Below are 72,089 nucleotides of genomic sequence, written 5' to 3' on the forward strand. Positions count from 1 at the left end.
TTATCAGACCAACCCTCACTTACGCTTCTGTGATCTGGTGGCGACGGAGCATGGTTAGGTCCACAATCCGGGAACTATATAGGCTGCAAAGAAGTGTATGTTTATGCATCACGGGTGCCATGAGTACACCCTCTGGTGATGCCCTAAATGCTATGCTTGATTTGCTCCCCCTGGATCTTAAGATACAACAGGAAGCAATAAAAGCAATGTGTAGACTCCATAAATATGATTTCTGGCACGAAGATGGAACTTCGGGACACAGAGAAATCTTTAAGTTGCTGTCGGAGCAGTATCCACTGTTTTTGGCGCCTAAGGATGACCTGATACCCCCAGTTTCATTTGGAAGGAAATTTGATGTCCGATTTAAACTGCGTGAGCAATGGAGCAATCCAGAATGCATGCAGGGAGGTTTGACGGATATTTTCTTTACCGATGGGTCCAAGAGTGAAATAGGGTCTGCAGCCGCATGGTACTTAAACGATAGTAATAAGTATCATTACGCTATGGGGGGAATGGCAACTGTTTTCCAAACAGAAGTTTTTGCCATCCTAAAAGTAGCCGAATGGATAATCGAGAGGAGATGGAGCGGGAAACAGATTGGAGTCTTCAGTGATAGTCAGGCTGCATTGAAGGCCCTGGAGAACGCGAAGCAAGCCTCAAAGATTGTTCAAGAATGTAAGAAGAAGCTTAATTCTGTGGCAAGACAAAACAGACATGTACTTATATGGGTTCTGGGACCCTCCGGTGTTCAAGGAAACGAAATTGCCGACGAATTGGCCAACCGTGGATCAGCGGTGCCCCCACAAGGCCAGAGCCAATAACGGAATCAGTTCCACAGGAATCAAGAATTGGATCAGCGATTTTGTAGGCAATCTACATAAAGAGCGATGGTCCGGTTTGGAACGATGCAGAACTGCAAAGTGTTTTGTTAGAAGGAAAGATATTCGGTTGATGGTTGGCATCATTACAGGACACAACCCATGGGGTCAGCATATGACCACCATTGGAATCATCGAGAACCCTGTATGCCTGTCATGCTTGGAGGAGGCGGATAGCACTGAGCACTTTCTCTGTGAGTGTCCTGCCTTTGCTAGAGCACGGCTACGAGTATTGGGTTCCGATGTCATGAGAATGAGTAATATTCGTTCTCTAAAACTGGAGGATATTTACAGATTTGCCAAAGAATCTGGAAAATTCTCACAGAACTAACTATCTCTATCTCTGTCTCTATTCTTTCCAGGGTTTTCCCTTACTACCCTCATGAAGACAGCGGAGATGGCGGACGCTTCTCTCTTCCATTCCTCCCTTGAGATGGCGCCGTCCTCTCTAGCGCTGTCCATGACTCCAAGAGTGATACGGCCTGCCTGTTTAGCGACTTCGCTAAATGATTTGGGTATGCCGCCGTCAGTCCTGGGTCTCTTTTCTAGGGAGACATCCTCCTCCTGGGATCGTTGTCTTTTTACCCCCGAATCCCCTTGTGGCGCACTCACTCCCTTTCCTCTGTCCTCTTCCGCCCTCCGTAGAACCTTCCTGGCCCACTCAAGCGTCTGGGAATGTTTCTCAGATAGCTGAGAAGCATTTTGGTCGCCGTAGCGCTCCAGGATTTTGGTCGCGAGACGGAGGTCGGAGAAGGACCGCTTGCTTTGCCCTTTCTTCCGTGTAGGCTTATCAGGGGGTCCCCGAAGAGGCAACCCCGAAGCCCCCGGAAAACTGATGGAGGACCCCTTGCTGGTACTGGCCACCCCGTCCAGTACTGCTAGATTAGGAGACGCAGTCGGTTCCGCCTGCGGCCTCCTACCTACCATAAGCGGGTTCTCGCTTGTGACCCCCACGTTCTTGCTGGAAGTCGGTTCCGACTTCCCCTCAGGGTCCCCCTCGTGTTCTGATCTGCTAGTCGCTTCCGACATTTTGCTGCCACTGGGAACTTCAGCCCTCAGGGTAAGACCCCGGGAGAATTTACGGGGAGGCGATTTCACCCCTCCTGTCCTACGAGAGATGGTTTTAGGACTCGGTTCCGAATTCCCGCTGCCATCCAAGGTTTTTTTCGTTTGTTTTGTTGTGTTTGTTGCGTTGGTGTTCATGTTTATATTAAGTGGGTCCCCACTCGAAGCCGCTATCCAAAGCCCGTAGAAGTGTAGTCGTCCCTTAGAGGTCTCATGGTTGTCTATGCCGCAGCAGGGAGGCCGTGCGAGGGTTGACGCATGCCCTCATGAGGCATGCGTTCAGAGCCAGACCGGACGCGAAGACGGGAGTCCTCTCAACCGCACCTACACCGCCAACCAAATGGCGACGGGTTTGGAACGTACTCCGAGGCCTGCCAGGGTTTTAACGGGACGGGGGCGGTTACGGCATTAGCCCACCAGCCATTTCTGTTAAGTTTCACCCTAACATACTCAGGTGGCAGAATGCCGCAACCACCAGCACAGGTTCAAGAAGATTCCAAATCGTATAGAAAATAGAGAAGGTCCAAAGACGAAAGCAGGGGTCGTCACCGTTCAGGTTGTCGGAAAGGCCGTTCAGGCCGCAGATCATTTGGCGCTATCCAGGGTGCACCACGCGGAGGCGATCTGCTCTATACCCCTGTAAATCCAGCAAATACGCTCCCTTGGACTACTCAATGCACTACCCCAATCACTCTACTATCACCAACTGCTTCTCTCAAAAATAAATATACCTATACTATTCCTGATGAGACATCCACTAAAAAGTCTACAACAACAATAACAACACAAATACAATACTTAACTACCGCAGTATAAACAGTCACAACAACAACCGTGTATGCTACCACAACAGCAATCGCCTACACAATTGCATCACTAACAACAAACACGCAAGTACTATCAGAGAACGTAAATTGATAGAGAAGGCTCAGGAACGAATGGGCAGGTTAAATGTCAAAACACATCAAAACGAGGGTAGGAAAGTTAAAAGAAGAGAGTTAACATAGCGGAGCGTAGTCAACAGAAATAAATATAGCGTTTGCATTGAAATGTAAAATGCCATGATTTGGTGTTAGGGAAAAGAAAATAACAGAAGACTTGTACATTTTTCTTTTATGCTTCTTTGCCGTGGGCATTTTGCATGCGCAAGTGGATTATTTCTTGTGAGATGAATAAATTAATTCTAAGTAACGCAATAGCACCGTAGGCCTAAGTAGCTAGTGTGCTCTATCAATTATATTTCATATTTCTCTAATAAATAATAATAATAATAATTCTAAGTATATGCATGCATGAATATGAAATTTTAAGTATCTAATTAACTAAATTGTATTGAATTTAGGTCTATTATCAAAATTATTCAAATATCATAACACAAAAAATAACTTAGTAAACCATTCAATTGCATCAACGGTTATTATTCAATAATATGTGTCCTTTTTAAATTTTTATATCCATATGTATGTATATTCATATACTAAATAGATATAACATCTACCATCCATATATGTACATGTGGGCAGAAAAAAATCTTGACCTGCCTCAAAACACAGCTCATATGCATATGTATCTACATATAAAAAATTCAAAAGCAAATAGACAAACGTATGCAAACATATTCCTAACATATGCAAAAAAACTCATCTAAACGGTATTCGCGTACATATACATATGTTTGTATATATGCATATATGAATACATATGTTGGGACAATGTACATACATATGTACGTAAATGTTTCTATTCTAAGCAAAACAATGAATATTCGTATATACATATAGCTGTCCACAAAATAATAGGAGTGCCGACATGAAAAATGTTCAAAGTTAATTTTTTTAGAATAAAATGGTTTTATTTCAAAACTTTTAGCGTAACATTAATCACATGAGCTATATACATCTATTCGTAGTTAAAACATTTCAATTATACATAAACTTAAAATTTAATTCAGGTAAAGATATATAAAAAAATGCTTCCACATAAAAATAGGAGTGATTTGTATAATACTTAGTTTCTCTAAACTTTTAACACTAAATGGTCTTAAAGCTCTTCAAAACTATTTAAACACATTAATACTTCGTGGTATATCCTCGATTTCTTAACACTGCTTCGCACCTTCATGGCATTGAGTCGATGAGATCCTGACAACGCTTAATTGGGATTCCTTCCCATGCCTCTTTTACCACCTTCCATAAATCTTTCGAATTGGTGGGTTTTTGTTGATCAACACATTTTTTAATATCGGTCCATAGATTTTCTATTGGGTTGAGGTCGGGAGACTTAGCAGGCCAACGCATAAGCTCAATCCCATTGACTCTGAACCATTCTTTCGCTGACTTACTCGTGTGCTTAGGATCATTATCCTGTTGAAATATTCATTTTAGAGGAATATTCCATGTGGCATATGGTAGCATAACTTCTTCTAATATCCTCACATAAACCTTTTGATCCATAATGCCTTCGATTAAATATATTGGACCTACGGCGCCATTCGAAAAGCCACCCCATACCATGACCTTAGCGCCACCATGCTTCACTGTTGTTGTTGTGAATCGAGGATTATATTCCATATTGGGTGGAACATACTTTCTGGAGCCTGAACTGCCAAACAACTCGATTTTACTTTCATCTGACCACAAAATATTTCGCCATTTACTAGTCGGCCAAGATGTATGCTCCTGTGCAAACTCTATACGGGCTTGCAGATGCTTCTTTTTTAGAAGGGGCACTTTCCAGGGACTTCTTGCGTATAAATTATGATTGACCAAATGTCTGCGCACAGTTTCAGCACTAACTGGTAAATCAAGATCGTCGCGTATTTTCCTTGCGGAAACAAATGGGTTACCTTTCCAGGTGCGTATGATGTTGCGATCGTCCTTAGAGGAAAGTTTTTGTTTTCGCCCACGTTTTTCAGCTTTTGTTTTATAATACAAGGCGTTTGCTATCATTTGTGCAGAACATCCAAGTATATTTTGAATTTCCTTGTACGTTTTTTCGCTGTTCTTGAGACTTTTGACTAAAGCTCACGTCTCTTCCGTACAATGCTTTCCTCTCACTACTCTCAATCCATCGTGATTAGGCGAAAATTGCAGTGGTTTAAAAATCTAGGCTCAGGTGCTACCTGAAAAATAAGATAAAAGGAAAACCTGAAAGATAGAGAAATATCTGAAAGATGGAGAAAACCCTGAAAAATAAAAAAATCTGGAAAATAGGAAAAATAAATATAAATAAATACATATAAGAATAAACAATAAATAAACGCTGGTTTTACTTACCCTAAGGACCTGCGCAACTCACCTTGTTGGACCCTGACCTACAACGTACGACAACTTTTTTAGTTTATCGTTGCGCTTCTGACACCTAACTTGGGTATTTACTTGCCGTAAAAGCCATTTCGCATTTTTGAATAGAAGTACATATATCAAAAAATCGAGTAGCTTGATGCGATGATCTTGACATTCGCCAGATGTTGCGAACCAATGGGGGAATACTTCTTCGGTTTTTTGTTTTATAACTGGCAACATTACATTGCGAATATTACCTACGTGAGCATATTTTGCAAAAAGCTGACGGTACCACATCATCTGAAGGCGACACACTTCGAATACCCTGCCTTCAGGATTCACCAGTCTCAAATCGGTGTCATCCGTGAAATTTTTAGACCTTATCAGGGCTTCGGAATGCAATTTTAAGTCTCCTTGTGTTTTCATCATAATGTGGGCGCATTTGTCGCATTTTAGCTTACACAGTAATTTTTGGTAAATACCATAGCCAGTGTAATAACGCTGCACCTGTACCTCAGCTATATTTTATCCTTCGGCAAAATTCTCGTCTGCTACCTCTATATTTTCTAAAACGAGTTGCTCATTTAGCGGTTCTCCTACTTCTTCCTCCAGATGATGATCCTCAGTCCCTAAATTCCAGTCTAAATTAATATCATCATCATCTTCGCAATCATTGCCTTTGTTTTCGGACCGCTGTCGTAAAATTTTCATAGATATCAATCGCGCTACTATGTACTGTACTTCGTGTGCTGTGGGATGAGTATTAATACCCTGACTAGCTCGGACCCGATAAAAAAAATTTTCTAGACAATCTTGGTTTAACTTTCCAAGGAAAATAAATTTTAAATTTTGATGCTGTTGAAAAAGTTCCTCGCACAATTCCAGCATCGATTTTTTTTATATATTTAGTACCGAAGCCTTGGATACATTTAATAGTAGAATATGTACGAATTGTAGACATTGGACTAAATAACTCGAAGTAACTTAGTAGTCTTTCAACTTTGCCCCTATCATCCCGCTTCAGGGGAGACCTTAATGGATTTGTTGACTGGAAATGCTTTGCTTCGAGTTCATCAAAAAGATCGTTCATTTCTTTAACAAATATCTGCGTGGGCTTGGCAAAATTTATCAAGTTTTCGTCATTACCAAATAAATTTTGACTACACATCATGTCAATACCAGACGCTACCGAATTGCTCAATACTTGTGTTGCGCGTGAAACGCTCATTTTTTCGAAAATGGTTGGGTAAATATGAGCCTCCGTCAATTTTGGTAAAATATCATATTTCATAAATACATTACGCATGGACTTTATGAGATGGCAATAGTCAAACATGCAAAAAATTTTATTGTTTTCGTGCATGAAAAAAGTGTTAATTTCAGAAATCTTCAATTGTTTAAATAAAGTTATATTCGCGGGCCCTTGATCGCAAATCACAACTTTTATATTCAGTCCAATTTTCGTAATTGCGGAAATGTTACTCATCACAATTTGATGTAACTCTCTACCATTAAAACCATTTTTGGAAATATAGTAGGAAAATACATACTTCCACTTAGAGCACAACCCTTTAACCATAAAAAAACAACATTTGTTCCCTATTCTGCTTTGACGTTGGCCTTCCCCATGGTCCACAAACCCATCAATTATATCCCTACTTTTATTATAAGTAAATAAAAACATAAAATGCATAAGCGTTCTGTGCCGGACATTTTGCTAGCAATTTTGCTTAAATTGTTAACGACATTGGCATCGAAACCTGGAACAACATACCTGATGGGGCACCAACGCAAAAAAAAATGATTTGTGTGGTAAACAAAAACCTAGATCGTCATGCATAAAAGAATATGCTTTAGTGGACATATAGTTCAAATTTTGTGCCAATGCCTTTTCGTCCTCATTATACCAACCTTTTTTGGTACTGTCGATCATTTTTGCAAAAGTTAAAGCATCGCTGCTACAACTTTCTTCCGCAATTATTGCACGTTTCAACAACTCAGAATATTTATTTTTTAGGTCATTATTTTCTTTTTCAAGCTCCTCAATACGTTTATTTAATTTGACCGCGTTGCTCTGATAATAGCGAGCAGACTGAGCAAACCGTTCGCGAGTGGTTGTGGTTTTTAAGTCCACGCAGATCTGATTACTATAACTAGCCTGCCTGTTTTCCTCTAATATCGAATATTTCTCAAACTCTTCCAGAGTTAAATCTTCTTCTACTTGCTTAACTACCTTACTATAAGTTGCAGTGACGGGGGGGCAAACCCAATCAGAGCCAGCACTAGGTGAGCGACTTCTATTTACTGGCTCTAAATTGAAGCAAGGAAAAGCCCCTTTCAAGAGTTTATATTGTAACCAATGTGGGTTCAAAATGGCGTTGGCAAATAAAAACCCTGTCAGTGCTTGACACTTGCACGTTGCAAGCCAAGGCCCAATTCTTACGGGTCTCTTCGTCCCTAGGAAACGCAAAAAGTATAACTTTATCCTTAGGCACGCAGCTCTCGATACAGCAGCTCCTTGTTTTCCTTTTTTCGGTCCACTTGTTCGGTGGAACATCATCATAGCCTAATTAAAATTTTTATTTTTATTTTTACATTTTTATTTTATTCAGTATAATCATATTCATTAGAAAATCCAAAAGTTTTCGGGTCGTAAAACATGAGGTTAGATGCAATAAAGAACGGTATATTCTTTCAGCCCGATCCGATGATGTCTAACCGTGCCCATTTGATCCCAAAGTATGGAAAATTTGAAAAAATCACAAATTTTACTAATTTTTTTTCGTTTCCAATTTTTTTGTTCGAATCTTATATTTATTGATGTGATGCGATTTTAATTAATGATCTTGTTTACTTTATTGCGGTATGGCCCAATTTATATCGCGAAAGCCACCTGACAAAAGGCTTTTAGCACACATAACTGATTAGTGATACGTGGAAAATATGTCACCGTCAGTTGAGTAATAGAAATTGTGTTTTATGAACGGTGTGTTGAGCCAGCTGCTAGATGAAATAATTATTTTTAAATTTTATGCAAAGGCACTCTTTAAATAATTTTTCACACTTCACTATAATAATAAAAATAAAAATTTGTTTCATAATCAACACTTTGGTGATCACTAAACAATTCATCAACTGTTGTGTTCGCTGAATACGCTAAAAGTTTTGAATTTTTACTCGACATTTGAATTAGTAGGCCTTGACATTGCATTCTTATTCAGTGTGAATTTTTTTCTCGATATTTGAATTGGTAGGCTATGGCATTGCATTTTTATTCGGTTTCAGTTGTCTTATGCGTTTAATAGTACAAAAGTAATTAGTTAGTGAAAAAATGAGTTCAAAATCATTATCAGGCATTCCGAAAAAAAGATTACGTTCTGAGCAAAAAATATTTCTTGTGGGTGTATGTGAAAGTGTTATTTTGAGGGCCAAGTTGCCATCAATGAAACAGGTGCTCCAATTATTGTTTTACAAAATGATGCACGAAACCTTGACTTTGGAAAGCAGTATGAAATACACGATTGGTGCCACGATTGAATTTTGTATTGTATTGTATTAAAAAACTTAGAAGTCTTTACGAGGAATGGAGAAATTTACAAAAACATTCCAAGACTCCTAACGAGAAGTGTCGTAAAAGTGAAGCAGAGTTTAAGGATAAAATTGAAAACTTTATATTTGACATTGCAGCCATGGATACCCTAGGTATAATGAAAATGCAGGAAGATAAAGACTTTCTTTTGCTCCAAAGAAATAGAGGCCGTCCAGGTAGTATGTATGGTGCCGATACTGTACTCACAAGAAAAGAAAAACGCCATGAGCAACGAATGGAAGAAGAAAGAAAGCGAGTTGAAAAGCATTTAGTTCATAGTAAGTTTATTAAAGTTAAGCTTTACTGGTTCTTTTTTTTAATATTCGATCCCATTTGAAGCTAATTATGCTCTTGAAGTCTCTGATACCGATGATGCTGAAAAGGATATTTCAGCTGGCGGAGAAAATGCAGCAAAAGATATGAATGAAGGCGAAGATACAGACGGAAGTAACATTAATTTACTACCGAAAAAGGCAAATCGAGGAAAAATTAATTTTATTGATGATAGAGTGCTTGCATGCATGGACAAATGTAACCTCTCAACAAGAGATGCCATGCATTTGGTGAGTGCAACGGTTGCTGCCTTCATAAATACCATGCAAAATGCCTTCAATAAAAATGGAAGATTTAATTCTTAATCGAACAACATTACATTCGGTGAGGAGAGATTATCTTCGCAGAAAAGCTCAACAGATTATTAATGGATTCAATGTAATGGTTTTACTGAATATGTTTATAAGATTTGGATTCTTGACCTTTCTTTTTGCTTGTTTGTAGATTCCCGACGTTTTTGTCCTTCACTGGGATGGGAAGCTGCTTGCAGAAATCCGAGGCACAGAAAAGAAAGATAGATTGTCTTTCGTTGTCACAGGAGAAAATATGGAAAAACTGCTGGGATACCAAAAATTGAAAGTTCAACGGGAGATGCAATAGCTGCAGAAATACATAATTTTTTGAGCAAGTGGAAGCTCGATGATTTAGTGGAAATTGTATCCTTTGATACAACAGCTGCTAGTACGGGAGTTAATAATGGAGCAGCGATCTTGTTTGAAAAAAGGTTGGGCCGAAATCTACTTTTCTTTCCCTGTCGTCACCATGTTAGTGAGTTGCTAGTCAAAGCAGTGTTCGAACTAAATTTTGGCAAATCATCAGCACCGGAAGTTCCCTTAATCAATCGTGTCTCTAACAGCTGGAAAAACATTAATTCTAAGTCATTCAAAAGTGGAATATTGGAAAATGAAGTTCGGAAAGTCTTTACAACAACTGAAGTGGAAATATTTAAGAATTTGTCTAACTGCATTAAATAGTCACCACACTCGTGCCGATTATAAAGAATTACTACAAATATCGTTGCTCTTTGTTGGGGAAGACGTACCAAATTTTTCACAAGTACGGTCACCTGGTGCAGCATCACACGCAAGGTTTATGTCGAAGTGCCTATATTGCTACAAAATGTTTCTGTTTCGCGAGCAATTCGTGTTAACGACTTCAGAGATAAAGAGTCTAAGAAGCGTTTATATTTTTTTAACCTGCATCTACGTTTCATTTTGGTTTCGTTGTGTTGATCCAATAGCTGCTCCACAAAATGACCTTAAGCTCATTCAAGATGTGATTTTATATTTCGATAAGAATGTATCCAATGCCTTATTACATAAAATTAAAAATCATTTATGGTATTTGTCGGAAGAGGCGGTTGGCCTTTCATTTTTGATGATCAAATTCCTTCACATATTAAGCGAAAAATGGTGGAAGCAATTACTAGCGATTACCAAAAGGAAGATGCTGTTCCAAAGAGAGTTGTTGCAACAATGTCAGAAACAACGCTTTACGGCAGCAAGAATATAAATGATTTTATTTCATCAGGAACTAAAACATTCTTTACCCGCTTAGGAATTGAAACAAGTTTTTTGGAATCAGATCCTTCAACATGGCAAGAAAGTGAAGACTATATAGCGGGAAAACGAATTTGTCAGCATTTGTCTGTAGTTAACGACACTGCAGAGAGAGCATTGAAATTGATCACAAACTACAACAGATCGCTTACTTATAATGAAGAAGATAAACAGTATTTACTGCAAGTTGTTGAGCACTACAGGCAATTGTATCCGTCTTACACCAAAACATCTCTCATTAAATAGACAATCTAATTCTTTAATTAAAATTTTATTAAATTAAAAAAAATTATATAAATAAAGTTAAATTATATATATATTAAGTATATACATATTAAATTAAAATAAATTATATAAATTGGAAACAAAAACAAATTTTGTAAAAATTGTGATTTTTTGAAATTGTCCATACTTTGGGATCAAATGGGCACGGTTAGGCATCATCGGATCGGGTTAAAAAAATACACCGTTTTTCATTACTTCTAACCTCATGCTTTAAGACCCGAAAATTTATGGATTTCCACAAAAAAAAATTTACGGCCAGTCTAATGTACATATATACATTTATCCAATCAAAATCAAATCTAATGCAATCATACATTTTTTCCAATATTTGGCGCAATTTTCATATATGTAAAGCTAATATACATATGTCCTATGCTAATATATGTATATAAACATGCATACATACAATTACGCGCAATTTTCATAAAAAAACCAAAAAGAACAAATCTGTAAACATGCATACAAATCATATGGACATATCAAATGAACAAATCTGTTCTGTACGCAACCAAATGTAAGCTAATGTAAACTACATTTTTTCACACTTGCGTATCACTCTCTCCCTCTCATTTCTCTCCGGCAGCCATATTAATTAATTTCCTACTGTTAACTTGTGCTGATTTCATTTTCTTACCCGTGTATTGTTAGAGCCCAAAATGAGGAACGGGCCGGGACTGCGCCTTCTCTATGAATTTATGTTCTCTGGTACTATATGCAAATAATTTAAATTATACCAACTGTAAAGAGCAGCTTAGTCAAAAAATAAAGCGTGAAACTCAATCACCAGACAAACAAACAGAAGAGCTTAAGAGCAGCAGAAAACATAAACCCAAAGCAGAGAACGTAAATTCATAAAGAAGGCGCAGTCCCGGCCCGTTCCTCATATTGGGCTCTAACAAAACACGGGTAAGAAATTCAACTCAGAAATTACTTCACCACATGCTAACAGTAGCAAATTAATTAATGTGGCTGCCGAAAGAAATCAGAGGGAGAGAGTGATACGCAAGTGTGAAAAAATGTAGTTTACATTAGCTTACATTTGCTTGCGTACAGAATAGATTTGTTCATTTGATATGTCCATATGATTTGTATGCATGTTTACAGATATGTTCGTTTTGGTTTTTTTTATTAAAATTGCGCGTAATTGTATGTATGTATGCAAGTTAACGCCTCCTATACCACACACCACTAACCCAGTATGTAAACAATTAACCATAGATTAATAGCGCAAGCCACTTCCCAAAAAAATAAACAATAAATATAAGCACTTACCATTAGCGAAAGTGTCAAACATGTCATTGACACTTTGCTAATGAAGGAAGTGGACATCACATATCACGTATGGTCCGCTTTCAATAGAATTAAGAAAACAATAAATATAAGCGCTTACCTTAGCGAAAATGTCAAACATGTCACATATCACGTATGGTCCGCTTTCAATAGAATTAAGACATACTAACCTAAGATTTAAGCTTCAGATTCTGTATAAATATGAAGATTAATAAAGTTTCGGATCAGTTTTTGATCCGGTGTGCAACGAAGACTCACAATGTGTTTTAAAAAAGCTTTTGCTATTTAAGCAAAAGATAATTGGCGATCCTGCCAGGAGCGATTTAAGTTCTGGTGGACCAAATAAAAGTTGTGTACTATAGTAGCCTGTAAAAAGGCAGTGCACAATTTAAATAAATAAGTATCCCTAATTCGGAAAAGGGAGAAAAAAAAAAATTTTAAAGACTAAAAAAAGGAGAAAACTAAAAAGTATCCTAAGTCTAAAAAATAATAAAACAAAAAGAAAAATTAAAAAAAAAGGAGAAAACCAAAAAGTATCCTAATAAAACAAAAAGAAAAATTTAAAAAAAAAGGAGAAAACCAAAAAGTATCCTAATAAAACAAAAAGAAAAAATTTAAAAAAGGAGAAAACCAAAAAGTATCCTAGTCTAAAAAAATAATAAACCAAAATATCGAGCAATTCTACAAAATATAATAATTCTACAAGGAAAAAAGCAAAGGAGGAAAAACGCACTCAATAGAGGGAAAATCACTGTATGCAAACATCTTTAGCAAGCAAACGGCATCACCAAGTTGGACCTGAAAGGATCTTCCAATAATGAGTAAGAAATTAAATAATTTTTAAGAATTAAAAGTTGTAAATTATTAATTAATTAAGAATAAATATAGCATATGGGCAATAGACCTAGTAGCTTAGGTTACGAGAGATTACACTACTGTGAAAAGTGTAAAGAAAACCACAAAAATTGTGTAAAAAATAAAGAAGTGATTAAAAATTTTTCAAATTTTATCAAAAATAAAGCTGGAAGAGTTGAGAAGTAGATTTGCAGATATGTCTATAGGGAATAATAATAACAGCACGTCCAATATGGATGTTGTGTCGCGACTTATAGCTGCTAGCACCGCCTCGCTGCGTAGCGAGGTAGAACAAGTTAGACGTCAGTTGCAGGCTTTAAGTAATTCCGACAATGTTGCTGAATATGCAACAGAATCAATAGATTCAACGATCAATTGTGAGGAAAGTTTAGATGTCATAAAATCTCTTCCTGAATTTCGCGGAAAAATCAACAATTATGTTAGCTGGCGCGAGGCTGCTAACAATTCAATGTCATTGTATACTAGGGGAAGCAAAAAATATTTTGCTGCCTTGACTATCTTGCGTAACAAAATTACGCAGGACGCTAACAATATTTTAACGAACCACGGTACGGTTCTTAATTTCGATGCAATTCTGAGTAGGCTAGATTTTGCCTTCGCTGATAAGAGGCCGTGTCACATAATAGAACAGGAAATGAGTGTGCTTAGGCAAGGACTTGGTACCCTAATAGAGTTCTACAACGAGGTCAATAAAAAACTGACGTTATTAATTAACAAAACGATAATGACGCACGGAACGAATTCCGCAATTACAAAGGAGCTTAATACCAAAAACAGGGAAACAGCTCTTCGAACTTTCATTACAGGTCTTAACCCTCCGTTGGACCAGATCCTCTTCACGTTGGCACCACGTGACTTACCAAATGCTCTTGCCAAGGCGCAGGAGCTCGATGCCAATCAAATGCGAGCACAATTCGCATTGCATTTTTCAAGGAGTAATAATAATAGTAGTAATAATAATACAATAAACAGAAACGCTCCTCAGGGCGTTCGTAGGGGTGCGAATTTTCTGAACAATTTAAGGTATCCACCAAGGAATACCCAAACAAATGAGGTCAAACAAAATCGTCCAGAGCCAATGGACGTTGATCCATCATTACAGATCACAAATAGGCCCAAACCGGTACAAACGTACCAGCAACAGGTGAGAGGCAATAGAAATAATTGGCAGACCAATTATAATTATCAGGCAAATGCTGTGCCAAAAAGGTCGAATGATAGTGCGCAAATAAGTACGCAACCTCAACAGAAGGTGCAAAGAATTAATAACATGGGAGAAAACCATTTTTTAGAGTAAGGTCTGATTTGCCCTACATTGTCAAGACGGATAGGAAGACGGGGCAAATCTTCAAAATCTTAGTTGATACGGGAGCAACAAGCTCATATATACGGGCCGGGCTCTATGTAAACAAAAATGTTTTAGAAAATAAGAAGAGGGTAAGAACCATTCATGGTTCGACCATCATAAACTTTTTCCATAATATCAATTTATTTGATGCTCAGGAACGATTTTACGAGATTGAAAATTTAGAAAGTGATCTCTTAATTGGAATCAATTTCTTGAGTAAAATCGAGGCCAAGATTGATATTCCAAATCGGGTGTTGATCTATGGTAATAACAAAACAGAAAAAATTCATTTTCTTGATGATTTTGATATACCAAACCCCTCGGGACAAGAAGGTCCTGAAACGTCTGTCGAAGATGTTATCAATAAACCCAAAGGGAAAAATAATGAAAGAAATACCAAAAACGGTGTGAAGAAAATTAATCAGAAACTAGTAGGGAAAAAAGGTCAGAAGGGGCCTGCCAAAAATTATACTAGAAACAAAAAAGATAATAAAAATTTGCAAAAAAATATATCGGAAAACTTAACTCCTAAAACTTTTGCTGAGGTAGATACCGCGAAAATAAAAAAATTTAAAAATCAAGATAAGAATGAAGCTTCCCAAATTGGAAATTCATTGAATAATTTAAGGTCGGATTCCTCAAAGATATCCTTTGAAGTAGATAGGAAAGGGGAGTCGATCGAAGGTTTGCAAAATAAGGTGATTGAGGAAATTTCAATAACACATAGTGATGTTAATTTAGATTTACCTTTTCGTACCGACGTAAAGGCGGAAATACGAACTTTTGAAGAAAGGCCAATTTGGTCAAAACAATACCCTTACCCAATGTCAGTGAATGATTTTGTTAATAATGAGGTTCAAAGCCTGTTGCAAAAGGATATAATTAGGGAAAGTAAAAGTCCATACAATTCTCCAGTATGGGTGGTTCCAAAGAAAGGAGTAAATGATGACGGAAGTCCTAAATTGAGATTGGTCATCGATTTCAAAAAAATTAATGAAAAAACCACATCTGATAGGTACCCAATGCCTAATCCAGAGGTTATACTTTCGAATTTGGGAAAGTCTAATTATTTTTCTACAATAGATTTGGAGTCTGGATTTTACCAGATATTAATGAAAGAAGGTGATATAGAGAAAACGGCATTTTCGGTAAATAACGGGAAGTACGAATTCCTACGAATGCCGTTCGGATTGAAAAATGCACCAAGTATTTTTCAACGGGCTATGGATAATGTATTAAGAGAATATATTGGAAAGTTTTGTCATGTTTATGTCAACGATGTTATAATTTTTCCAAAAAATTTGGAAGACCATAAAAAACATTTGAGTTTGGTAATTAATATATTAAGGGAGGCAAATATGAAAATATCCTCTGAAAAATCTAAGTTTTACCAAAGAGAGGTGGAATTTTTGGGATATATAGTGGCAAAGAATATAATCAAAACGGACCCAAGAAAGGTTGAAGCCATACAGAATTATCCTATACCAAAGGCATTGCGTCAATTGCGGGGATTTTTGGGGCTGACAGGCTATTATAGAAAATTTATACACAATTACGCGGTTGTGGCAAAGCCATTAACTAAGCATTTGCAGGGGGAAAACGGAAAAATTTCCCAGTATTTGTCAAAGAAAAAGATAGTTAGTCTAGATCAAGACGGAGTGGCTGCTTGTGAAAAATTGAAGAATTTACTGGCTCAACAGGTTGAATTGACACAACCTGATTATAACAAAAAATTTGTTTTAACAACCGATGCATCAAATGTAGCTTTGGGTGCAGTATTGTCACAAGAGGGGAAACCTATTGTCTTTATATCAAAAACATTAAATTCTACGGAGCTTAATTATGCTACAAATGAGAAAGAGTTGTTCGCAATAGTCTGGGCTTTGAAAGCATTGCGTAATTACCTTTACGGTGTTAGTGATCTGGAAATACACACTGATCATCAACCTTTGTCACTTGCGATTTCGGAAAGAAATCCGAATATGTATTAAGATTAAGAGATGGAGATCATTTATTGAAGAATTTTCTCCAAAAATTATTTACAAGCCAGGTGCAACCAATGTCGTTGCTGATGCATTGTCGAGACAAATGATTAATAATTTGACGAATTCCGAAGAACATAGTGACTCCAGTGATTCGTTAGCGGACACACAACATTCTGCTGAAAGCAGTAATGAATATCAGATTCATGAAACAAAAAAGCCATTAAATCATTTTAAGCAACAAATTTTAATAGATAACGGGGCGAAAATAACCGTGTTAGAGACAATTTCTTATTTTAATAATAAACGATTTTTGATCGAATACGACATACCGGAAAATATTGTTGGAGTTTTAAAAGAATATATTAACCCAAAGTTGGTTACGGGAATATATTGCTCACCTGAGGTGCTTTACGAAATAAAGAACGTATTGAGGGAGGCATTTCCAACTGTAAAATTTTTTCATACGAAATTGTTCCCAAACGATATTACTAATAGAGAGGATCAGGGAGCGATTATTGAGCAAACTCACAATAGGGCACATAGAAATTATAGGGAAAATTTGGCCCAAATTAGGCAACAATATTATTGGCCATTGATGATAAAACAGTTCAAGCAATATGTAAAAAATTGTAACATATGCAACAGTAATAAATATGAAAGGCACCCAAAACTTATTCCGATAGGAGAGGCACCTATTCCGGAAAGAGAGGGAGAACAACTCCATATTGATATTTTTTTCGCGCAAAAATTAAAATTTTTAACTTGTATAGATTCTTATTCTAAATATTTAATTGTAAAATATATTGGGGATAAGCTTAATTTGGAGGAAAAAATTTTGGAACTTCTGCAAACATTTCCAGATGTTAAAAGTATAGTTATGGATAATGAACCAGGTTTAAGTACGATACAATTCAGGTCTTTAATGGAAAGACTCAACATACAAATCTATTATTGCACACCACGTCATAGTACGAGTAATGGTCAAATAGAAAGGGTTCATTCCACACTTATAGAAATATCTCGATGTTTAAAAGAGGAACACAGTTTAGTTAGCGATTTCGAATCAATTATGAGGGCGGTGCAGCAGTATAATAAAACTATACATTCAGTAACAGGTAAACAACCTTGTAATATTTTGTTTAATAAAGAGAAGCATGAGAATATAAGGGATATATTAAAAAATAATCAGGAAAAAATGTTAAAATATCACAACAAGAAAAGGCTTCAAAAAAATTACCATAGGGGTGAAATTATATATGAAAAAGTATATGGGGAACGAAATAAATTAAAACCCAAATATAAAAAGCAGATAGTAATATAGTAGACGATTTAGGAAATAAAGTTAAAATACAGAACAGAAACAGAATAATTCACAAAGATAACATTAAAGTTTAATTGCATTATTTTTAGGAAAAATGGGGAAATTAGTGCCACTTATATTGATATTTTCATATATCAATATCATTACAACAGATATAATTGATTACACAAGAGAAAATTATATACTTGTAGAAGAAGAAGATGCAGGAATTTTTGAATATTATGGATCATTATACCATTTAACAAACTGAAAATGTTGTAAACAAATACGAAAGCAATGAAGAAATAATATTAATTGATAATTCAAGTATGGATTATGAAATTCAAATGATAGAAACATTACTAGGACAATTGAAGGTTGATAACAAAAGATCGAAAAGAGGTATTAATGAATTAGGTACTGTTTGGAAATGGATTTCGGGTACGCCTGACCATGATGATTTTATGAAAATAACAAATAAAGTAAATGATCTAATAGAAAATAATAATAAGCAGTTACAACAAATTCACAAATATTCAAAACAATCACAGAATTAACGCAAATCCTTAAGCAATTACAGGGCAGTTCTAATGAAAAAACTGTTTTAAGGCAAAGAAATAAATTAATAATTACAGAGCTTGAAAATATAGTGGAAACAATTACCTTGTCAAAAGTAGGAATATTAAATCCTTTAATTTTAGATATGTCAGAAATAAAAGAAATAATAAGCAATGAGCAAGTAAATGTAACAATATCAGATCTTATAGATGTTTCGGAATTTAAAATTGTACAAAAAAGTAATTTAATAGTTGTTTACATTAAGTATCTAAAAGTAAAAAATGTTTGTAAATTGTATAAAGCAATAGCTGTAGCGCAAAATGATGGAAAATTGTTGATTGAAAATGAAATAATAAAATGTGGAGATAAATTTTATTCAGTCAAATTTTGTAAAAAGGAATTAAATAATGCTTTTTGTATGATAAAAGGAAATAACACATGTTTGTCCAATATGTTAAATAATAAACATGCCTACTGCACAAAAATAAATGAAGAAAACGAATCAATAAATATTGTAAAAGATGGTGCTATAATAGCATCAGGAAAGCATAAAATTAATAATTACACTATAGAAGGAGTTTATTTGATAACTTTTCAAGATAATGTTATAATTGACAATAGAAAATATGAAAATCCTACAGGAAAAATTTTAAGATATTTAAGGGAAGGAAAATTAAAATCTTTTTTTGTAAATAAATACATTGAAACAAAAAATATTGATTTAAAACTAAACAATGTTAATATACTCACACCATTAAAGCAAGAAATAAAACGAAATCCTGTTTGGTGGGCATTTACCACTTTAATTGTAATAATATTATCTGCATATTTTGTCTTTAAATTTATCATATACATTAATCTAAAAATTAAATTAAAAAATGCAAAGGAAAAAGAAGAATTATTATTGCAATTATCAGACAGAATTAATCACTTAACAGCTTTATATTCGAAGACGGGACGCTTCGATTTAGAAGAGGGGGAGTTAACGCCTCCTATACCACACACCACTAACCCAGTATGTAAACAATTAACCATAGATTAATAGCGCAAGCCACTTCCCAAAAAAATAAACAATAAATATAAGCACTTACCATTAGCGAAAGTGTCAAACATGTCATTGACACTTTGCTAATGAAGGAAGTGGACATCACATATCACGTATGGTCCGCTTTCAATAGAATTAAGAAAACAATAAATATAAGCGCTTACCTTAGCGAAAATGTCAAACATGTCACATATCACGTATGGTCCGCTTTCAATAGAATTAAGACATACTAACCTAAGATTTAAGCTTCAGATTCTGTATAAATATGAAGATTAATAAAGTTTCGGATCAGTTTTTGATCCGGTGTGCAACGAAGACTTACAATGTGTTTTAAAAAAGCTTTTGCTATTTAAGCAAAAGATAATTTGCATATTTATATACGTATATTAGGATAGGACATATGTATGTAATTAGGTTATGAAAATTGCGCGAAATCGTATGCATGCATGTTTATATATATTATATTAGCAAAGAACATATGTATGTATATTAGGTTTATATGAAAATTGCGCCAAATATTGGAAAAAATGTATGCAATATGATTGCATTAGATTTGATTTTGATTGGATAAATGTATGTATGCAAGTTAACGCCTCCTATACCACACACCACTAACCCAGTATGTAAACAATTAACCATAGATTAATAGCGCAAGCCACAAAAAATAAAAAATAAATATAAGCGCTTACCATTAGCGAAAGTGTCAAACATGTCATTGACACTTTGCTAATGGAGGAAGTGGACATTACATATCACGTATGGTCCGCTTTCAATAGAATTAAGACATACGTAGAATTAACCTAAGATTTAAGCTTCACTTATGAATGTAGTTGTAAGCAGATTCTGTATAAATATTGAAATTAATAAAGTTTGTTTTTTAGTTTTTATCCGTTGTGCATTGCGCGACAAGCATCACAATGATGACTCACATTTTTTAAAAAGCTTTTGCTATTGAAGCAAAAGTTAATTGGCGATCCTGCCAGGAGCTGTTTAAGTTCTGGTGGACCAAATAAATTAAAGTTGTGTACTATAATAGCCCATAAAAAGGCAGTGCATAATTTATATAAATAAGTACCCCTAAACCGGAAAAGGGAGAAAAAATTTAATAAACAAATCATGACAGCAATTTACAGCTGCAAAAATTATTTTTTATTGTGCCAAAGGAACCAAAAAGTATCCGAGTCTAAAAAAATAATAAAACAAAAAGGAAGAGATTGTGTAAAGACTAAAAAAGGAGAAAATCAAAAAGTATCCTAGTTCTAAAAAAATAATAAGAATAAAATATCGAGCAATTCTACAAAATATAATATCAAACAATTCTACAAGGAAAAAAGGCAAATGAGGAAAAACTCACTCAATTGAGGGAAAATCAAATAGAATCCATCTGTATGCAAACATTTTTGCAAGCAAACGGCATCACCAAGTTGGACCTGAAAGGATCTTCCAATAATGAGTAAGAAATTAAATAATTTTTAAGAATTAAAAGTTGTAAGGTATTAATTAATTGAGAATAAGTATAGCATATGGGCAATAGACCTAGTAGCTTAGGTTACGAGAGATTACACTATTGTGAAAAGTGTAAAGAAAACCACAAAAATTGTGTAAAAAATAAAGAAGTGATTAAAAATGTTTCAAATTTTATCAAAAATAAAGCTGGAAGAGTTGAGAAGTAGGTTTGCAGATATGTCTATAGTGAATAATAATAACAGCACGTCCAATATAGATGTTGTGTCGCGACTTATAGCTGCTAGCACCGCCTCACTGCGTAGCGAGGTAGAACAAGTTAGACGCCAGTTGCAGGCTTTAAGTAATTCCGATAATGTTGCTGAATATGCAACAGAATCAATAGATTCAACGATCAATTGTGAGGAAAGTTTAGATGTCATAAAATCTCTTCCTGAATTTCGCGGAAAAATCAACAATTATGTTAGTTGGCGCGAGGCTGCTAACAATTCAATGTCATTGTATAATATTATATACTAGGGGAAGCAAAAAATATTTTGCTGCCTTGACTATCTTGCGTAACAAAATTACGCAGGACACTAACGATATTTTAACGAACCACGGTACGGTTCTTAATTTCGATGCAATTCTGAGTAGACTAGATTTTGCCTTATAGGAGGCCGTGTCACATAATAGAACAGGAAATGAGTGTGCTTAGGCAAGGACCTGGTACCCTAATAGAGTTCTACAACGAGGTCAATAAAAAACTGACGTTATTAATTAATAAAACGATAATGACGCACGGATCGAATTCCGCAATTACAAAGGAGCTTAATACCAAAAACAGGGAAACAGCTCTTCGAACTTTCATTACAGGTCTTAACCCTCCGTTGGACCAGATCCTCTTCACGTTGGCACCACGTGACTTACCAAATGCTCTTGCCAAGGCGCAGGAGCTTGATGCCAATCAAATGCGAGCACAATTCGCATTGCATTTTTCAAGGAGTAATAATAATAGTAATAATAATAATACAATAAACAGAAACGCTCCTCAGGGCGTTCGTACGGGTGCAAATTTTCAGAACATTTTAAGGTATCCACCAAGGAATACCCAAACAAATGAGGTCAAGCAAAATCGTCCAGAGCCAATGGACGTTGATCCATCATTACAGATCACAAATAGGCCCAAACCGGTACAAACGTACCAGCAACAGGTGAGAGGCAATAGAAATAATTGGCAGACCAATTATAATTATCAGGCAAATGCTGTGCCAAAGAGGTCGAATGATAGTGCGCAAATAAGTACGCAACCTCAACAGAAGGTGCAAAAAATTAATAACATGGGAGAAAACCATTTTTTAGAGTAAGGTCTGATTTGCCCTACATTGTCAAGACGGATAGGAAGACGGGGCAAATCTTCAAAATCTTAGTTGATACGGGAGCAACAAGCTCATATATACGGGCCGGGCTCTATGTAAATAGAAATGTTTTAGAAATTAAGAAGAGGGTAAGACATGGTTCGACCATCATAAACTTTTTCCATAATATCAATTTATTTGATGCTCAGGAGCGATTTTACGAGATTGAAAATTTGGAAAGTGATCTCTTAATTGGAATCAATTTCTTGAGTAGAATCGAGGCCAAGATTGATATTCCAAATCGGGTGTTGATCTATGGTAATAACAAAACAGAAAAAATGCATTTTCTTGATGATTTTGATATACCAAACCCCTCGGGACAAGAAGGTCCTGAAACGTCTGTCGCAGATGTTATCAATAAACCAAAAGGGAAAAATAATGAAAGAGATACCAAAAACGGTGTGAAGAAAATTAATCAGAAACCAGTAGGGAAAAAAGGTCAGAAGGGAGCTGCCAAAAATTATACTAGAAACAAAAAAACTAATAAAAATTTGCAAAAAAATATTTCGGAAAACCTAACTCCTAAAACGTTAGCTGAGGTGGATACCGCGAAAATAAAAAAATTGAAAAATCAAGATAAGAATGAAGATTCCCAAACTGGAAATTCATTGAATAATTTAAGGTCGGAGTCCTCAAAGATATCCTTTGAAGTAGATAGGAAAGGGGAGTCGATCGAAGGTTTGCAAAATAAGGTGATTGAGGAAATTTCAATAACACATAGTGATGTTAATTTAGATTTACCTTTTCGTACCGACGTAAAGGCGGAAATACGAACTTTTGAAGAAAGACCAATATGGTCAAAACAATACCCTTACCCAATGTCAGTGAATGATTTTGTTAATAATAAGGTTCAAAGCCTGTTGCAAAAGGATATAATTAGGGAAAGTAAAAGTCCATACAATTCTCCAGTATGGGTGGTTCCAAAGAAAGGAGTAAATGATGACGGAAGTCCTAAATTGAGATTGGTCATCGATTTCAAAAAAATTAATGAAAAAACCACATCTGATAGGTACCCAATGCCTAATCCGGAGGTTATACTTTCGAATTTGGGAAAGTCTAATTATTTTTCTACAATAGATGCGGAGTCTGGATTTTACCAGATATTAATGAAAGAAGGTGATATAGAGAAAACGGCATTTTCGGTAAATAACGAGAAGTAGGAATTCCTACGAATGCCGTTCGGATTGAAAAATGCACCAAGTATTTTTCAACGAGCTATGGATAATGTATTAAGGGAATATATTGGAAAGTTTTGTCACGTTTATGTCGACGATGTTATAATTTTTTCAAAAAATTTGGAAGACCATAAAAAACATTTGAGTTTGGTAATTAATATATTAAGGGAGGCAAATATGAAAATATCCTCTGAAAAATCTAAGTTTTACCAAAGAGAGGTGGAATTTTTGGGATATATAGTGGCAAAGAATGTAATCAAAACGGACCCAAGAAAGGTTGAAGCCATACAGAATTATCCTATACCAAAGACATTGCGTCAATTGCGGGGATTTTTGGGGCTGACAGGCTATTATAGAAAATTTATACATAATTACGCTGTTGTGGCAAAGCCATTAACTAAGCATATGCAGGGGGAAAACGGAAAAATTTCCCAGTATTTGTCAAAGAAAAAGATAGTTAATCTAGATCAAGACGGAGTGGCTGCTTGTGAAAAATTGAAGAATTTACTAGCTCAACAGGTTGAATTGACACAACCTGATTATAACAAAAAATTTGTTTTAACAACCGATGCATCAAATGTAGCTTTCGGTGCAGTATTGTCACAAGAGGAGAAACCTATTGTCTTTATATCAAAAACATTAAATTCTACGGAGCTTAATTATGCTACAAATGAGAAAGAGTTGTTCGCAATAGTCTGGGCTTTGAAAGCATTGCGTAATTACCTTTACGGTGTTAGTGATCTGGAAATACACACTGATCATCAACCTTTGTCATTTGCAATTTCGGAAAGAAATCCGAATATTAAGATTAAGAGATGGAGATCATTTATTGAAGAATTTTCTCCAAAAATTATTTACAAACCAGGTGCAACCAATGTCGTTGCTGATGCATTGTCGAGACAAATGATTAATAATTTGACGAATTCCGAAGAACATAGTGACTCCAGTGATTCGTTAGCGGGCACACAACATTCTGCTGAAAGCAGTAATGAATATCAGATTCATGAAACAAAAAAGCCATTAAATCATTTTAAGCAACAAATTTTGATAGATAACGGGGCGAAAATAACCGTGTTAAAGACAATTTCTTATTTTAATAATAAACGATTTTTGATCGAATACGACATACCCGAAAATATTGTTGGAGTTTTAAAAGAATATATAATATTAACCCAAAGTTGGTTACGGGAATATATTGCACACCTGAGGTGCTTTACGAAATAAAGAACGTATTGAGGGAGGCATTTCCAACTGTAAAATTTTTTCATACGAAATTGTTCCCAAACGATATTACTAAAAGAGAGGATCAGGGAGCGATTATTGAGCAAACTCACAATAGGGCACATAGAAATTATAGGGAAAATTTGGCCCAAATTAGGCAACAATATTACTGGCCATTGATGATAAAACAGTTCAAGCAATATGTAAAAAATTGTAACATATGCAACAGTAATAAATATGAAAGGCACCCAAAACTTATTCCGATAGGAGAGGCACCTATTCCGGAAAGGGAGGGAGAACAACTCCATATTGATATTTTTTTCGCGCAAAAATTAAAATTTTTAACTTGTATAGATTCTTATTCTAAATATTTAATTGTAAAATATATTGGGGATAAGCTTAATTTGGAGGAAAAAATTTTGGAACTTCTGCAAACATTTCCAGATGTTAAAAGTATGGTTATGGATAATGAACCAGGTTTAGGTACGATACAATTCAGGTCTTTAATGGAAAGACTCAACATACAAATCTATTATTGCACACCACGTCATAGTACGAGTAATGGTCAAATAGAAAGGGTTCATTCCACACTTATAGAAATGTCTCGATGTTTAAAAGAGGAACACAGTTTAGTTAGCGATTTCGAATCGATTATGTGGGCGGTGCAGCAATATAATAAAACTATACATTCAGTAACAGGTAAACAACCTTGTAATATTTTGTCAAAGAAATAAATTAATAATTACAGAGCTTGAAAATATAGTGGAAACAATTACCTTGTCAAAAGTAGGAATATTAAATCCTTTAATTTTAGATATGTCAGAAATAAAAGAAATAATAAGCAATGAGCAAGTAAATGTAACAATAGCAGATCTTATAGATGTTTCGGAATTTAAAATTGTACAAAAAAGTAATTTAATAGTTGTTTACATTAAGTATCTAAAAGTAAAAAATGTTTGTAAATTGTATAAAGCAATAGCTGTAGCGCAAAATGATGGAAAATTGTTGATTGAAAATGAAATAATAAAATGTGGAGATAAATTATTATTCAGTCAAATTTTGTAAAAAGGAATTAAATAATGCTTTTTGTATGATAAAAGGAAATAACACATGTTTGTCCAATAAGTTAAATAACTGCACAAAAATAAATGAAGCAAACGAATCAATAAATATTGTAAAAGATGGTGCTATAATAGCATCAGGAAAGCATAAAATTAATAATTACACTATAGAAGGAGTTTATTTGATAACTTTTCAAGATAATGTTATAATTGACAATAGAAAATATGAAAATCCTACAGGAAAAATTTTAAGATATTTAAGGGAAGGAAAATTAAAATCTTTTTTTGTAAATAAATACATTGAAACAAAAAATATTGATTTAAAACTAAACAATGTTAATATACTCACACCATTAAAGCAAGAAATAAAACGAAATCCTGTTTGGTGGACATTTACCACTTTAATTGTAATAATATTATCTGCATATTTTGTCTTTAAATTTATCATATACATTAATCTGAAAATTAAATTAAAAAATGCAAAAGAAAAAGAAGAATTATTATTGCAATTATCAAACAGAATTAATCACTTAACAGCTTTATATTCGGAGACGGGACGCTTCGATTTAGAAGAGGGGGAGTTAACGCCTCCTATACCACACACCACTAACCCAGTATGTAAACAATTAACCATAGATTAATAGCGCAAGCCACTTCCCAAAAAAATAAACAATAAATATAAGCGCTTACCATTAGCGAAAGTGTCAAACATGTCATTGACACTTTGCTAATGGAGGAAGTGGACATTACATATCACGTATGGTCCGCTTTCAATAGAATTAAGACATACGTAGAATTAACCTAAGATTTAAGTTTCACTTATGAATGTAGTTGTAAGCAGATTCTGTATAAATATTGAAATTAATAAAGTTTGTTTTTTAGTTTTTATCCGTTGTGGATTGCGCGACAAGCATCACAATGAAGACTCACATTTTTTAAAAAGCTTTTGCTATTGAAGCAAAAGTTAATTTGCATGTGCATATATGAAAATTGCGCCAAATATTGAAAAGCTCTTACGATTGCTTGTAACCAATTGAACTTTGGTTTGAATTTTAATTCGAACAGAAAGGCAATTGTGAGTGCACGTGGGTGGTGAAGTAAACATTTTGAAATTATTAATAACTAATTAATAAAACAAGGTGAGATGCACAGGTCCTTAGGGTAAGTATAACCAGCGATTTTTTTTTGTTTATTCTACAATAATATGTGTTTATTTATGTTTATTTTTTTTAGTTTTCAGGTTTTTCTCTATCTTTCAGATTTTTCTCTATCTTTCAGGTTTTCCTTTTATCTTCCTTTTCAGGTAGCACCTGAGCCTAGATTTTTAAACCACTACAATTTTCACTCAATCATGATGGATTGAGAGTAGTGTTTTAAAAATCAGGTAAATCGGATTGACTTATCGAAGTCGTGTGAGAAGTCGTCTTTAAATAAAGAGACAACTTCGCAATTCGTGCCTAAACAGAAATTTTTTTTATTAGTTAAATTAATATATTTTTCGTAAAAATAATAAAATAAAATAAAAAAACATTACCATACATTTTTTCATTCATGTATAATAATCTATGCTATATATCGCATCACTACGAAACGACAACACCAAATGACGTAAAAATTTTTATAAAGTCATATTTCCACCCAATAAAGGTTATAGGCATGTTTTTATGATGAAACTCCCTTCCCACAGCCCCCAGGCCGCGCCACCACTCTCATTAGTCACTAATAATCGAATTATTACTTAAATTTAATCTAAAAAATCTTAGTTCTTCCTATTTCCCACTATATATAGCACACTCTAGACTTCATAATTCGCATAAGCTGTTCAACTATGACCCAAATGAAAAGTTCAAAAACGGTTTGAGATAGAAAATTAATAAAATTAATTTTGCTTGATATTTTTCTGATTGGTTGTTTTGATTTTATTCAACGAGGCATAGCAACGGATGCCGGGTATTGTAATATTATGGTTATTAATAAAAAATTACTTTCTATGAAATTATTGTTTGTAATTCTTTTATATATCTACATATCCTAAATCCCTCAAAACTACTCCTACGCGAGCGGGGCCGCGGGTTAAAGCTAGTAAATTAATAATAAACATCTTAAAACAACTAACATTCTTAACAACTTGTCGTCACTAATTACAAATTCGGTAAGGATGATGATGATACAATCGGTTTTATTTTAAATTCTTCAAGCATATCAGATTAATAATCCTCATAGAGAAATGATTCAGGCACACAAGAAGATGACATATCCAAATACGAATATGTGAATTTATATTCATATGCGCATATACATATATATTCTGTGTGTATGTATGTGCACTAGCCACAGCAAAAAAAACTTTTACGATTCCATAAAACTTCACAAGAAATCCAGCGCACATTCATAGGCACAGAATTAATTGTATGTACAGTTACCTTCAAATATGTAAAGTAACCTTCAATTACTCTGATTTCAGAATAAGTTTCTACCCTTGCAGATATATGCATATGTTTTTGTGCCCTTTTTATCAATTGAAGAACTACATACATACATATGTAAAGTAATATACTAATTAACTATTTACCTACTATCAGAGAACATAAAATAATTGTTTCGAAATTTACTCCTAATATTGAAATGTCCGACACAGAACTTTTTTATAAGCTACTCATGTAGTTTTCTGCAACTTACTGTATGCTCATTCGCGCACTTGACGCACAGCAGCTGCGGCTGTCGAGCATTTAGAAAGACGTATTTACATACATATATTAATGCATACATATGTACGGAGGCGCGGCCACTTGACTTGACAAAAATTCAAGATTTACCAAATATTGGCAAATAATCCTACGCGAAATATTCCAATATTGACTATTTTCGAATGGTCGAGAAAATTGGCATATGGGCGGCTCGTTTTATGAATGAAAGTACTTTGCTCGTACAAATATGAGCTCGAAGTTATCTATGAATTTGTTTCTGTTGTGCTTTTTAACACACTTTTATTAGGTCGGGTTGTATGTATGTATGTATGTATGTATGTAACGGAATCTTTGAGCTTAATTTTCACTGGCTTCTAAAAATCTGATCGACTTGAAATTTTGCACACCTATCAAGGACCGATGACAATGCAATAATTTGATAAAAGTTTTCCATTATCCTTATTAGGATTGCCAGGATTAATATTTTCTTTTTTTTACTGTGGGCAAAAAGTAAGGTGAATTTGGTTGTAAAATGAAAAATCTCTATTTATTCTTGTAAATCAGTTTCTCAGGCTCACTCCACGAAATAAGTTCTTCATCCCAATTACTTCTTTATCACGGCCGATAACTGCATAGCTTTAGACTCACAGTCGATAAGAAAGGAATTAAATATAACACGAATATATCGAATCATTTATTCACTGACTGCAATGATAACAATAATTTTCATTCATAATAAAAAAAAATAGTTTAACGAAAATAAAAAACACGCTTTTTTGCTAATCGAACTAAAAAGTAGAAAATAAAAAATAGTTTAAAAAAACTAAAAAACACGCTTTTATTGCTAATCGAACTAAAAAGTAGAAAATAAATTTTAATGACAAAGGGACCTACAATGAAGTAATAGCAAATCGAACGATCAGTCATAGTCAACTACCTCAGAACAGAATTATAACAAAAATTAAGATACAAATAGAGTACAGTAGGTTCTGTTTTTATGCGGCTTTTTTTGATGCGGTTTTGAAATAGTGCGTTTTTTTTTAATTACAAAATGCATGTCGACCTATCGGGAATTGTACATATAAACAAGATTCTAAACCAGCTAAGCAAAAACTCATCACAGATTACATCAGAAATGCTAAGCCTACAAGTATGGAACCGCCTGCATAACCATCTAGATCAGACGTGTACATTTCCTCAAGTGACGAAAGTGATTTTACGCCAAATCCTAAACGAACGCGCAACATGTGGGTATTGTCTGATTCTATTTCTGATTTAAATTTATTTTTCGATTCTGACGTTTCTTAAATAAAGATATAATTTTCAAAAATACAATATTTTGTTTATGCGATTTTATTTAATTATTTCAGATTCATGCGGTCTATGGAACGTATCTATAGTTATAATATGGGACTAGTGCCCTTTTTTATGCGATTTTATTACATTATTTCAGATTTATGCGGTTTTAGCACTTTGAAACGTATCTATAGTTTTACTATAGAACTAGTAGCTTTTTTTATGCTGTTTCTGGCGGAACGTATCTACCGCATAAAAACAGAACCTACTGTAATTCAAATTAGAGTTAAAAGCGTGGGATGCATTTTGCTTCACTTTCATAACCCTCTGTACATAGGTAGGTGCCAATAGAATGATTGTAATATTTACTATATCAAGCATCCCACGCTTTTAACTCTGATCTCTCTATGACTGATCGTTCGATTTGCTATTACTTCATTATAGGTCCCTTTGTCATTAAAATTTATTTTCTACTTTTTAGTTCGATTAGCAATAAAAGCGTGTTTTTTATATTAGTTTTTTTAAACTATTTTTTATTTTCTACTTTTTTTAATATTTGAAACTGTTCAGCGCCGTCGCGGGTAAATAATCATGGCCGCTACAGCTGCGCCTATGAATGCATTTTGTTCTTGTAGTCGCTAGGCTTAGAATTTTAGTTTTGGAAGCATACGCATGTAGAGGCATAAAGTAAGTATGTGCGGTTATATGTATATACGAATATGCATTGTTTTGCTTAGAATAGAAACATCATATATGCATACTTACATATACAGGCTGGGTCATGTATCGTTTGCTTTTTGAACCACCTATTTTTTTGAGAATGGTAACACAAATGACATGTCAAATGTGTTCATAATTTATTTAAAGCTTTGACATTTAGAAAGATTGGGAAATATTGAAAACCTATTTCCAAAGTGGTGAGCCTTCTACTCAAACTGTGAGAAATTTGAAAAATAAATTCTAAAAAAAAGATTTGCCAACAAGACAGTTTGTGAATCAATTTGAAAAACGGATCGTTAATGGATAAAACAACAAGTGAACGTGCTCCTACAGTGCGTACATCCGAAAACATTGCTGCTGTAGCCGAAAATGTGCGTGAACATCCAACAACCTCAACTCGTTATCGTTCTCAAGAATTGAACATTTCACGCACTTCTTTGAGGAGAATTTTGCATAAAGACCTCGGTATGAAGGCTTACAAAGTTCAATTGGTGCAAGAACTGAAGCCTAATGACCATCCAATGCGTTTTCGGTTCGCTCCATGGGCAGAAAATCGTTTGACCGAAGATGAAAATTTTTACCAAAAAATCATCTTTTCTGATGAAGCTCATTTTCACATCGGTGGCTACGTCAATAAGCAAAATTGTTGGATTTGGGGCTCAGAAAATCCACACGTTACTGTAGAGAAGCAAATGCATCCACAACGAGTGACTGCGGTGCAGTTTTTGGTCTGGCGGCATCATCGGGCCACTTTTTCAAAAACGAGCGAGGAGCCGCGGTTACAGTAAATGGCGAGCGCTACCGTGACATGCTCAACGAGTTTTTGTTTCCAAAAATTGAAGAGGATGGCATTTGGTTTCAACAGGACGGTGCAACTTGTCACACTGCCAAAGTTACACTCGAACTTTTGGCTACCATTTTTTAAAACCGAATAATCAGCTGAAATTCCGATATCAATTGGCCGCCTCGGAGCTGTGATTTAAGCCCGTTGGACTTTTTTTTGTGGAGAGCCGTTAAGGTCAAATGCTATGCGAACCATCCAGAGACGATTGATGCTTTAAAACACGAAATCGATGTTGCCGTTCATGAAATTGGAGCCCAAACAATCGAAAATGTGCTTAAAAATTGGTTTGACCGAATGGTCTACTGTAAAGCCAGTCGTGGCAGTCATTTGAACGATATTATTTTTCATTCATAAATGACAATGTTCAGTCTTCAAAATAAAAAAAAAAGTTTGAAAAAATATTGATTAGTTTTTGAAGTGAAACTTCTTTAGCGGCGGTCTGATATTTGAGCGATAATGGAGAGTTAATTGGAAAAAATTTAACGTTTAGAAATTTCGTTACGCGAGAGAGAAAAAAAAGATACAACATAGAGAGAAGGAGAAAGAGAGCTATACATTTTCTATACCTAAGACATAGGCTTCGTTGTAAGACAGAGTATACAGATATATAACATAGAGAGAAAGAGAAGGAGAGCTATACGTCATAATGTTACGCGACAGAGAAAAAATCAGAAAAAAAGTTGCTGATCATGTTGCAGCGCATAATATCAGTAAAACAGCGGTACCAATCGGACGACGCACATCAACAATCCCGCTTAACAACAACAAAACGATTAACGCTAAACGATCACATCTACCATTAGTTTGTGCTTGTACGACGACCATTCACAAGTCTCAGGGAAGCACGTATTCTGAAGTTGTTAACGAATATGATAAAAAACATTCGCAATCATTAGTTTACGTTGCTTTTTCACGAGTCTCTTGTATTGAAGGCTTGTGGATTATAACGAACGGAAATGATTTTAGATTCTTCCATGGTCGACGAGCATCAGTCAGTATGTCTCATTTACCAGATGAATTCCGGAGACTATCGTTAAATAGACTGGAAACTGTGGATAAACAAATAATCGATTTCATGACTCAGAGAAGACATGACTCTTAATTGTCAGAGCCTACGAGCACATTCCGCAGATTTAACAGTCTCAGTCATCCGCAAATCGATTATAGTACTTTTGTCCGAAACTTGGTTAAACGATAACGAGGAAATTAGTATACCAAATTTCAATTGCGTCATCAAATATAAGCGACTAAATATTTTACTAGAGCTGGCGGTGTGGCAATCTACCACAATCAAGATGATAGCGTAAATATCGTCACACCAAACATGGAAATGACTGCAAGTCAGTCTCAGTCATATTCATCAACAGTCACACCAGATGGCGATGTTTGCATTGCAGAATGTCAAACGTTGAATGGAAAAACTATTGCCATAGCTGCCATCTATATCTCACCGAACCAAAATCTTGATGACATAATATATTTCATTCACCGCTCACTACTGGTTTACAGCCACGCAGGTGCAAATGCACTTGGAAGAGGCGAAGACAAAATTCCATTGATTCTCGGGGGAGATTTCAACGTAAATTTCGGATCCAATGATTCTTTGCCGTTGATTCAATTTCTTCGAGAAACATTCGGTTTGCAGATAAACAATAACCCTAAAGAATCAACAACAAAATCCGTAACTACACTAGATGCAGTTTTCACACGTTATCTAGAAATCTAGATATTGAATCACGTACATATATTTCATATTTCAGGTATCACAAACCAATTATATCAGTATTACCAATTGAACCACCAACAGATGATAGCATAATGCATATATAGTTAATAAAATCGAATTTTGGTTACACAAATTTTATACTGTTGTATTTCTTTTGAAATTATCCCTGTCTCTCTCTCGCTCTTTCTCTCTCTCTCTCTCTCTCTCTCTCTTATTCACACTCATTCACACACAGAAGTTTCACTTCTACCACGTGTACGATGCTGCACATGATTTTTTTTTTTTATAGCCGATTCAAAAAGCAAATTTTACATGGTCCACCTTATATATGTATAATATATTATATGTAAACATGTAAACGCATACCGTTTAAATGAGTTTCCTTTGCATATGTTAGGAATATGTTTGCATATGTTTGTCTATTTGCTCTTGAATTTTTTTTACATACTATACATATGTTATGTAGATACATATGCATATGAGCTGTGTTTTGAGGCAGGTCAAGATATTTTCCTGCCCACATGAATATGGATGGTAGATGTTATTTGTATTCAACACTTTGTAGTTTATGCATATACATACATGTATACATAATAATTTAAAAAGGGCACATATTGTTGAATAATAACCCTTGATGCAAATGAATGGCTTACAAAGTCAATTTTTTATGTGAATATTTTGAAATATTTTGATAACGCATTTAATATCAACACAATTTAGTTAATTAGATACTTAAAATTTCACATTCATGCATGTATATACTTAGAATTAATTTATTAATCTCACAAGAAATAATCCATTTGCGCATGCAAAATGCCGACGGCAAATAAGCATGAAGGAAAAATGTCCAAATCTGCTGTTATTTTCTTTTGCCTAACACCAAATCATAGCATTTTACATTGCAATGCAATCGCTATATTTAATTCTGTTGACTACGTTCCGCTATGTTAATTCTCTTTTGTTAACTTTTCCAAGGCCGTGGTGAAATAATAAAAATTTCTTACCCGCGATTTGTTAGCATTTGACATTTAACCTGCTCATTCGTTCCTGAGACTTCTCTATCAATTTATATTACGTTCTCTGCGCAAAGCACAAAATACAACACAGACAACACTAAAAGAGTACTGGCTGGGCAATCCTGCCTCTTCAAACAAGTTTGCTCTCTTAGTAGACGACGATATATTAGAAGAACAAGGCTCAAGCTGACGCGTTGAATTCGATACCAAATATATTTTACGGAATGAAAGTACTTAGCAAAAACGAAATAAAATTACAACCAAAAGAGTCTTTACACTATAAAGAAATTATAGAACTACTTAAAAAAGGAACAAAATACTACACGTTTAGACCAAAGGATGAACGAGGACTTAAAGTAATACTACGTAATACTATTCAACTGACACAGACGATATTAAACAAGAGCTAGGTGAGTTAGGTCACGAAATAACCAACATTCATAATATACAAATAACCAACTCAGAACGCAAAAAACAACCACTTTCACTGTTTTCACTTGAGTTTAAAACAAAGGATAATAACAAAGAAATATTTAGTATAACTAATCTTCTACATTGCAAATTAGTTTTGAACCAGCCCGCCAAAAAAGAATAGTACTACAATGTACAAACTGTCAAAGATACGGCCATACGAAAAATTACTGTCAAATAAACCCAGGGTGAGTAAAATGTGCAGTCAAACACAAAACAATTATGGGTCCAATTAAAGAAAAGAATAAAAATAGCATAAAATGCATACATTGCGGTGAAAATCCCACAGCAAACTACCGCGGATGTGAGATATGTATATAAAGCACTACAAGTCCAGAGATATCCGGCACTACGCAAAAAAGTATACAAAATGAAAAAGAACAAATGAATAATGAGACAATTGAAACAAACGCAAATAAAACTCGAGTAGTGGCCGGCATAACATACACGCCCAGGCAACAACAATCAACACAACACCAAAAGAACCGAATCAAACAAAAAATAACATCGAACATGTTCCAAAAAGTAACGACGATATGATCGAACTAAAAGAAATGATGAGACAATTAATAACCCAAATGACAAGTATGATGAACATATTAACAACGAGCAAACAACAACCAAACTAGATGAACGAAAGAAATAAAATTAATTTAGCTACATGGAATGCCAATGGACTTGCTCGCCACGTTCTGGAACTTAAATCATTTTTAATAAATAAATCAATCAATATAATGTTGATCTCTGAGACTCATGCCACTGACAAAACTTTTGTTAACATACCGAACTATAATATACATTACACAAATATACCCGACAATAAAGCACACGGTGGGACAGCAATTATTATCAAAAGGAATACTAAATACATTGAACTAGAGGTATGCAGAGAAAAAAGATCCAAGCCACCACAATAGCCTTAGATGACACAAATGGGCAAATAGCAATATCTGCAGTCTACTGTCCCCCAAATATAACAACACAAAAGAACAATACCTGCATTATCTAAAATCGCTAGGGAATCGATACTTAGCCGAAGGAGACTACAATGCTAAAAACATACTTTGGGGGCGAAGGTTAACAAATAAAAAAGGGAGGCAATTAATTGAAGCCATTCGAAAAAATAATAGTCGGTTTATTAGCACAGGTGAGCCAACCTACTGGCCAATAGATACGAAAAAACAACCGGACTTAATTGTCTTCTGCATAATTAAAAATATGTCGTATGAAAGTCTGACAATAAAATCATGTTTAGAGTTATCCTCAGACCATTCACCATTAATTATGACCTTACTTGGACCTATTGAAATAAAACAATCTCTGGGCCTATATAGTTCTAAAACGAATTGGACTTGTCAAATTAGAACAAAAACTCAAAATAAATTTATCACTGAAAACTCAAGATGAAATTGACTCCGCTATTGTATATTTCAATGATAGCGTAATACAAGCAGTTGCTTCCTCTACACCAACACCGAAAAAGACGAATAAAGAAAAAATCCCAACATATAATATATAAAAGAGAAAATCGGCGAAAAATGAAAGCTCCGCAAAACATGGCAAACCACCAGACATCCAGCAGATAAAACCAAACTTAATAAGGGGACAAATTAGGTAAAAGCACTACTTACAAAACACAAGGAGAGTAAACTTCGAAGTTATATGTCGAACCTGGGAAAAGCGGCATCTACAAATTACTCCTTATGGAAAGCAACAAAACACATTAATGGCGCTGTAATACATAAACCTCCCATCAAAACAGAAGGCGGTTCATGGGCAAAAACAAGCAAAGAAAAACACTTAATAGACACATTTACAAGCGATTTTTTTTTTTATTGAAATGTTATAAATAAATAGATATATTTCATGTTATTACATCTAGTTATATAACTTCGAGCAATTTTAGTTTGTGAATTTATGAACCTACTTAGTGAATTTATGAACCTACTTATTAATAACCACTAGGTCCAGTGGTTTCGACCTCTTCAGCCTCCTAGTATATAGTATATTGCTTCATCGCAAAGAAATGAGGCTTCAGCATTGATGTGTTGCTCAATCCTATTGGCATGCTTGACAGCGTAGAGATTTATCATTTCATTGACTGTATGCAATTGTAGAACTCTATGTAGGTCGTCATTCCGTATATACCAGGGCGCATTTACGATGTCCCGGATTACCTTGTTTTGAAAACGTTGAATGATTTCTACATTACTTTTTGCTGTGCATCCCCACAGTTGAGCTCCATAAATCCACACTGGCCTAAGGATTTGTTTGTAAATTAACAATTTATTTTCAATGCGTAATTTAGACGTTCTACCGATAAGCCAGTACAAGTTTCTATATTTTAAATTGAGTTCAGCGACTTTGGTTTTGACATGCTCCCTTCACCTCAGCTTAGTGTCTAATGTCATGCCCAAATACTTTGCTGTACAAGCATACGGAACGTTTACGAAAAATATTCGAATGGGTTTGTAGATAACTTTTTTGTTTGTGAAGTTTACGTGTACCGATTATGTGTCGTTAAGTTAAATATTCCACAAACTAGTCCAGTTTGTTATTACAGTAATCGATTCCTGTAGCTTCGCAGTAGATTCATCCACGTTTTCGCCAACAGCGAGGACGCACGCATCGTCCGCAAACGTCGCTATTTTGCAGGATTTAGGAACAGGCAAATCGGAAGTATACAACAAGTACAATACAGGTCCAAATATGCTGCCTTGCGGGACGCCTGCATTGATTTTTCTAAGGCTGGTATATGCTCGTCCAGGTTTTACGCGAAAATATCGATCTTCAATATAAGAAGTCAATAATTCGGTAAATTGCATCGGAAGTAACGTCTTAAGTTTATAGATCAGCCCCTCATGCCAGACTTTATCAAAAGCCTGAGCTACATCTAGGAAAATTGCAGAGCAGATGTTATTTTTTTCCAGAGACTATTCTATTGTGTGAACTATTCAATGAACTTGGTCGATCGTCGAGTGTTTTTCTCTGAAGCCAAATTGATGTGTTGGAATTAGTAGCTTGAGTGAATCTTTTTCTTTTAGGCACAAGACAAAAAGTGTCTCGAAAAGTTTTCCTATGAGTGGTAGGAATGAAATTGGGCGATATGAGGCTGCCTCATTTGGCTTTTTTCCTGCTTTAGTGATCATTATGATCTCTGAAATTTCCCAATGTAATGGGATATATTTCAGGCTGATGACCGCATTTATAATCGTTGTTAGTTTAATTAATACCTTGTATGTTAGGTTTTTAAGAACAGCCGAAGTTATAAGGTCAAAACCGGGACTGTACTTTGGTTTCAATTTAGATATTTGTGATGATACTTCCTCTGGTGTAAATAGTTCAATTTCGCAAAATTCTTGAACCGCTGGAGGTGGGGTGAAGCTATCATATCTTTCGTGGGGTTGAAATATCTTTTCCAGATGTTCCGCAAAGACCTCAGCTTTCTCAATGTCGCTTTTTGCCCAAACTTGGGAATTATTTATTTTTTTTATCGGAAGATTGTGGATTTTTTAAATTTGCTGTTGTTTTCCAAAGCGAATAATGAGCTTTTTTATCTGCTGATAGGTTTCGTATTTTTTTATTGAACGCTCGGTTTTTATGTTCTTGTATTTTGTCTTTGAGCAATTTGGTCAGTTTGTTTAGCTCAGTTTTTAAAGGAGGAAATCTTGTTGTTTACCATTTTTTCTTACTTTTCTGTATATTGGGGTCAATTCTGGAGTCCTTAACCAAGCAGATTTCTGTATTTGCATTGTAAAATCTGTTGTTTCCTTTTCGATGTCATACGCGTTGGTAATTGATGTATCTATACAATACATAGGGATCAAGTTTGTGTTTGAAGAACTCCCAGTCCGTACACTTATTTGAAAGCGCACAGTTTCTTACGTTCTGTTTTATTACACCACTAATAGTGATGAATATAGGTGAGTGATCTGAATTTAGATCCAAGCCATCTTCAACTGATATCATATTGCTCATAATTTGATAAAAAAGTTGATCAGGTCGGGGGATTTATCAGGTTCAGTTGGCCAGTATGTTGGTTTACCTGTAGATTCTACTAGACAACCTAGATCTTCAGCGGCTTTCCAGAGTTCACGACCGTTGGTAGTTGTTAAGCGAGAGCCCCAATTAATGTGCTTGGCGTTAAAATCGCCACCAATGACGAACCTTCCTTTATGTCTATTAAGAAGTTGTTTGTATTCTTCTACTCTAATGTTATGCCTTGGCGAGCTATATAACGCTGTCACTAAGAGATCCGTTCCAAGTAAATTGATGCGAATTGATGAGGCTTGAAATTCTGATGAGCAGATTTTGTCTTCTTCATGGTGTTCTATAGTTTTCTTAATTATGATTGCGCTACCTCCTCTGGCATTATTAAGGGGATGATAAGAGCAGTATGTATTGTAGTTTTGAAAAAGCGTAAACGATTAGGAAGTTAAGTGCGTTTCAGATATTAAACATATGTATATCAATATTCTTTTTGTTCAATAAAAGTTCAAGCTCTTGTTTGTGCTTCAAGAGACCGTTTGCGTTCCAAGTCATAATTTTAATATGATTTTTATTCGTTATATACAACATTTACAGCCTTTTCAAGTTTTACAATGATGCTAAGCAAGAGTGTATTAAAAGATGTTTGTTCGATTAGTTTGAACAATATTTGGGACAAAATATCGTCGTTCTTCGGTTCAGTTGACTTTTATGCAGCAATTGCAGCGAAGATTTTACCGTTCTCAACACGCGAATCACGCACTGGTTTTTGTCATTTTTTAACTTTTGGCTCTTTTTGACCGGCAATTCTTTTGTTGCGTTGTTTTTGCAATTCTTTAGCAACTTGGCAACCTCTATAGCTCGCTGGACGATTTTGGCCACAGTTACAGCACTTAGGCAGCTCGTTGTCCTTTTTAGTGCAATCAATTGTTTTATGGTCACCTGCGCATTTGACGCATTTTGTCGGTTTACAGCAGTAATTTTTCGTCTGAATGTATCCTTGGCAGGTTTTGCACTGTGGGATTAATTTTGAAGGCTTTATCTGTTCAATCTTTATGATTGTTTTAAGAATTTGTTTTATTTCGTAAATCTTGTTTATGTTTTCTGTAGCATCGAAGCACAGAGTGAACATATTTAAAGGTTGCTTAGTCTTCCATTTAAATTTTTTGAATGCGCCTATAGCTTTAAGGCCTTGCCTTTGAATATCTTCAACAATTTCTCCTGGTTGGCATGTGTGATGCAGGTTTTTGGCTATTACGCGTATTTGTCGTGTTTGCTTGGATAATCAAAACATGTATAATCAAAACAATAACATTAAATCTGATGACATAATAAACGTTCCGCAAATCAAAACAAGAAAGGCCACTATAAGCTAAATTAAAAATCAAATAAGACAGCTAAATGATAAAAAAGCTCCAGGATATGATCTAATAAATGGAAAAATTTTAAAATGGTTACCTAAAATAGCATTGCAGTTCATAAGAAATATATTTAATTGCATGTTAGAGACTAAATACTTCTCAGGACTCTGGAAATTTGCTCAAATTACCGCCATACCCAAACCAGGAAAAGATGCCACCAAAACTGCCTCATATCGACCCATCAGCTTATTGCCAATACATTGAAAAAATGTTGTTCGACCGACTAGAACCAATTTTGACAGCAAAAAAAGTGATACCAAGCCACCAACTCGGATTTAGACGGCAACACTCAACGGTCCAACAAATCCACAGGGTTGCTAACAAAATACTTAACGATATGAATGACAAAAAATATTGTATAGCTGTATACCTGGACATTGCAAAAGCCTTTGATAAAGGACTTTTGCATAAGCTCAAACGAATCTTTCCACAAAACTACTTTGAACTTTTGAAGAACTACATAAATGATCGAAAATTTTATATAAGACTAGCAAACCCGGCTGGGCACACTAAAATGGAATAGGTATGGTTTAGAACAGAAAAGATATGGTTTTCATATTATTTATTTCTTTATTCTTTATTCAAGCGCTTTGGCATAAACAATATTTTTTGTTTTTCTATTTGTTTTTTAGTAAATATATAATGTTGTTGGCTTCCCAACACGGGAACAGCCAACGTATAGTTGACCATGGGTGAATACTGGTTCTTCTAAATTCATCCCGCATATTTCTAAAGTTAGCCCTCGTGATTTATTGATAGTTATTGTAAATGCTAAACGAATGGGCAGTTGCAAACGCTTGAATTCAATTGGCAATTCAGGTGGAATCATTGGAATTCTTGGTATTAGAACGTCTTCATTTTTGAATTTGCCAATTAAAATAGTTGCTTGGATAACATTATTCATCAATCGTTTGACTACTTCATTTTGTTCTTGACGTTCTTCTGATGTCGCGTTATTCCGGGCATTTCTCATGCGCCTATTATTATTTGTCGAACGACCAATATGATTACTTGATTGTCTTGGTATTTGTACTGTAATAAACATGCTTGTAATTAAGGTATTCTGAGATTTTAAAACATGTTTTTTTTTTAATTTTGTGGATTATATTTTCGATGCATATGTGCTTAAAAGCCCAAGTTTACATGGTCAGGATTATTTTTTGTTGTGATTTTCTTAAATCATCTCTTTTCTTCTGAAAATTGTTGACAATTTGCATGATAAGACTATTAATTTTTTCATCAAAGTTACGCATTTTTCGTGCTCTTCTTTTTCATCCTTTAAACATTTTTTTTTTACCATTTTTTTCACTCATGGTGTATCGTAGCTTATCGCATATGAACCGAAAAATTAAATCCACAAAACATAATTTCATTTGAACATTCAGATTTCACATTAAATTCTCAAATTTCGTAAGAAATTATTCACCACTCCAAAAAAATTCACAAAAAATGTTTACACTTTGCACTTAGGTCTTCTCCATATGGCGTCCAAATCAGAAAGAAATATTGACACATTGTAACTCAAACTGTCAATTTGACAGTTCAGTTCCGCCCCAAGCGTTAAAAAAGTAAACGACATTGTGGCTGGTTCAAAAGAACTCTGTATGCGTTGCCGGTGTTCCGAATTACAACCAAACTTTACGAAACCTATTTTCAATACTTACTTAACAATGTATGTAAGTTTGGCATATATTTCGAGACCCTAGTCATCAAAAGGTACGAAAATTACCCCGTATTAAAGCACTTATCAACAGCTTTCATTTTATACCCATATTGTACATAAACAACCAAAGGTTACCCGGGTCCACGTTTTGACCTATATCTCGAGACCCCAGCCACGGAGCGGCATGAAAAATACTCTGTACTAAAGCATTCACCAAAACTTCCATTTGATATCCATATTGTACAAACACATCCTAGGGTTACCAGGGTCCACGTTTTGGCCTATATCTCGAGAACCTAGTCACGAAACGGTATGAAAACTACTCTATACTATAGAAATCTTCAACAGCTTCCATTTGATACCCATATTGTACAAACACATTCTAGGGTTACCCGGGTCCACGTTTTGGCCTATCTCTCAAGACCCTGGTATCCGATTCTTAAAATTTTAAAACAAAAACCTTCTCCACATGTGTCTCTTCAATGTGGCAAAGGTTGGTTAAAATCGGTTAAGCCATTCTCCGTAAAGTTCATCACAGCGCGAAAAACGGCTAAATTGTTATGTATATAGAGTATCCTATATTACTTCTAACACCTCCAAAAACATGTGTACAAAGTTTCATAATAATCGGTTAAGTAGTTTTTAATATTAGTAGGGATATGAAGACGAATATTCTGATATTCTATCAATGACAGCTGGAGTACCGCAAGGCAGTGTATTCGGTCCTCTTTTATATCTAATATACCCTGCAGATGTGCCAACTCCGACAACAGATAATGCAATGATAGCAATGTTCGCGGATGATGCTTTATTAATGGCATCAAACAATGACGAAAAACTGGCGACCTTAGGGTGCGACCAGAGTGAGCGCTGAAAGCCGAGCCGAGATTGTCAGTGCGATAAAGATTGTCAGTGCGATAAAACTGATTACATACAAGTCAATACAAATAAGCTTGTGTATAACACAGTGAACGCCGACAAGAGCGGAGAGCAAAGCCGATGAGTGCGAGAAAACAGTTTCAAAGCGTTTTGCGCGCTTTTTTGCATTGTTGATGTTTACTTTTTAGAGTGCAGTAGTGTTTTTTAATGGTTTAAATATAAACAAAAATGGATATCGATCAATTAATAAGTGAAATTTTTTCCCGGCCTGCTTTGTGGGACCAAAAAAACATTACCTCAGAGTCACTATTAATCTTTCGCAAGAAGTTACTGGCACCTTAATAGAATTTGTCCAGTTTTTGTTTAGTTTCACACCTATCTTGTCCAGAATGTAATCAAATGTTTCAATTTTCATTCGGGTATATTGTTGAAATTTAGCTGGATATTTTCTTAAATCATTATATAAATGATGAAATTCACCAAATTCATTCCTTTTTAGTGTAATTGGATGTTTTCCAAACTCTTTTGTGTTAATAATTGCATTAATCACACTAGGAGAAGCAAAATACTCGTCATCAGATGAATACATTACCGTGTACAGCAATTTTATAAACACAAATGAACAACAAAATTAAATGACATAAGAGCAAAACACAGAATTTCAGCGCTGATTCTCGCATTCACTCTGTTATATACAAATTTTCTTTTCGCATGAAAATAAGCGTCAATAAGCTCGGCTCGGCTCGGCTCCGCTCGGCATCAGCGCTCACTCTGCTCGCACCCTTAACTTCAAAAATCTATTACAAAAAAAAAAAATTAATAATAATAATAATAACAGATTCTACTTGCATTGGTAAAAGAACATAATAGACCCTAATTGTGCAAAATATACATATTGTTAATATAATATATTTAGATAAGGAACTATTTGCATTTGGTGAGCTTTGGAGGCTGAGGCCACGGCGGCCATTTGGCCGATATTTTGTTCCATACGTAATTGCCAAAGCCATACCAATATTATCATAATAAAGAGAAATGACAATAATTTCCTAAAAAAATTGCATTTTATTCAAAATCAACACCGGCCCTAGAAACTTAACCACCCTTAATAATAATAATAACCACCCTAATAATAACAGACTGTAATAAATAAAGGGGATATAAAAAAAGAAATCATGTCGCTGCAGCGTTTGCCATTCACTGTTACATTGGCATCAGCCGTTCAAGACATATTCTGTCAAAAAAATATTAGAAATTGTTCATTTAAAAAGCGCGCGTTACACATACCTATGTCTCTCACAACTGTCATCTATAGTGTCGCAGAGTTTGAGCGTGGACTTTCAATTAGCTTGTTTTTGGCATTTAATTACATCAACCGCATGTGTGGTCTGCGATTTCCACTATGGATAAAAATATCGAACAAAGAATTTGTCTAAAATTTTGTGCTTTGAAAGGGGCTTAGTGTGCCAAATCGTTGTCAATGTTGCAGAAAGACTATGGCGCGTGTGCTTTATAAAAAACACGGGTCTACGAGTGGTATAAGGTATTTGCAGTGGGCCGAGAAGTCGTGGAAGATTTGCCCCTATCCGGTCATCCATCAACGTCTTCAACTGATGAAAACGTCGACAAAGTCAAGGAAAGGGTGCTTGAAAACCATCATTTAAGTTTTAGGGAGGTAGCTCGTGACCTTGACGAATATTTACACCATCAATTGGGCATGAGACACGTGGCTGCTCGATTCGTTTCAAGAGAGTTGAATTTCTTTGAAAAAATTTATCGGAAGAAGGTGGCTGAACACAAGCTTGAGAAAGTGAATTCGGACCCAACGTTTATCCAGCCCATCATAACTAGTCAACAGGCGGCTGAATTGCGTTTTCCACATGAGCCGAAATCCAAAGAATCACATCAAAGTCGGTCAAAAGTGAAAGTCATGCTACTCGTTTTCTTTAATTGTCATGGTGTTGTCCCCCCGATTTTCGTAACACAATTGTACGATTTCTCATCTTTGTTGAGGCGTAAGTCTTGCCATGAACAAATATCAATGAATTTTGAACAAAATTATATATTTAGTTAGACAGAAGTCACGTGTGATCTGTCAAAAAAAACCCTATTGGGACAATTACCTCCAATCTGATCACCCTAAATAATTGAACATCATCGGCATATACAAGGTGTGTTAAAATAATAATAATAACGCGAATTTTCTAATTTCGCGGGCTACGAGCATTAGACTTTCGATTGTTATTTTTTTTATGTTGGTACACTCGTCTCGAGGATATGTTCACAGTTTAAGCTATATAGCATGTCTAGTTTATTTGTGAGAGGCATAAATAAGACAAGTGCTTTGCGTGTTCGGCGATTTTTGCTATCGACTCTTCTTTGACTCTTCCATTTTGACGATTGGGCTTTGGTTTCGATGTCATAACCACATACCCATGATTCGTCACCAGTTATGACCGCTTTAAGCGATTCGGGATCATTGTTGACATCATTCAACAGTTCCTGACCGATTTTTTCACGCTCGAAATTTCCGGAAAGATTGCATAGCATGAGCCAACCGATATGCTGACATAATCAGCAACTTCACTAATTGTGATCCAACTGTCTTCACTTTCTCAACATTTTCATAGGTTGTTGATGTGCTGGGGCATCCAGAACGAGCGTCGTCAATCACCACTTCTCAACCTTCTGTGAAAAGCTTGTACCACTTGTAAACATTTTTTTGACTCAAAGTACTCTCCCCGTTCACCCTTGGGGGAACCTGTTATTCCGATAGGGCGCGTCCCCAGGTGGTTGATAGGGGAACATCTCCCAGAAATGGGGGTAGGAGAATAACTATCTCTCGCGAACCGCACAGGTCGAAGACGTAAACTTCGTTAAAAAAAACTCCTTCAACCCAATATGTAACGCGACCCGTGCCTATTGGGTGGGTTTGACAGCCGGGGGATAAAATTAGCCTGTCTCTTAACGGAACCCTCCTGATATCAGTCCGCTTCAGGTCTTACTATAGTATGAGGCGCTGCCATGGCGAACCGTTTATTTCCCCTATATCCTCATTGGTAGCCCTCCGGAAGGGCAGGTGACCGTAAGAAACAGATAAATGCATAAACAACAACGGATAACGCTACCAAACGGACAGACAAGCAGACAGACAAACGGACTGAAACAAAGACAAAACGAATGAGTAGTCGAACGGACGAGCGGACGGACCTAATCGAGCTGAGGAAGTTCGGAACTCCCTCAGAAGACGAGCCCTTGGCTTCTAGTCAAGAGACAGTTCCTGGGAAAGCTATAGGTCACAGCACGCCATCAACTCTAAATCAAATCCCAAAGATGCGGTCGACAAGGCAAAGTGCCAAAAGGTGGTCGATGAGTACCTAACGCCACCTACTAGTAGGCAGAAGCCTTAAAACGCAATAATTCGCAGGACGAGGGCGTTAAAACTGCGAAAAATCATAAAATGTCACACACTGCTTTGGCGCCCAAACCAGCCAAATGCGCTTTTAATGAGGTGGCACGGGATCACCTGCAAACGGCGTTGGTGGACAAATTAACGAACCGCGGTAAACCTGCGTTGGAAAGGTGGTCCGAAATCGAGGCACGGCTGTCTCGCGTCATGGAAAGCCCGGGTCAACTGGCAGGATATGATTCAATAATAATCCCAGTCAGTGAGATCCCACGATGGCCAAGGGCTCGAATATGGATACCGAACATGGAGTTCGAAGCTAAGCAGCTAATACCATACTTATAGGCACACAACCGCACTGTTCCAATGGATGACTGCAGCATTATCAAAGCGAAGGCTACGCAAAATAACAGTGTGTCCTTTCTTCTCCAAATATCAGAGGGGAGTATTGAGCCACTGGAAAAAATGGACAACAAATCATACGGGCATGCAGATTGACGGCCCTAAAAACGACCAATAAATATGGGTCTCACGGAGGAGGACGTAGACATTGCACTGATACAGGAACCTAGAGTGCGGAGCACTGAGGTAAGCTGATTCTCTCTCAAAAACTACAACTCGTACTATAAGTGGACCCAGGGTAACCCCAGGGCATGTATTGTAGCAAAAAAACATTTAAACATATTTTAAATCCCATCCTATAGAGGCTGCTGACGGCGTCAGAATCAATATTGGCTCCATCTATATGGCACATGATCACCCAGCTTGACAATAAAAACAATATCCTACTGCTAAAATGTGACTCCAATGCGAGGCATACCTTATGGGGGAGTACCGAAATGAATGATCGAGGTGAGTCCTTATATGAATTTACTAGCTGACCCGGCGAACTCTGTTCCGCCCTAGAGGCAATAAAAAAGCAGATGTTTGATTTTATTAAGTTAATTTTTTTATTAATCAAATATTTCCATGAAGCTTTAATAGATTGCATTCTTCAGTTAAGCACCTTGTGATACACGACATTTTTTGTTTTATTATCAGGTGCAAGAACAAACAACGCAGATGGTTTTCCGACCTGTGAACATGCCACATATAATTGACCATGTGAGAAACATTGATTTTCTAGATTCAGACCACAAACTTTCGAGGATTGACTTTGTGATTTGGTAATGGTCATGGCGAATGCAAGACGGATCGGAAATTCAAGTCTTTTAAACTCAAACGGAAGATCGGTAGGGATCATCGGAATCCTCGGAATGAGAACTTCTTCACCTTCGAATTTTCCTTTGAGTATCGTCGCGTAAATCACATTGTTCATCAATTTATTTACCACCAAACGTGTACCGTTGCAAAGTTTTGGTGGGCTTATGTTTCGAAGTAATTGCTCAGAGAAATCTTGAATAGATGTATCATTAAGTAATGCAACTCTCATGTTTGTTGTCAGCTGAAGTTTCTGCACAGAGAGCCATAGATTCGATGATTTGAGGGAAGCGTTTATTTCGCCGGCAGCCGTTGATCTTGGAATTACTGGCAGTGTTTGGCGGAAGTCGCCAGACAGTAAAATCATTACGCCTCCAAAACATCTCGAGTCATTGCGTATATCTTTCAATGTTCGGTTAAGTGCTTCTAATGCACGTTTATGCGCCATTGTGCATTCGTCCCAGATGATGATTCTCGAAGCTGATAAAACTTTGGCCATTGCTGAGTTTTTGAAGTGAAAACTTCTTTAGAATCGTTGGGAGTGATTTGAGAAAAAGTGAAACGAAAAAAGCGACACTCTTGGCTACGAATATTACATATACACGTAGCGACGAACTAAATAACTTTTAGGCCAGCGCCGACAGCATGGCGCGATAGCCGAGCGGCTAGCAATGTGAGCTTCCGATCCAAAATCCTTGGTTCGAATCACAAGAAAAAAAATTTTTTTTTACAGTTATTTTATTTTATTTTATGATATGTTTATGAGGAGCTTTTTTTCATGGCAGAAATACACTCGGTGTTTTGCCATTGCCTGCTGAGGGGTGAGCGCTATTAGAAAAATAGTTTTCCTTAATTTTGGTGTTTTCACCGAGATTCGAACTGACGTTCTCTCTGTGAATTCTGAATAGTAGTCACGCACCAACCCATTCGGCTACGGCGTTTGTTTAATTTTACTGATGCAAAAATGAGGAAAAATATATGAATAAAGTTTGCTTACTGTTTACACATTTTCCAAAGGTGACGGAGAACCAAAAAAAAAAAGTCGATTTTCAAACAAATACGAGTGCATATGTGTAATTGTGTTAGAGTTTCGGTCACGCCCCAGCAAAACCTGCGGGCATATGTGTTTGTAACATTCAAAAAAATGTAATTGTGTTAGAGTTTCGGTCACGCAGGTTTTGCTGGAGACGCTCATAATAGCAACCGCGTGTGTATTTTTATGTTCGTAAATATTTTCATTTTTAAATATTTACCGCAATTATGCCGAAAAATAATGCAGAAAAGTGTCGTGAATATCGACAGAAAAAAAATCAATAAATAGCATCACGGAATTCATTCACGAAAATTTAATAAAGTATACACCAGAAGTATCGCGGATACTTAGAAAAGATTACAATAAAGTTCCAATGATTTTAAGTGGCGATTTTAACGTAAATTTTGCATTGGACACAGCGGTTCCTTTAATTGACGTTCTCAATACAACATTCAATTTAAAAATGTGTAACAATCGCACTGAATCGACAACACGATCAAAAACAACCATTGACGCGGTATTTCAAAGACATGTTGACAACATCGAAACCAAAGCATTTGTATCGTATTTTAGCTATCATAAGCCACTCGTATCATTTGTTGAAATTGAAAACATTGAGGATGAATAATAATAAAATGAAGAAAATAAAATATGAACTTTATAGCAATATTATAATGAACCTATAATTATCTTGCTCCTAATGCTGCTTTCGTCTTATTCTCTCTCAGTTTGTTTTACGGAAGGTTTCACTTCTATCGCGTCTAACCGTTAGACTGGAGTTTTTTTTTTTTTGAAATATTACATGTTGGTTCTTCAATTTTTTGGAGATTTAAGGGCAATTTTAATGCTAAATGAGCCGTTCGGCAACCGTCTAACAATGTGGTTGCTATTCCAGAAGAAGCAACCGCAAGCGCAATGTTAGATCTCGCACGAACAGTGGCTAAAATTACTGACATGAGGAATGTCTTACCAGTTCCACCAGGGGCCTCAAGGAAATATAAACCACCATTTCCACCATTAAATGTCTTCATTAATGTATCAAAAACTTCTTTTTGTTGACGATTCAACAGTGGTACATTAGTTTGAACTACTAAATCTACTTGTTGATCTCTGTTATTCGCTCGACGATTTCGCATTGCCAACCGAGCCGTTTCACGGGCTGCCTCGCTTTGCTCTTGTGATTGAGAAGCACGAAGTCGAGCTATACTCGTGGCGCTCTTCACGGGCAATTCCTTGTGCTTCTTCAGTCGTTTCATTCGCAATGTTTCATATCCTTCTTGCACTACGGCTTTGTCGGGAAAGATTCGATCGTCTTGGTCGCGGCATTGATAATGATGATTCAAACAGAATACAAATAACTGTGATTATATATTTCTGACAAAATTTATATTATCAAATTTTCTACTTAACCATAGACAAATTTACGTTTAGCTGTCATTTGCGTTTTGTTATTCCATATCAGATGCGTTTTTGTTATACCACATTTTATAGTGACTACCCGGCAACGCGTTCGGATGGGATAAAAAGTATCCCATGCCCGTCTCCTGGTTCTAACCTACCTCTCCACCCATTTTCAGCCAAAACGGTTCAGCCGTTCTCGAGTTATAAATAGTGTAACTAACATGACTTTCTTTTATATATGTATGCATATAGATTATAATCTTAATAATTATTAACCTAACAGTATGTAACAGGGGTAATACCCCGACTTTCACCTCTCCCAGCGCGGAATGCTTTAGGGGATGGGCGGAAGTAATAGATATAACATTATATATATATATATATATAATTGGCGCGTACACCCCTATCTGGGTGTTTGGCCGAGCTCCTCCTCCTATTTCTGGTGTGCGTCTTGATGTTGTTCCACAAATGCAGGGACCTACAGTTACAAGCCGACTCCGAACGGCAGATATTTTTATGAGGAGCTTTTTCATGGCAGAAATACACTCGGAGGTTTGCCATTGCCTGCCGAGGGGCGATCGGTATTAGAAAAATATTTGCCTTAGAGATTCTGTGAATTCCGAATGGTAGTCACGCACCAACCCATTCGGCTACGGCGGCCGCCGATAAATTACTTTCTGAAAAAACTTCAGTGAGGGTTGATAATTGGAGGGTCTCAAGGAAAAAGCCTTTTTCGGACCATAGCTGGATCCTCTAAAACCTGGATTTTGAAGTTGATCCACCCTTACCATAACGTAACCCACTTAGAGCAAATTGGAAACGGTTCAAAAATGCAGTAGGGAAAAGGATAGGAAGGATTCCGATCCATCAAATCACTCTCACAGAAAACATTGAGAGTAGGGTCACAACATTTGAGGGGACATCTAGTAGGGCCTACAAAATGTCGTGCCCAGTTAAATATAACAAAAAATCCTATCCTCCTTGGGGGAGCAATGAGCTCTCAAAATTAAGGGAAGAAGCCAGAACAAATTTTAATCTCAGCTACTCAACAGGTAATTGGCAGTTGTACAGAGAAAGTTGGAGACAATACAAGAAGGCAATCAGGACCGCCAAGAAAAAGAGCTGGAGAGATTTCTGTTCTTGTATCGAATCTACCTCAGATTCTGCGAGGCTTAGCCGTATTTTGTTCAACGATCATTCAATGGCTTCTTGGGACAATAAGCCAGATGGTATTCTAGAACTTCTTTTAAATACTCATTTTCCGGGCTGTAGCGCTCATGACAGTGATGTTGGGAGAATCCGGCGGAGCTGATATGACCCACAGCATATTTCCGATGTAATAGTTACGAAAGAGAAGGTTGCATAAGCAATTAAATCATTCTCACCTTTCAAATTTCCAGGCCCTGAGGGGATCTTTCTACGGCAGAAGAATCTCTAGAACATCTTTTAAATACTCATTTTCCGGGCTGTAGCGCTCTTGACAGCGATGTTAGGAGAATCCGGCGGAGCCGATATGACCCACAGCATCTTGTCGATGTAATAGTTACGAAAGAGAGAGTTGCATGGGCAGTCTAATCATTCTCACTTTTCAAATGTCCAGACCTTATGACATCTTTCCTAAGATGTTGTAGGAAACTCTTGATTGTATTTCAAAGCGTGTCTAAACCTAGGTTATATTCCAAACAGCTAGAAACTTGTTAGAGTCGTCTTCATACCAAAGGCAGGAAGACGAGGACATGAATCAGCGAAGAACTTTAGGCCAATCAGTCTGTTGTCCTTCGTTTTAAACACTTTTGAACGGCTTTTAGATATGCACATTAGAAGTTCGCCGGAGAGTTCTAGTATATCAACTGCACAGTACGCTTACCACAAAGGCAAATCTACGAAGACAGGATCTCTATGCTAGAAGTCAGGAGCAGGAGAGTCCATATGGGTACTGCACAGGGGGAGTATTATATCCACTTCTTTGGTTATGTGTGATTAACAAAATTTTAATAAAACTTAATAGGCGAGCTTAATTATCGGGCCAGAGGCTGTTGCATAAGTTTAAACCTGCGTAAAACAGAAATCATGCTATTTACGACAAAATATAAGGTACCAATCTTTACCCTACCAAATATTAACGGACAAACCCTCTCACTTTCACTCAGTGCAAAGTACTTAGGGGTAATTTTGGTCTCCAAACTTAGCTGAAAATTAAACGTTGACTAACGGGTAAGGAAAGCAGACTTTGCTTTATATGCCTGTAAACGTATGCTTGGAAAAAGATGGGATCTTCAACCCAAGTATCATTATCTGGTTGTATAAGGCGGTTATGCGACCATTTTTAACGTATGGCTCGGTGGTTTAGTGGAAAGCCCTAGAGAGAGATTACAATACCAAATTTCTCGGCAGAATACAAAGATCAGCCTGCGCAATAACAGTCTTAATCGCAGATTTTTCTTTTAAGGGCAATATCACTATTCTTTCGGATAGCCAAGCTACAATCCAGACACTGGATTCAGCTACAACAACCTCTATGTTGGTGGAAGAAAGTAGGAATAGCCTTTCCACCTTGAGTGAAAACCATAAAGTTGCCTTAATCTGGATCCCGGTACATCAGAAAATTGAAGGTTACGAAAAAGCAGATGAACTGGCAAGAGGGGGATCTTCCATGAATAACGCTCTTCCAGAATCGGTATTCACACCATTAGCTGCAGTCAAGAGTACAATTGTAGATGAAGAGACCGAAATGCAAAATTAGCAGAACGTTATGGCCCACCTATAACCTCAAAAAATCTTAATGTTATTGAACATGCAACGACGGGACGCCTGGAGACTAACGGCAGTTATAACCGGCTTCTGGTCTGTCGGAGAACAAGCAGCCAAAATTGGCATCCCTCACAACACAAACTGTCACAGTTGTGAACCACGAAGAAAAAGGAAACAATCTTCCACTTCCCCTGTGAATGCCCTGCCCTATGGAATAACAGAATGTTAACCCTGAGCAAACCGCTGTTCGAGGGTCTCGAACAACTGTCTGGCTTAGATGTCAACAACCTAATAAGGTTCTTAAGCCGCGCAGACTGGATATAGTCATGCCGTAAATAACTGGTACACAAGTTGGTAGCAAGGATGTGGCAACAAAATGGTGCGGAAGCGCTAGTTGGATTCTGGATGAATGAACACTCAAACCAACCAACCAACTCTCACCCTATGCCACGGTCAAAATTTCAAGTGTTACTGAGCTCTTAATTCGATTTTTTACACAAAATTTGATGCCACTTCTTCGATCCATTTTTTTCGATACCAGAAAATCGCCGAACACGAAAAAAACTTGAAAACTCGCCTTATTTTTTGAACACACCTCGTACATGGATATCACTTTATTTAATCACACTAAACAAGTCACACCGCCATAGCTGAATGGGTTGGTGCGCGACTACCATTCGGAATTCACAGAGAGAACGTTGGTTCGAATCTCGGTGAAACACCAAAATAAAGAAAAACATTTTTCTAATAGCGGTCACCCGTCGGCAGACAATGGCAAACCTCCGAGTGTATTTCTGCCATGAAAAAGCTACTCATTAAAATATATGCCGTTCGGAGTCGGCCTTAAACTGAAGGTCCCTCCATTTGTGGAACAACATCAAGACGCACGCCACACATAGGAGGAGGGATAAGATTGAACAACTGAGTGGCCACGATATGCCACCGAAACGGCTTATCAGCTCGTTTAGTAAGAAATTACGCATTATCGCGTTACAATGGCGATCTATCTGACCGTGTTGCGCCATCCACTGAAACTATGTGTGTATACTACAGCAATACTCTCTCATTCTCTTTCTTTTTAATTGGAGCGATAACCGCTCAAGCGATGTATGCCAAGTTTAACAAAGCATGCCCGTCGTTTCTTTTCGTGCTAATCGGCGCTAGATAGATACACCAAGGGGGTGAAGTGTACGTTGCTGGGGGAATGCACACAGAGGCGTATGGCAGTTGTGCCAGTAGCCTAAAGACCGACCATTGTGGTAGAATGCCACTCCTGCACGAGGTGCCCCTGCTTTTAACCAAAAATGGCGGATCTAGAGAGGCAAAACTCGAAAAAAACCCGTAATCCTAGGTGTAATTCGAACCGTGCCTATAGGATGAATGGCACTACGTAAGTGTGTCTTATAACGGTGACCTCCAGATATCGGGCGCCCTCTGGTTGTAATTAGCCTTACCGCGACACCGGGGCACTGTCGTGGCTCGACCTTCCCTTCCCCTTCACTCGTGTGACCACACGGCAGAGTCAAACAATCAATTATTAAAAAGGGCAGGAGTGCCTAATATAAACCAGGTCGATAACGACCTTTCGGTAAACAGTGCCGAACTACTAACAACATCGCAGGCAGCTAAGGGCAACCAATGCCCTCCAACTGCCAACGAAATCAAGGATATGGAAGTTGACGACATGGCCATTGGGCCAGATGGCAAAGCTTCTGCAATATCACCAGAGGAAGAGGAGAAACTACTATCTTCTCCCACTCTTGACTCAGGAAGAAAGAATGAAGACAAGCAGCGGCTGTGTGGTGACGCCAGAAAGCGTCTAAAGTACTTCCTGAGAAAAGGTCACAGCATTGACGAGGCAAGAGAGTTGGCTCAAAAACCAGCTGATCTGAAGCGACAACGCTCCAGCAGCACGACGCTAAAGCAAAGCTCGACGGAAAAACTAACGGTCATACAACATGCTATCCTGGAGGCTATAAGGAAAAAACAGACTGGTGCTGCAAAGCCCAAATTTAATAGCTGCACCTTTCGCCCATGATACACAGTTATCTCATGCGGCTGCGATGATACGGCTAATTGGCTAAAGGAAGCAGTTCCTAAGCTGAAGCCGTGGAAAGATGCACAGCTGAAGATTGTACAGGAGGCAGATATACTGTGCCCACAAATCTTCGTTGGTCACTTTCCAGAATTGGACAGCAGCTCAACTGAGGATATTATTAGCCTCCTTGACAGCCAAAACGAGGTCCTCAACACGAATGACTGGTGGTTGCTCAACAGAGTGCGCAAGGGTACTGTGGTAGAAATCACTGTTGCCATCGACCCAATCTCCGCAGAGGTCATAAAAACCTTCAACAATGGGCTGAACTACGGGTTCGGTAAAACCCAACTTTAGCCAAAATCTAAAGGCCCGATTGATCCGCCCAAGGTTACCGAAAAGGATTCTGAACCCTCGGCGAAAGAAAGCTCGGAGGAAGTGGGAACTTTGACTCCAACGGCTTCAATAGACCAGGACGATAAAGCCAGCTGCTCCAGACACAAGGCAGAAAATCCAACAACAACCGGCACATGGCGCCATAACGTGGCCGAGGGAATTCGTATGCGACCCCCGCTGCAGGCTGATAAAAAAGCGCACAGCCACAACAAGGCTCGAAGAGGGATCAGATGTCCGCTGAGGAAGCAGTCCTGCTGAAAAGCAACCGAGGTAAGAAAAAGTCAGCCATTGCCAAACGAAGAGTGATCCTGATCCTGATGACCTGGTCAAAGCAAAAACCTCATAACAGCAGAAGGCAACTCGGATGCCTTCAAATAAATCTCCATCACGCAAAAGCAGCCTCGGACGTGCTTACGAGGAGATTTAACCAAGAACTCTTGGATGTAGCTTTCATTCAAGAACCATGGGTACGTAAAGGAGTCGTTCTGGGACTCCAGAGCGTAAACGGTAAGTTGATATATGCTGCTAACAAAGACCGTCCCAGAGCGGCGTTGATAATAAATAATCAACTAACCTTTATCCCAATTTCACAGTTTATTACAGAAGACCTGGTGGCGATTTGGGTAATAGTGCGAACGAGCAAAGGTGAGCATGAGGTAGTACTTGCCTCCGCTTACCTTCCAGGAGATGAGGTTACTGCTCCATCAAGGGAGGTTATAGCCCTGGTGGAATACTGCCAGCAAAAACGTCTCCGGTGGATCCTCTGCTGTGATGCAAATGCGCACCACACAGCATGGGGGAGCACAAACATAAATCCAAGAGGTGAGTGTCTTCTTGAATTTCTTCTTAGGTATAATATATCTATCCTAAGTCGAGGCAACGAACCGACATTTATGAATGCAATCAGGGGAGAAGTCCTTGACATCACTCTCTCTAGCCATAATGCTTTGTCCGAAGTCTCAATACGGCATGTGTCAGAGGAAACATCTATGTCGGATCACAGACATATTAGATTTGATATAGGTGCGACCAAACCACAAATGACAATTTACAGTAACCCCAGAAAAACTAATTGATACTACTTTCACTTTTGTTTAGAACAAAGTGTTAACTGCTCTAGGCGTCACATTCAGCTTATATCTGAGGTTGAGTTCGAATCGAACGAACTACATTCAAACATAACATCTGCGTTTCACGAAAGTTGTCCAGTAAAAGTGAAAAAGCCACAAAGAAATGTTCCTTGGTGGAATAGTACACTTTCCAACCTGCGTAAAGGAACAAGAACCTTATGTAATAGAGCTAAAGCAACGGGGGACTGGTCCTCCTACTCAACAGCCCTAACCAACTACAATAAAGAATTGAGGAAATCTAAAAGGGCTACTTGGAGGAATCACTGTGAAAAGATTTGTAGTTTTCCGAATGATATTCGTATCCAAAAAGCCCTACTAAAAGATCAATCAAACGGCATTAGTACCCTGAAAAAGCCAGATGGAAGCTACACAAGGAATCCAGAGGAAACCAGTCATCTTCTGCTGGACACTCACTTCCCTGGATCACTTGTGCTAGACGAGATCTCTGTGCCGGCAGAAACTACTACATCTGCGGGTGCTGAGAACTTAAAACTAGCAAACAAGCTATTCCATGAAAAGCGGGTACAATGGGCGATATCAACATTCAGCCCATACAAATCTCCTGGTCCTGATGGGATATTCCCCTGTCTTTTACAGCAGGGTGCACACCATATTATCCCTAATTTGACCAGACTATACAAAGCAAGCTTACTGCTAGGATATTTACTTACAAAATGGGCTGAGGTTAAGGTTGTATTTATTCCAAAGGTAGGGAAAAATCCCGAACAATTGTCTAAATCATACACACCAATTAGTGTCAGCTCATTTTTCCTTAAAACAATGGAAAAGATAGTTGATCAGTATATTAGGGAAAATAATCTAGCTAACTTCCCACTGCATCGACTTCAATTTGCCTATCAACAGGGAAAATCCACTGAGACTGCAATACACTGCATGGTAACAGTTATTGAAAAGACTATTGAACCCAAACATATAGCTCTATGTGCATTTATTGACATATCAGGGGCTTTTGATAACACTTCCTATGAGGCAATCTATAATGCCCTATATTTGAAGGAGGTACCTGAACCCATTACTAGATGGATAATATTCATGCTGAAATCTAGGACGATCAGCACCGAACTAGGAGGAACAATCAAATCTATTAAAGCCACAAGAGGTTGCCCTCAAGGGGGCGTACTCTCTCCTCTTTTGTGGATTCTACTCATAGATAAACTTCTCCACAAACTGAATAACCTAGGATTTCACACTTAGGGCTACGCTGACGACCTAGTAGTTTATGTATTAGGCTGGCATGAGGAAACCATTTCGGATCGTATGCAGCAAGCCCTTACAATAATAAACAAATGGTGCACGGAAAAAGGGCTCTCCATTAACCCATCCAAAACAACACTTGTACCGTTTACTAGGAGAAGGAACATAAATCTCAAATGTCCGACCCTTAATGGAACAACACTTCAACTCTCGACAGAAGCGAACTATCTTGGCGTCAGTCCTGACAAAACGCTTACGTGGAATTCCCATATTGAGAGAGTTACTTCAAAAGCCACAAGGGCATTCTTTGCCTGCACAAGGCTTTTTGGTAAAACATGGGACTAAACCCTAGAATGACCTTCTGGACATTCACCACAGTTGTGAAACCCATAGTCATTTATGCATCCTTAGCATGGTGGCCCAAGGTCAAGCAAAGAATTAAACAAACTGCATCGCCCGATATGTGTTGGTATTACAGGGGCTATGAAAACATGCCCCACGGATGCATTGGGTGTGCTCCTGAACATACCACCGCTTCCAATCTTGAAAGGGAAGCTCGCTCGAGTGCCTTAAGATTAAACGGTATATCTGAACTTAAAAGTGGGGATATGAAAGGACATTTAAAGATCTTAGAGGACTTCCTATATAGTCCCATTCTTCATAGGGATGATATACTATCACCCAAACCATTACTCTTCAGGAACTTAGGTTAGGTTAGGTTGATATGGTTGCCCAGGGAATGGGTACACTTGGACGAAGAAGGATTGTTCCTTTGTGGCGCCATTATGGAGGGGTGAGGCGGGAGAGAAAGACCGATGGAATACAGGGACAGGGCGGGGAGAGGTGGTGCTGGGATGGTTAGGAGCGTGCGGATTACGAACGATGACTATGTTTGCGTCGACCCCTTTATGCTGCAGATGAAATTCATCAGATTTTTAATGTCAGCGCCAGCTATATCAGCAGGCGTGGCAAAGAAGTAGGAGCCAAGATGCCTAGATCTTAGCCCCGCCAGAGCAGGGCAGCTAAGGAGAAAGTGCTGAGATGATTCCACCTCAACCTCCATACATCTAGCGCAAAAAGGACTCGAGGTGATTCCAAGTCTCAGCATGCATTCCTCGCGCTTTGTGTCCTGTGAGAAAACCCACGAGATTAGAGAGCTGATATTTTGTCCGTCTCAGAAGCTCGCCCGAGCGCCTCCGGTCCACACGTGGCCAGAAGGATTTCGCGACCTTACACGTTTGTGTACTTGCCCAGCGCTCGCTGAGTTGGTGCGATGCCCATCTTTCCAGGAGCAGACCGCAGGTAGTCAGGGGGATCCCAATTCTCTCCCTTCGCGGGGAAATTACCTCGCATGTCCCTTGTCTGGCCAGCTCATCCGCCTCACAGTTTCCAGCAATGTCGCTGTGACCAGGAACCCAGATAAGGTTGATGTTAAAGAATTCGGACGCAGTCGAAAGCGAGGTCAAGCATTCCTTGACCAATTCCAAATGCACCGTCATAGACCCCAGGGCCCTTATTGCCGCTTGGCTGTCGGAGTAAATATTTACTTTCTTGACCGTTAATACGCATTTGAGCAGCCAATCGGTTGCCCCCTTGATTGCGGCTACCTCTGCCTGGAACACACTGCAGTGGTCCGGTAGCCTGAATTTGAGTCTGATGGGGAGCTCCTCGCAAAAGACTCCTCCGCCAACCTTTCCTTCCAACTTCGATCGATGCGTGGACAAGTTCACCAGGCCCTGCTCCCAAGTGTAGCCCTCCCTCCACTCTTCCCTTGACGGAGTCTAAGTGGAGAAGGTTCCGGTTGGACTAAACGAGGGTATACACTGATCCGTTAACAGAGGGATGAATTCGAAGTTTCTGAGGATGCTTGAGTTCCCATAAGTGAGATTAAGCTTATAGCTCCAGCCCCTCAGTCTGATTGCGGTACGCGAGGCGGCAATTCTGCCTAGCCAGAAAACAACTCTCAGGAACTTCCAAGTTATAATTAATGAACGAGCAGACTGGAGAACTAACTTTAACTTGATGGGTCCAAATTGGAAAATGGTAGAACAGGGGCAGGAATTAATGGGCCATAATTCAAAAAATCGATTCCGATGGGATTCTACTCAACAATATTCCAGGCAGAAATACATGCCATCGAAATATGTGTGAACGAATGCCTTAGCAGGAAAATGAGAGGTACTCACATCTACATACTTTCAGATAGCCAAGCGCCTCTAAAAGCCCTTCTATCAAGAACTATCACCTCCAAATTGGTAAATGATTGCCTAAACTTTCTCAACACGTTAGGGAACCTCAACATAGTAACACTAGGCTGGATTCCGTGACGTGAAGGACATGAGGGAAATGAAATGACTGATGACCTGGCAAAACAAGGAGCAAATATGCAACTTACTGGTCCTGAGCCTTTCTGTGGACTCACAAAAGGCCACATCAATGAATTTCTTAGAAAATGGGAAGAAAGAAAACTTGCTGCACACTGGCTAAACTGTGCCGGTCAGCGTCAAGCCAAACTATTCCTAAGTCCCAACAAAGGAATATCTGACAAGCTTCTCTCACTAAGCAGAGTAGATCTGCGTCTTTTAACAGTATGTCTTACAGGTCACTGCAGCCTGAGGTATCATCTAAATAATATTGGTCTATCTGAGACCAATGTCTGCTGCTTTTGCGAAATGGACGTAGAAAGCTCAGAACATGTGCTTTTTGAATGTCCTGCGTTGGGCAGACAGAGACTTCATCACCTTGGTGGTATCGATTAAAAAAAAACGGCGCGATACGGGTCTTCTAATTTCGCCTCTTTTTTCACCCGCCACTCTCAGAATGGACCTAATTTTTGCTAACCTGAATTTGTTCCACAGTGTAATAATAATATCTGGATCTTTATTCGCTGCGCTATGTCTATGTCATCGTAAAGCTCATACAGCTTATCGTTCCATCGCCTGCGATATTCGCCGTCGCTAAATCTCTCAAATACTCCAAGTGACGCCTCATCGGCTATTGTCATCGTCCAAGCTTTTGCGCCTTACGATAGGAGGGGCATGCTGAGAGCCTTATACAGTGTTAGATTTGTTCGTAGAGAGGACTTTACTAATTAATTGCCTACTTAATTCAAAGTAGGCATTTCAAGACTGACATTATTATCCGTGATTTCTAGATAAAGGAAGTCAGATTCCTAGATAAAGGAAGTCTTTTACAACCTCGAAATCATAACAATAACGTGGGAACCGATACGCGAGTGGGTCCATTTTCTTTGCCTATTTATCCCATTTGGAAAAGGTAGAACTAACAGTGCGGTTGTTAAGGACGATGGTGTCAATATCCAGCAACAGGCTAAAGAAGTCACACGACAGAGAGTCACCCTGTCTGAAACCTCGTTTGGTATCAAACGGCTCGGAGAGGTCGTTCTCGGTTTGGACGGCGCTGCTGTTATACTGCAGCGTCATTTTGCATAGCCGTATAAGTTTTACGGAGATACCAAATTCACCATTGCGGCATGTAGGCAAATCCTTTTTGAGTCGTCGAATGCAGCTTTAAAATATACAAAAGGATGGTGTGTGCAAATTCTCGTTTCATGGGTCTTTTCCAAGACTTATCGTATTTTGAATATCTGGTCGATTGTGGATTTTCCAGGTCTAATGCCACACTCATTAAGCCTCCTCTCAAATTATAGAGGTCTCTCCCTGCTTGATACTTTGTACAAAACCTTTTCTGGATTCTTTTAACACGCATTAATATTTGGGCGAATGTGAGCAAAATAATTACTGAATTTCAAGCAGGTTTTCTGGAGGATACTCAACAATAGATAATTTGTTTAACCTGTCTTGAATTATATTTACAGAAGAAACCTTTTGCATTTTTGTTGACTTCTCATGTGCATTCGATACTACCTCGCGATATATGCATTTTTATAAACTAGCATCTTATGGACTCTCGACCCATATGATAGAAATCTTAAAACTAATATAAGAAGACACTTCAAATCATATTTGGCTCCATGACGATCTTCACCCCATTCTCCGAGTTATATGATTCACCTCGAAACAGATTTGGTTTCGCAATATCTACATACACTTCGATCACATATGTACTTTGTCTGGCAGTGTTTCATTCTGACAAGTCACAGGCTTCCGCGCATCCTTACTGAGGAGACTATACGCCTCGGCGCTCATTGGGTAAAAAGTGGAAGAACATCTCCCTAATGTTAAATATAAAGCCTCTTACTGCTTTTACTTCTGTGTCTTTGTCTGCGTTCATACCTTCATCATTAGACAATCTTAAGAATAAAAACTTTGGACTTTTTTGGACTTTACTGTGAAATCAGAATCACACGATCTGTATGATAACTTACCACTTAGAGATGTTAAATATTTCAATGATGGCTTTTCTGCCTACGCTATTTATTAGATTAAGAGAATCCGCCTGCACAGTTCGCAACTTGGGTGACCCCGAAAACATCCAACACGTCATAGGCATCTGCCCAATGTATAAAAATTTTCGTTTAGAGCATTTTGGTGAAAATACGTAAGATCTACCATATCTAATATAATATTATAAATATCTTAAATGTCTATGATTATAGAGCTTTGTATAAATATTTATCCTGCTGTCTCAAGTATAGGAAAATGATTTTAAATGAATTTTCGTAACTACACTTTTGAGTTTAAATAATAAATATTATTTTTTGCGTACTGAAGCTTCAGTTATTGCTTGCATTTTACAATAAAACACTTGAACCAGAATTCTTTGAATTAAAAATGCAGAAAATGTACCATCATATACTTATTTTAAATTATTCCGACTGACATACTAATATAGTTATAAGTACCCATTGTATATACATATACAATTATCCTTTTTAAAATAAAGCACTTAACATACATTCACATACACATTTCCAATCAGTTGGTTGATTGTGGGGCTTAGTCTTTCACAAAATACGCTCACTAGAACCTTCAATGCGATACTTAGAAGTTTCATCCTTCAGTAATTGGCGCAGATTGCAGAATCATCCCTCTTTTGAATTGGGCAGAGCAGACTTAAAGTTCAATAGAGAGTGATTCCATGTGTAGAAGTCCACGCGAGTAGGGAAAGTCCCTGATTTCCATTCACTTGGAAGTGGCCAAGAGGATTCTTTTGCATACGTTCCTAACTTCCGGGCTTCCGTTTGAGAGCGAAATAATTTGAGAAGCTGAAACAACAGCAGGATATCTTATTGTGCGTTGGGTTTGGGACCCGCCGCGTAAAAATCCTCCTCCAATGGAAACGAAAACAGAACTCCCTCCAATCATGTTCTCTCATTATTGGCAGAAAATAATCGTTCCGAGTACGCTGATCAGCAAATTGCTTGCAGTTGACGACATAAAAAAATATTGTCGAATTAATTATTTGAGCGCTGAATGTGCTGTTCGTCCTCCTTCCGAGAGCGTGGCTGCAATACCAGATGAGGCAATTGCTAATGCAATTTGTTTTTGAGAACAAACATTTATCAAAATTAATGAATCTTCGTAGCTCTTTATCTCTCTATGGTGATATACCTATGTAAAACGGAGTATTCGCCAAGTGCTCCTCTTGTTCAAGCTTTAAGTGAATTCAATTCAATCTCTGGTTTTATTGAATTCGGTTTTTCACCTCCGAGAAGTTTGTTTTTAATTACTTTACATTACATTATTATTTTTATAAACCTGTCAAGCGTAACGGACGTGTTTCGGACCGCTCTGCAAAAAAGTGTTTTTAAAAATTCAAATCTGGACACAAGTTATGTTCGTATTGAGACACTGACTCTATATCAGTGGTGAAGTGAATTTTTGAAGTTTTCTTCCTCTTTCTCTCCCTCGTAAAACATATTTTCCATAAGAAAGAGTGTTAAAAAAAAAAAGTGTAAAACAATGTTTTAAATATTAACTCTATTATAACAATATACGCAATCCATGGATTGCAAAACGTGTAAACTGCAAATCCGTGGAGAGACGGGAATAAGGTTTTCGGGTATATGTGGCAAAACGTATCATTCCCCATCGGAATGCTCAGGAATCTATCAATATACATTAGGAAAACTAGATGAATTTCCCCAACTTCGCTACATGTGTGATGAATGTGTGGTTTACATTAGCAACGTTGACCTTGCAATTAAGGAGGTTCAGAGTGTATGCGAGCGAGGTGTGCGTGAAATGCATAAAATTCGCGAAATAACTGCAAGGTTCAACGACCAATGTGGCAAAATATACAAGGAACTGCAGAAAACCAGAGAGGAAAATTCGAAGATATTCAATGAAATCAAAGAATCGATAGGGCAAACATAGCAAATGATAACGGCCAAATACCGTACGCAGCAGTGTTAAAAAACAACATTGCTCTCAAAACAGTCATGCTAGACTTAAAAAAAGATGCACCATTAGTAATTAACCGAATTCGAAGCAAAAAAGTGAAAAAACAAAGGCGGGTATTTCCGTTACTTAAACTTTCTCCTAACCACTGTTTTAACCATACTTGCTGTCATATTCGGTTCTTAAAGGGTTTTACATGCAATGTTCTCTTCTTTACTCCTCTCGCCAATGATAGGTAAAGATAAACAATTTCACACGGGCAGAGATACCACTTTTAATATGATTCGCGTACTAAGTAGGCTAAAATCTTGACTGAAAATATGTCATCTCAACGCTCAGAGTTTCCCATCTAAAATTGATGAATTCATATATATTTTTGAGTCGTCTGATGTAGATGTTGTGTGTGTATCTGAAACATGGCTCTCTACGTGGCATAATGACGATTCGTTTTGTGGTAATGGCTATACAACTTTCCTCAAAGATCGTCTTATGTTTTCAAAGTCCTGCCGTTCGTTAAACATAGTCCCGATGAAATACAGTCGTTTGGTGACTGAACGTCAATACTTTGTGTTCTCCGTCCGTCTTTGGAATACCTTACCTTACAAAATTAAACGTACAAAAGAAAGCTCATGCTTCAAAAATAAATTGTTTCGCTACCTTGCCGAAAATTGCTGAATGAACTCAAATGGTTTCACATTATTTAAATATCTTCCAATTAATCCCCACTCCTACTAGTACTATGTTTACTTCACTCCCCTTTTTTAATCCCTTCTCCAACTTTAACTTCTTTACCACTAGCTGTAATTTTAATTTTAATTTTGATTTTACTGTTAATCCTTTTATGTAAACTATTCTTAAGGTCAATCATTGTAAAAATAACCTATGGTTGTATGTTTGACTTTAATAATAAATAATAATAATAATGAATAATAATAATATGTTCGCTAGTTAAATAATAACCAATAATAAAAATCAATGTTGCATGTCATAGCTTGTAAGTCTTGAATTTATAGTTTGTAGGAATTGTAGCCGCCGTAGTCGAATAGGTTGGTGCGTTACTACCTGAAAAGTAAAGTCTGTGATACAATCCCAGCGACCATCCCAGTCGCACTAAAACAAAATATAGTTCGCGAAGTTAATGGCATCACAACACATTTCTCCAACGAGTGGCACGGGATATAAAAGTCAGATTCCAAGAATGCATCCGACGTAACTTTCAACATTTAGAAATAAACTTTTATCATTAGCAACTGTTTTTTAGTTTAGCTTTTACTTCCTAATTCTGGGGCGCATCCAGTACGTTCGCCACACAAAAGTCCATGTTTTTAGTTTTTGTAAGAAAAAAATTTCATCTCAATAGAGCGTAAACAGCCTAGAAGCACTGAAACTCAAAAACACCATTTCTCTGCCGAAAAAAGGCTCCAAAGTTATTTCTTACTTTTTATATGTCTTTTAATTCATTCTATTCTTACCCAGAACAGATGACAACTCAATTTGACAGTTTTCATAAACTCAAATCAATCTCTCAAAGAGGTTCTCAACAGCCTGAAAAGCTCAAGATAGGCAATTTTCGTCACCCATAGGGCAGCGAAGAAACATAATGTTGTTCAAGTTAACCTTCAATCAGGCCAACCGTTTCATTGGCTGAATAATTCAGGGAAGTGTGATTTCAGCACGAAAATTCGAAAATGAGCTCCACTGAAGTCTAAAAAAATAACTTTTTGCTACGATTGAGAAAAACGAAGACCATCTAAAGACGGGCTCACCGATATACTGAAAAATGTATCCTGTCTCCCGATGGTCTCGCCTGTTATATTTCACCAGAAAAGGTGAAATATAATAAAGCTTAATAAAATTAATACAAATAATAATAGAACTTTGTGAATTGGACTGAAAAATCCTCATCATGTTGGTCTCCTTGCTGCGGGGAAGAAGCTTAAATGGCGTTTTAATTCCCATATCTTGAGGGTTAACTCACCATATGGGGATTGGCTAGCCACCCATCCGCAGAACGGCGGAATCGGAATAGGCCATCCAATCACCATGAGAAGATTACCGTACCGACGACAGTCCCACTGTTATTCCCTAGCCTGGAATCCCATCATCTCCTCCGTGCACCCCCCTAATCCAGGGTGTTATGCACTGCCTCGCTCAATGGATGGTTTACAGCCAGGGGTATTCAGCCATATTATAACGGCGCTCTCCTGAAACTGGGTCACCTCAGGAGGTAGAATGATCTTGATATGGTAGAGGGGACTGCCATGTCCGACGTTTCCCCTTCCCCCCTAAAAAGTTTAGTCCGCCACGCTTGCCATGTCGAGCAGCGCAGACGATCATGAAATGCGTAACATTTAAAAACCCGTAGCCTCGGATATAGGCACAATTAAGACAAGACCAAATCCTATGGGAAGGTCAGGTATTTCGGCAAGAGAGACCACATGCAAGAGTGGTGCTAAGCCTGTGGCTAAACCAGGGCCCAGCTATCATTCCTTCCCTTCAGGGACTGCCCTCAAAGCAGCAAGGCCTATTACTGGTCAGCATTCCCACACTGTCTCCAGACTAGTTGGCGATGACATTCCACCCACGTCTGGTGCCATAAGTAGACCCCCCCTCGCAACTAAACTCTCGGAAAGCAAGAGCTGCCCTGTCATAAGGCAAGCTGAACTTGATATCTCCGTCACTCAAGGTGACACGAGAAATCCGATAGGAGTAACACCACTAATAATGTCGGTGGCATCGGACCTCGTGACTCAGCGAATGGTTACTAGTACTCACCCTTCTGAAAAATCACTGCCATTACTAAATACCATTGGGATATCAGTGCTTCAGAAAGATATTATCGTACCAAACGTTCAGCCTTCAGAATCCTGGATAGACTAAAGGACATTAAATTACAGGATCTGACGTAGGAACAGTCAGACTCCAAGGCGTGGGCTTAAGCATTCATTGCCGGGAGAAGACTAAAATGGGTTCCTCGCAAGACAAGTGCAAAAGATCTAGTAAAGGGACATCGGCTGAAGCCAAAGGAACGAAGGTGTTCGTCACTCAAACGACTAACATCATGATTAAGAAATCTTTTGCGGAAATAGCGAAATAAAACTACATAAGGCGGTGATTGACCGTAGTTCCCCTGACGGTGAGATCCCGCAAGCAAACTGGGACCTGATAAACAGGAGGGTCTGGGAAGTATACAGGGGTGTTTTGAGAGAATATCCAGGACCTCACGCGTTAAAATATTAAGGTTCACTGATTAACGCTGATCACCCTGGCAATAAAACGTGTACGGGAGCCTTGACCGGAGACCCTCCTCAATATGGTCCTCTCAGGAGACATCCCCAATCGGCCAAGATCCCCTGCCTGGATACTCGACTTCCACTCCGACCCAGAGGACGAGCTGGCACTTATCAAACTGGGCAACTTTGAGCTTCCTACCAGCGACTGGAAGGTAGCAAAGATTGGTGAAGTGCTGTGAAACCTCCATGGTCGTCCACTGACATAGAAAACCTAAGAAGAGAATGTAGAACTATGTATAATGAAGCAAGGAGAACCAACTCATGGGATGGATACAAAGACTACCAACGCAGATTTAAGTATGCCGTAAGGGCAGCAAAAACAGCGCCTTGGAGAGACTTCTGTCAAAAGATAAAAAGCGCTTCCGAGACCAGTAGACTCCGGAAAGTTGTATCAATGAGCCCCAGAAACCCTAGTTACCTCTTGAATCATGCCGGCAATTGGACAACTAATAGTGAAGAAACACTGGAATTACTAATGCAGACACACTTTCAGGTTGTCTCTGCAATGAAGACGGTGGAACTCATCCTGTAGTTCACAATGGAAACCCCTAATAGATTTTGTAACGGCAGTTTCAATTTTACATCGTCAGTTTTAAACCTTATGAATCTCCGGGGCCAGATGGAATTATCTCAGCTGATCTGCAACATAGAGAAGATATGATTGCACCTAGGTTAGGTTAGGTTTGGCAGCCGCATCGCACATAGAGACAACGATGCCACTTAGACCACGAAACGGGTCCGTTGTGAACCGCGGGGGCTGAGCTACATTTCCCTCTCCATTTTAAACCATCCCTAGCTTTTGACAAAGCGTAAAAGGTTGTTGATACTTAAAATGTATAGATTATCTATATTCGTTAAGAAGTAGGATTTTAAAAATCGGTGGCTAGAGCCGGGCATATGCAAAGAAGGTGTTGAATTGTTTCCAACTCCTCCTCATTTCTGCAGCTACGACAGAAATCATGCGTGTAAACGCCTAATCTCTTTGCATGATTTCCTATGAGACAATGTCCTGTGAGGGCCCCGACTAAGGTCCTGATTTGAAGTCTATTCAGTTTTATAATACTCTTGGACAGACGTAAATTTAGCCTTCGCCATGTTTGCCTAGCAATTTCACAGGTGTTAACGCTAATCCATCTCTGATTTGCAGACCTGATTAATGCGTCCTTAATGAGAAGCTTACAAGTTGCGAGAGGTATCTCCATAAAATTACTTATGTCTGGCAAACAGGTACCTTCTCTTGCAAGTTGGTCTGCCCTACAGTTCCCTGGTATATCTCTGTGGCCTGGAACCCAGCACAAGATTATACGATATTGTTTGGCCATCTCATTTAGAGATTGGCGACTACGTAAGACACTCCTTGATGTTGTTTGGAATGCATCCAGGGCTCGTAGGGCAGCTTGGCTATCTGATAGAATGCAGATATTCGTTGATGATATTCTGTTTATCTGTAACCATTTTAAGGCTTCATGAATAGCATTTATTTCCGCTTGAAAAACACTACAGTGATCCGGTTGTTTAAAGAATTCACTAATAGAAAGCTCTTCGCAAAATAACCCTGATCCTACACCGGTATCCATTTTAGACCCGTCCGTGTGGATCTTAACGAATGTGTTGGGTGTTGGATCTTCTTCAAACCATTCCAGTCTAGAAGGGATTTTCATTAGGAAATTCCTTTCGAAGCAGAGAATGGGAGGGTGATAATCACAGTCACTGGGTATATCCGTGTAGGAGTCTAAAATGGTTGAATGTCCCTGTGTGACAGTCTTCCATTGTGAGCTCGCTTTGAGCCTTACAGCGGAGCAGGCCGCTAAGTATTTGCAGAAGAGATCTAGGGGCGGCAGATGTAGTATGATATCCAAAGCCATGGATGGCGTGGTTTTCATGACGTCACATATTGCTAATTCCGGTGATCTCTGCACCTTATTCAATAAATTAGAATAGGTTTTTTTCTGCATAGCACACCACCAGACAACATTTCCATGGGTCTGACGACAGCAGTGTAAAGCCAATGAGCAACCTTAGGTTTAATTCCCCAGGTCTTACCTAAAGCTCTCTTACAGGCATAAAAAGCTAGGTTCGCTTTCCTGACTCTTTCTAAGATGTTTGACTTCCAAGACAGTTTCCTATCTATGATTAGTCCCAAGCACTTGGTTTCTTCCGAAATCACAAGAGCTTCACCCTTGAGCATAATTGGACTTAGTTGAGTGATTTTGTGTTTCCTAGTGAACAATATAAGTTGTGTTTTGTCTGGGTTGACTCCTAGACCACACTTTCCTGCCCACCTAGAAAGTATGTCTAGAGCATTTTGTATTAGGTCTTTTAATGTAGATAAAAATTTACCAGAGACAGCATCATCGGCGTAAGCTATCACCTTACAGCCTACCGATTCCAGTATTAACAGAAGTTTATTTACAACTGCGTTCCACAGAAACGGTGAGAGGACTCCGCCCTGCGGTGTACCTCTACTTACCAATCTCCTGAGTACCGATTCTCCTAGTTCCGCTTCAAGGATTCTGCTACTTAGCATTTTGCCAATGAAGCCTACCAAGCCCGGTTCTACCCCAAGATCAGTGAGTGCTGCATCTGGACCCGGTGATTTAAAGGGTTTGAAACTTTCAATCGCCCATAAGAGCCGATCCTCAGATATAGCATCTATTCTGACTTCACGACAGTGTACTGTATCTTCCATATCATGCCCAATAATGTCTGAGCAGCCTGGAAAATGAGTGTCGAGTAAAAGTTCTAAAGATTATTTACTGGTTGTAGTGAACGTGACATCACTTTTCTGTAGCAGTTCCCAATTTTGAGGACTTCCCGCTAAGATCTTACGAAGTCTGGAGGTTTCAGTTGCCCCCTCAACCTCTTCACAAAAGCAGTTCCAAGATTGCCTTTTGGGCCTTCCTGATTTCCTTCTTGTAGATTTTCAGAGCATCTTTATAATCTTTCCAATCTTCTGCGAGACGTGTTTTCTTTGTCTTATTAAAAGCACTTCTGCTTGTTTTTTGAAGCTTGCATAGTTCAACCGTCCACCACTTAGGCTTGGGTTTACCCCTCAGTCTTCTTATGGGACAGGCTTCCGCTAAGGCAGCATTCATGTTGTAGGTAATTTTGTGTACCAAATTTTCTAGTCCTTCTATGCTTTTTACCACTGATGGACATGTTCCTAGGGTATCCCCGATACAATCTACATACTTTTCCCAGTCTGTTTTCCTGATATTTCTACCAGGCTTAGGTTTCGGCAGATTTTTACTAACCTCGAAAGAGATTTATCTATGGTCAGAGAAGGAATGTTTTTCCAAAACTTTTCAGTTCCTAATTCTGTTAATAACGGAGTCAAAAGCAAAAGAAGCGTCTGACACTTCCTGTCTATTGCTAATGACAAAAGTAGGTTTATTACCTTTATTGCAAATCTGTAGTTTAGTACCTATCAGATAACACTAGTCTACAAGGAAAAGTATCCGAAATAATTTAAACTAATATCTGCTTCTCTGTCCATGCAAAATTCGGATTGATAACTAAAATTAATTTATTAGTTTGAGTTTTCGAGATATCCTAACCTAAAAGTGCAAAAAACCCCATTTTTGCCCATATTTGAGGTTATGTAGCCTTGCAGATGTTTTCTTTCACCAAAATTAAAGGATGGCATCTTTAAATACCATCCTTCTTTTTTCAAATGGCGTTTTGTTTGCTCAAATATCATTTTTTTTCGCAGAGATATCGCATTTTGAAATTTTCATGTTTCGAAATTTTCCTACACCTGAAAATCGATTGAGATAACATAGACATGATATAGTCGCTTACTAATTTTCTTGGGTTTGAGGGCCTGAAATATATGGATTATGTAAATTTGGAGTTTGTGGGAAAGCCTGCTTGCGGTTATGTGGGTTAGCCTGCTCGCGGTATGATAGGGGTGGTTTCTAGGGGTTAGGGCTGTGTGTGACTCGGTACCCAAAGGTTAGATAGTGTAGGGATGTGGTGAGTCAGCACACTTATGGTGTGAGACAAAATTTTAAGAAAAATAAGACTCAATTCAAGAAAATTAGTAATCGAATATATCATGTCTATGTTATCTTAATCGATTTTCAGGTGTAGGAAAATTTCGAAACATGAAAATTTCAAAATGCGATATCTCTGCGAAAAAAAATGATATTTGAGCAAACAAAACGCCATTTGAAAAAAGAAGGATTGTATTTAAAGATGCCATCCTTTAATTTTGGTGAAAGAAAACATCTGCAAGGCTACATAACCTCAAATATGGGCAAAAATGGGGTTTTTTGCACTTTTAGGTTAGGATATCTCGAAAACTCAAACTAATAGAGCAATTCTGAGGCCAGATTTGGATTCAGCGCATCATAAACCTTCGGAAATATATAGTCTGGTTTCTGGGTCTGAATGTTGGTTAAATTTTGTCGGCCTGTGTAATCAAAGAGACACTCACCTCTAGCGTTAGTATCAGTACTGCCCCATATCTCGTGATGGGCATTTACATCCGCACCAATAATTAGCTTTGCGCCAAGCTTCTGCGCCTGCGCTACCAGATCTTTGAATATTAATCTCGGTAGCTCCTCATGGTCATGTGCGAGGTAACAGGAAGATAGCCACATCCGTTCATTTACCGACTCCAGTTGATCGGTGTCGCTGTAATTAGAGAGTATGAAAGCATTTATCCCTTTTCTTATTAGTACGCACGCTCTAGGGTTACATTTGTTGCGAGCATACATCAGTTTATATTTTTGAGTTCTTAGTCCGCAAACAAGTCCATGTGATACCCATGGTACTTGAATCAGGACAATATGATGTCCACCTTTGGCCAGGTGGATTATGAGGTTGGCGGACGCAACCTTTGAGTGGTGGAGGTTAATTTGAAGAACCCGTAACATCATGGTTACTGGGCTTCCTCTTCACCACCGTTTTGTTGGGATCATCTGAGTCTGACGCTAGTAACTCCTCCTCATCAGTGAGAGTAGTATCAAGTACTCTATCTAACAAGGAAGAGATACTGCCGTCAGCAGATGCCTTTCTTAGCGCTGTAGCAGTATTAGGACCGGAGCCAGGTTCCGCCGTGGGGCCTATCTCAGCTCCAACCGGATCCTTTAAATTAGACGTCTTGTCTTTGTTATAGACCCTCAGTGTTATGGACGAAAACCCATAGCTTACTACACCGTCAGATCGCGCCAGTGCGTCCACGGAGTCCTTGCAGACTACGAAAGTAGCGCTTCGGTACTCACCTTTAGGATCGTCCAGCTTTGTGACCTTCCACGACGATGTAGGAAGCTCCGGATTACATACCCGAAGCATTTCAAGGATCCTCTGAGGGTCCGATGGCTCCGCTGGTAACCAGGCCCTAACTCTTGGTAAACTGGGGATGTCATCCCTTGAAATTACCTCGAGTTTAGACCCAGGCCATACTTCGCCGATCCTTGAAATCGCTATTTTATATAGATTAGTTGATCTCTGATCGGCACAGGCGATAAGTTTCACGT

The sequence above is a fragment of the Anastrepha ludens genome, chromosome X (genome assembly GCF_028408465.1).
Source record: "Anastrepha ludens isolate Willacy chromosome X, idAnaLude1.1, whole genome shotgun sequence".
NCBI lineage: Eukaryota > Metazoa > Arthropoda > Insecta > Diptera > Tephritidae > Anastrepha > Anastrepha ludens.